The sequence below is a fragment of the Sinohyriopsis cumingii genome, chromosome 10 (genome assembly GCF_028554795.1).
Source record: "Sinohyriopsis cumingii isolate HCF-2022 chromosome 10, ASM2855479v2, whole genome shotgun sequence".
NCBI lineage: Eukaryota > Metazoa > Mollusca > Bivalvia > Unionida > Unionidae > Sinohyriopsis > Sinohyriopsis cumingii.
Window position 1 is genome coordinate 55530804 of NC_142970.1, and position 72089 is coordinate 55602892.

The 72089-nt window shown below is 35.2% G+C and overlaps 1 long non-coding RNA gene across 3 annotated transcripts; it reads right to left on the bottom strand.

The window, feature by feature from the left end:
- Positions 1-31677: 31677 nt before the first annotated feature.
- LOC149790184 (uncharacterized) lies at positions 31678-58013 on the bottom strand. 3 transcript variants are annotated; one of them, XR_016423808.1, is made up of 9 exons: positions 57272-58013; positions 56627-56748; positions 51610-51724; positions 34679-34804; positions 34244-34360; positions 33196-33391; positions 32543-32700; positions 32241-32347; positions 31678-31788 (listed from the first exon to the last, which is right to left on the bottom strand). It is a non-coding gene; the product is annotated as an uncharacterized LOC149790184 (long non-coding RNA). The 3 variants fall into 3 exon arrangements; XR_016423807.1 differs by having other exon boundaries at positions 34244-34333; positions 57272-57700; XR_016423809.1 differs by lacking the exon at positions 34244-34360 and having other exon boundaries at positions 57272-57707.
- Between the last annotated feature and the right edge of the window lie 14076 nt (positions 58014-72089).

Genomic DNA, 72089 nt, shown 5'->3' on the forward strand with positions numbered 1-72089 from the left:
ATGATTTTCCATTCATGAGATAACAGTAACATATTTATATGATGGGTGTCATAACTGTCACATCAGATGTCAGATCAGCAACACAAACAAAATGAACAAGTTGTTTGGCTGCTCTGACCAACTCTTGCTAAATGTGACCTAGTTTTACCACTGATGAATGAAAATATATATACATGTAATGATGAGTGTCATGATTTTTTTTTGTATACAGATAAATATGCATTAATGTTCAATAATATGTTGATTTGACCAACTCTTGCTAATAATTGGTTCAGTTAATAAATATGAAAATACAAATATTTTATATTTCAACAGGCAACAGTATCCAATATCTCAGAAAGTCAGCTTAATATAAACAAAGAACATAATTAACCACCCTAAGCATACTCTTCATTTCAGCTAATAATATAACAATTCAGTGTACAGCTGCTATGTTATAATTTCTATAAAACTTTTTAAGTGAACACAACACTATATGATAAAACAGTTAAAAATTTTGAAGTATTGCATATAAAGCCTCATTTCATATAAGACTAATAAAATGGTTACCAAGTGCAATGAATATACTCAACTGTTTTCAGATATTTTGTACGAACAAATGAAAATATGATGTTGCTGGTCACATTATAAAACGGCAATGCTTTACCCTGTACACAATAATTATGACATGGATGAAAAGGCTTTAATGAGTTGTCTTTCCAAATGTGGAACCCCACAAAAACCTGGTCCCGATATTTGGGTATCCTCAAGCTTTATCATTGCTCAGAACAATCTAGTATTGATCAGTCTAGATATATTATTTTAATTAACTCGTTAAAAGACAATTAAAAATGCAAAACTACTTTGAGAACAGTTTTGCACTTAAACCTTAATAAAAGGTTTTAAAACATTGCATTTATGATGGTGAACATTGGTGAAATACATGGTCACGGAGAGGTAAATAAGACTTGGTATATATTTACAGTAAATACGCATTTTGACAGAGCCAGGCAACAATATCACTGATGCCTAGTTTGCTTAACCTATTGATTAACTCATTTTGTTCACATAGATGACATAACTAGTAATTTAAACTCGTCTCTCACTGCCGATACTGTCCATGAACCATAAAAGTGTGACATGTTTCAAAGAAAACTGTAGATGCTATAGGAAGTATACCGCATATAATTTTGGACTGCTTTGTTCCATGCTGCCACCTATCAGTTTAATTGATGCATATTTTAGGCTGAATCCATCTGGGTTGAGATGATTTTCAACCCCAAACTTTCCCCACATGCCTTGTTATATCTTGTTACTGTAAAAAATACATTAATTTTTCATACTGATTATTTTCAGACTTTGCAGTTAGAGTCTAATAAGCATGCACATACTGTGTCTCACTAGTATATGTAGTAAAGCGCATGCCCCAAAAATAAGCACAAACATAAGCACACAAAGGAATTCTAGGTTTGTACAATTTTAGGTAACACCATCAACACCTCTATGACGAAGCTTTTTGTGCAATACCAAATCACTAGAACTAGTAATACAAACTTCATGAAACTTGTAGTACTTAGCATGTAAGGAAAAGCAATCACCTTCCTGTTATTGGCATTTGTGGTGTTGTGGCACGAGTATTAGGGGTAAATGCCACCACATATTTCATACATATCTGAGTATAATTTAGCTCAACCAGTTTAACAGCCAATTCTTACCCACCCCCGCTGGACTAATTGGTAATAACCTTAATGTCCACATGTGAAATATCGTTCATGTAATTGGTCGTTTAACAAATGAGGCGTCAGAATCAGCTAGCTGATTGTTTCCCCCCACACCACAACCAAATAGTTTCTTATTATTAATGGGTTCCTTTGTCATATACTTAAGGCCTACAAGTGAAATGACATACATAGAGTGGGTCACTTAAGAAATAGGGGTGGGGGTCGGGGGCAGGATCAGCTAACCAATTTTCTCCACTAAAACTAATTGTTTGTTTTTTTCATTAATGGACTCTTTCTTAATCTTCTTAAGGGTCACTGTGTGAAATATAATACATGTAATAAGTTCATGTAGTTGATGTTGTTGTTCTAGGGTTTAACGCCATTTCTCAGTACATGATAGGCAATACATGGCCGCCAGTATAACTGTTGGAGGAATAACCCTGGACAGCCCAGGGAAGAACCACCAACCCACGAGAAGCTACTGGCAGGCTTTCCCGCGTACCCACGCTAAGCGAGTCTTGGACTCGAATCAATAGGTTCATGTAACGAACTCATATGTCAAATGAGCCATTACATTAAATTTAATACAGATTACAATTTCATACTAATAACCTTTCAAAAATCACCTACATGGAATAAAATACAGCTTTTAATTATTGTTCATACTTCTTCTTAGTAACATAACACTATATTAAAATGGTCATTTGCAAAGTTTTATAAATAAATTCCAGACTGAGTGAAAGTTTGTGAACTCGTTTCCCTGATCGATAAGACCAAGGCGACATATGATATTAAGTAAATGTTTTATTTACTTCATCAGCACATTTGTTGGGGAGACCTTCAGCATCAGACCATTTGAACAAATTATATGTGGCTGTAACAATATAGTTGTTCCCACTGTCTGTTATTGGAAGAGGACAGATAATATTGATTCCAACTAAACTCAGCACTTTTGATGGCCATGGTAAAGAATTCAGAGGAGGTACTGCTTGTATTCGTCTAGGTTCACTCTATTGTATTTATTGTAGTCACTGACATATTTTATTATATATTGTTTCATCCCCATCCAGTAATACCCTCCCCGGCATTTCTGATATCTTTTTGTCATGTCCATCATGTGTATTTACCAGTTAAAATGAAAAATTAACAATTCAATTATATTTCAAAAGTACAAGAAAAGAATGTTTGCAATTTATAATTATATGTTTTGTATACCACAGATAGAAAGAGGAGAGTAATAGCAAGATCTAGAAAGAAAGAAGAGATAAAGGAATTGCGATAGAAATAGACAGGAAGAGAGATAGAGGGATATAGAATGACAGGAAGAGGAGTATATGAGAGATATAAAGGCAGATTGTGAAAGGAGAGAGAGCTAGAAAAAGTGAGAGAGGAAGACAGAAAGAAAGAGATAGGATAAGATAGAAAGAACGATATGAATATATATGGAAGAAAAGTGAGAGAGAGATATAGGAGATAGACGAAGACAGGAAGACAGAGTAGAGGAAGAGACAGAAAGAGGAAGACAGACACAGAAGACTGGCAGAGAGAGAGCAAGACAGGACAAGAGGGAGGAAGAAAGGGAAAGGGATTAAGAGGACAAGAGAGAAGACAAATCAAGGAGAGAATGTCATTAACTACTTTTAAAATAGTAGTTTCAGTACTGTGGCAAGGGCAATATGCAGATTGTACATTACTAAAAAGACTGTTTGAATTCAGATGAGATACAAGCTGGGATAGAACAACCTTTTCTAAGATTTGTTTATATGAATGGGATATTATAAACTGTGCGGTAGTTCTTTAAATCGTTATGATTGAGTGTTGGTTTCCTCAGCAGAGGCTTTACAACGGCAATTTTGAAAAATGATGTTGATTCCCCTGATGAGAGTGAGGTATTAATCACATCAATTAGTGAAGGCAATACTGGATCTAAGCGCTCAATCAGATTTGATGTTGGAATTGGATCAAGTTCACATGACTTTTGTGCTCTCTTCATCAGGATTGTACGTACGAAATGCATAGAGTCAGGTTCAAATGCTGCTAATGGTTGCAGTTCAAATTCTGTATTCCAACTGTATGGTGTCGACGAGTCAATTGAAATTGTTGTGTCAAGTTTGTCTCTAATGGTCTGTATTTTGTCACGGAAGAAATTTGCAAACATGTCCGGAATGTCGACTGGAGAGAAGGTAGTTGGAAGTGGTGTAGATTTGTTCCTAGACATTAGCTTGTTAGTAATCTTGAAGAGCTCTTTGCAGCTGCAATTTTCCATGATTTTAGTAGTGTAGTGGGCTGATCTCGCTGCATGGACTATATGTGTGACATTCTTCTTAAAGGCTTCATGTATTTACTTATGAATAGTGAGTCTGATGGAAACCCAAATCCTTTTAGCTTTACAGCGGTCTCTTTTAGCAGTGTGAAGATGGTCCCTAACACTGCTATACCATGAAGAACACTTTTGAATTGACACTCTGCACTTGGTAGCTGCGGCATGTTTGTCGAGCAATGAACAAATGCAGTTATTGAGTTGTTCTGCTGTAGGAGGTAAGCAAGTTGTTAGGTTTGCTTGTATATCATGCATTAGTTTGCAATGTTGCTTCCAGAACATTATTCATTTAAAAAGGAAACAGACCCTTAACTCAACATCTGTAAACATGCTTATCTGTAAGTGATAATTATCTTAATATATAAATTAAAATCGCAATTAAGACTTAGTAATGTAATATGTTGTTTACAACAGCAAAAACACAACAAACATTCCTGGCCAAATTTGAAAACTATCAGTAGTTACTGCTTCGCACAAAGTCTGCCAAGCCATTTTATGTGCAGCAAGAAGCCTCATTTGCTTGCACCAGACATCACGCTAGGCCTTTATTCCAACATCCTGAGTAAGCAAGATGTTTTGCATGTCTTGGTTTCAATTCCATATGATCCTGATATCATGCATAGTATGTTTCACATGGCAATGTGACAAATGTCTCATGCCATATTTTGTAACTTTTCACGGAAACATCTCTAACTATGGCTGAAATTATGCAACACTTTACTATTTTCGTTATAAATGCAAAACCATTCTTAACTCCTTAAAAGGCAATATCTTGCTTCTGACAAACAATAAAGCATAGTGGCTAGGAATAATTCACTTGATCATGTTCTGAGATACATCGTTTACCCTGTTTACGTTTTGTTTTGCTATCACCACATCAGTACCATAAATGGTACACCAAACATCCATTCCCAAAATTATGAGCATCATTCAGTGCATTCCCCAAGAATCAGTAGCAGCTCTCGTACCTCCATTATGGTCGGTGGCACCTCAAAAGTCGTTTCCTACTATATTATCAAATACCTCATCCTTCTCAACTCAAATGCTTTCAAATGAAAATTTTGATCATGGAAACAAATGAAGTTTTCCTTTTTTACACAGTCATCCCAATTTTCTTCATGGAGTAACTGCCCATTTGACTTCAATATCAAAACAGTTCATTGATTTTAGCATGAAATGCAAGCCAACAAAAAATTTTGACCAGAGGATGGGATGCAGGTCTAACGTTCAAATGTGTCAAGACGGGTAATATATATTCTTTAAGTCAATGTGACCTTGGAGTTTGAGCTCAGAAAAACAAAATCAAGATATGTATTCCTTGTCTAAAATATGAGTCATCCACAAAAGTTGGTCAAATTAGGTTATAGAGTGCTTAAAGTGTTGAAACTGTATTTGGGGATCATTGCCCCCAAATCACTAGGTGTTTTTAGTCTCAAATGCATGACATCCACAATCTCTGGTTTATAGTAGGTAACAATGAACAGAAGATATTGTCAGCAAACTATATTTCCCTAAATGGTCAGTGACCATGAGTACAAAATCAATGTAACAGTATGCATTTTGGAAGATGATTATTGTACCATAACTAAGTGGAATCTTGTTGCAGTCAAGGTGACATGTAACAATTAACTTTAACGTATAGGCTTGGCACGCAATAAATAACTGCATGTGAAAGATGGGATGCTCTGCTGCATGGGATAGGGCATTATTGATTTTTAATTAGGACCTGCTGGAATAATGGCTAGAGATATAGAAGAGCCGACATTAACGTGGGCTTAACTGGCGGGAAACGTAGAGACAAATTAGAGACAATTCTGTGCCATTTGGAGTGTGTGCGTGTGATTTGGAATCTTAATGTAGCTTTCACAATTTTACAGTCATATCGCTACAGTTCTGCAGTATGGAAGTTTATAGTGATGTCTAGCACTAGGGTATCATGCCGCAGACATGTAGCATGATGTCCCACCCAGTCACATTATAGTAGGCTGACCAGTCCTAACACTAACCTCTTAATGTTAAGCGCTTAGCAATACAGCTGTTAGAAACTTTTTATATAAGTCTTTGGTATGACTATGCTGAGGTTCAAACTCCTGCATCTGAGGCGGACGCTCTAATCACTAGGCCACTGGAACAGTCTTGTGCAATTTGGAAACAAGTCTAAAATTCATATTTTCTGAAGAGTTATTAATAAAGGCGTACGAGAGAGAACGATTCTATGTTAAATGAGGAGTGTGCTTCCATGACAAAATTCAATGTTTTAAATATTCTTCCCCAAACGTTTTGGCAGTTCAAGTTTTTCTGAGGAAGTGGATGCCCCACTCCAAGAAAAGGAGCAAGTATATTTTCTCATTAAAACATTGTCCATGGGATGGGTGTCTGAAAGTGAGGGACACGAAGACATTCAGTCATAGAAAAGTGACAAGAGCTCTATATGTAAACCAGTGCGGAAAGAGAACAGATAAAATGAGGCTGGGGAAAGGGAACAGAGGAAAAGGAACACAACGACTCTGACCTCTCAAAAGCACTGAATTTGGAAGGAAACACAGACAGGTTATGCCGGCATGCTGAGCAATGAGTTGTATTGTTCATTCGACAATATGATCAAATTTGTCTTATCAGTATATCAGAATGGATAACTGCATTTCTTATAAATTTTGAAATTCTTTTTCTAAGAGAAAGTGTATCATTCAAATGTCATGTTCAATTTCATTTTGTTTATGTAACTGATTCAATTGTTATTTTTTAAATACGGGGTGGGGGCTTGTGTTGTTATTTTCTATATCTCTGCTCTGATGTATGTTATTCCATCCAATACAATTTCATATTTGACATTGTTATTTACTCAATCTGGGCAAGAACACCACAATCATCTCCTAGATAACAATAACCAACAAAAGTGTCATGCAAAAATGTGGGGCATTCTCTCTCAATGATTTAGTGTCGTTCTTATCTAATACCTGGAAAACAGGTGCACATATAATATTATTACATGCTTGTTGTATAAAAACTGTAATAAGAAACATTTAGGTTGCCATGCATTACTAGAAGGTACAGCTTACATGTATCTAGTCCAGAGGTCTCAAACTGATGGCCGATTGAATTATTTCCTGCAGCCTGCAACGACATTTGTTGCTGCTGTTATATGATGTATTGCTATTTTTCAACGCAAGATAGGCTATACATGGCAGCCAGTATAAATGGTGGAGGAAGAACCTGGGAAAACCCCAAAAAGGACTACCAACCCACGAGAAGCTACCAGCAAGCTTTCTCACATGACCACACTGGTCGAACCTGAAACTCAAACCCACACAGAGAGAGGTGAGATGGCAGTGATCCATAACCGTGAGCGCCTTAGACCACTCTGCCACTTTAAACCCCACGGAATTTATAAAATAATTAATAATGTAATTATTTTAGTCAGCCAGTTTGATACAAATTGCATATTTACCTCATGTACTTCTTGTCTCCAACATTTAAACTAGCTACTATTTTTTATGAACCACTTTTGACATGTCAAAACTTATTATTCTTTGAATTTCAACAAATGTCGAAACTCACTAGTGTTTGAATTGAAATGTTGAAACTATCCAAGTTATATTTATTCCAAACGTCAGACATACGGTAGTTTTAAGTTCAGCTATGACAATTATAAAATTAAACTTGTAAAAACAGCTCACTGGTTGAGGTTGTTGGTGCTCACATTTGTAATTGTGACAAATGGAAGGATGATGTCAATTAATGTAGCAATATACTGATTAAAATCTAGCAACACTTAATTGTCATGTAAAATTTTTCAATTGCAACTAGTTTATAATTGGAAAAAATATTTCAGTATAAATTAAGGAACAATCCCTCCCTTTCTATTTCTGTCTTCAAAACAGGTGAATTGGAAGATCCAAATTGCACCTTTTCCTAGTTGGATACACAAAATAAAACTTCATAGTGCAGCACGCATTTCAGTCATGTTTTTTTATCTAAGTATTTTTTCCCTTGCTGAGAGTATACTATGCAAAACTACATCAATCTCCCACTATAACAACAAGTACTATTTTTACTACTATAAAAATAACATGAGTCCTTAGAGTGGATTGATGCTTTTCTGAGTGAGAAGAATTTCCAGAAATTTAATACAATACCATTTGTTTTTGGTAAAGACTAAGTAGACTGTTATTTATACTATATTTTTTTTAATGGTTATACACTGTTATGAGTCATTTTGTAAAGAACATATTAAATCGTAATTTTGTCCGTTCTTGTGGACTTTTAATTTAAGATAATGTAATTTTGTTTGTAAACACGTTAACTTGATTGTGAATTCAAGACATTGGCATGCCCCTTAGGAATACATGATCTACCTGTCCTTTTCTTAACAGATTGGTAATATTTATGTAAACAGACCTAACCTTTTTTATACAAATTTGATGGAAATTCTACTAAGATCACAGACTATTTCCCGGAAATGGTTTACTGCAACATAGGTCAAGAATGAAGGTATATATATCATACATGTAATGTTGTTTAAATCAGAATTACTATTCCTATCTTAACACGTAGTGGAATTGGTCTTTTAGAAGTGTTCACTTATTATTTGAGGTTATTTATTTATTTTAATTACCAGTATTCATTGAAATTACAAAGTTTTCATTCACTTTAGGATAAAATCACTCTTCAAGGAATTGTGAATTAATTCAAGGGCATATTCTAGGTTACATCAATTTGAAAGAGCAAGATCATTTGCAAATTCAAGACCATTCACATATCAGAACATGCAAGATTGGAATTTATTTGGAACACCACTGTAATTCATTTGGAACATTACACTTTTGAAAATGAGATAAAATATATAGGACTATTTGGGATTTAATTCACAATGCTGTAAAGTTCCTTTTCTTAACAGGAAATATATTATCAACAAATGATGCATGATAGACAATCATATAACCTCTTCTGATCTATGACAAGTAAAGCTAATAACAAGTTATATAAGTGCCTAAAGTAAGGTAAACCATGCCAAAACCACCCCTATCACTCATTTGTAACTAAGCAGATCTAACAAAAGTTTAGCAGTATAGAAAATGTACCACGTGTACCATTGATTTTCACTAAAGTAAATTAAATATCAGATTCACTACTGAAAACGGTTTTTTTCTTTACATGATCTTTCTTCAGGTAATTTCTACTATCTGATTGGGAATCATCAATGTTTGATCATCAATGACAGATATAGGTAATTGTAGCTGGGTAATTGTATGCTTGTTCAGAAGGTGCAGTGTTCATTTTTCAGAAAGATCATTCATCATTTGTTTAATTTGAAAATATGTTTCACACGTTATGAGTTGATAATGGAAATCACTGAAATATATAATACACGATACCAGAGGACTCCATTATGGCAGACCAAACAGTGACTATGTCAGAGTAAATCCAAACACAAAAGTCATGCATCAAAAGCATGGTCAAGTCAGGTACAACACATACATGCAGTGGCCAAGTGCGCCAGTAATTATTCTGGATTATATTAATAATCACACAAATACGAAAAGCTGTTGGTGTTGTAGGGTTTAACGCCATGTTTCAGCACACGATAGCCTATACATGGCGGCTAGTATTGATGGTGAAGGAAGAACCCGGGAAATACCCGGAAAGAACTACCAACCCTCGAGAAGCCACTGGCAAGCTTTCTCACATACCTACATTGGCCGAATTAGACACTCGGATCTACGCAGACAGAGGTGAGATGGCTGTGATCCGTAACGGAGAGCGCTTTAGACCACTCGGTCACTCGGGGCCCCTATAAGAAAACAAAAGAACAGGTGTTATTTGAATGATGAGGTTTTATTATTTGGTGGTAGTGTGTTTAATTAACTGAGTACCTTTTAATGGATGTCAGGAAAAATAAAGTATAACAGTGGGTTCTAGAGTGTCACATGGCTAACATGATAGCGCAGTAGGAAAGCTACCATAATTTTGGGCCCAATGATAACACACAATACTTTCAACTGTTAAATATATCAAGCAAATAAATTTACCGTACTTTTCCAATGATAAACCCTACTGTGATGGACATTTTGGTCATATGGTTAGCATCGCTTTCATTTAAGACCAACTGGACATCATACAAAGACATATTATGAAAACCCCAATTCTTTTTTTTTTTTTTATTAACCCCGTAATAGGTTGACCAATGGGTCGGGGAACCATCCCAGGGTCACCTTACAATCAAACATTTCTGGTTATCAGATAATCTAGTGATAATAAATATAATCTACAGAGAAAGTAAAAAAGAAAACACACACACACACACACACACGCATATACACATGCATATGGCACACAATCTAGGTGACATGGCCTTTGTGATATTACAATATTTTGTTCCTGTTTACCATCAAGTCAGAGACAAGTTAAATGTTCATTGTTGAGGTCCATTTTTGAATAAATTGGTCCTCGTTTTTATTTACCTTAGCAGTGTATTTTTCAGTGTTCTTATGCATTGCAACTATTTGCTTAAAAGCAAAAATAGAAGGATTTTTCATATTGAATCTGCAAGTATAAATGTAATATTTTGCCAAAATAAGCAGAAAATTACCCAAACTGTCCAGTTGTTCACTTCATAAAAATGTTTCTTTTTTGGACAGATGTGCAACATTTGGGCAAAATGGTGCAAAAACTTCAATAAAACGGTACCAAAACTGTGAAGTAATACAGCAGTCATAAAAGAGATGCTCAATACTTTCAGTTTCACTCTTACAGAAAGTATATTTGTTGTCATCAAATATGTTAATTCTTTTAAGAAAATCATTAGTAGCGATTATTCTATGGATTAATTTAAAGTTAAAAGAGATCAACTTGGTATCCTTGGTACAGCATTTTGCCCGACTATATATATCAGACCACTCCTCACTCCTTATATTTTTATTAAATACTTGCATCCAAGTTTCTTGCTTCGCAGTGTGTTGCCTTTTAGTTTCCTGTAAAAGATCTTTGCAAACAAACTTGACTGAATCTTGTTTTCGCAAGTTCGTTATTTTATCCTCCAGCTTATCAAAATTATTATGTACTAGGTGGTTTTTTATGGCATCTTTCCATGCTTTAGGAATTCTGGATATTAAGGAAAAGTATTTCAAGAAATCATCGCTTCCAGTTTTTTGTTTTATTATCTCAAAAGGTATTAAATTACCGTGATCATCTACTAGATCGTTCAGAATTTCAAAACCAGCTTCTGTCCAGGATTTGTATTGATAAATCATTTTAGGGGGGACAAAATTTAAAATACTCATGGATAGATACTCGTTAGGACTTTGCGGTTCTTCTTTCCATTTAGGTACTGCCAAAATTACATCTCTCCAAAAACTGTTTTTAATGAACTTACTAAATTCTTCTAATTTCCTTCTCCCTAAATTCCAAATATCCTTTTTATTTCTGAGTATAGTTGTATTGACTAAGTTCTGCCACGTTCCAGCTTGCTTTTCCAGCAATATTTTAACCCATCTTATCTTAATATACCTAATGAATGAAAATGTGTGTATCATATTTAGTCCTCCCTCGTTTTCTGGGGAAACTACTATATCACGTTTTATTCTCTCTACTTTTCCACCCCATACAAATTTAAATAACGTGCAATTTAGTTCTGCTTCAACTTTTGCTGATGGGTTAGGAAGTGCTGAAAAAAGATGTATGAATATGGGCAGAACAAGAGTCTTTACAACAATTACTTTACCAACTATTGACAGATGTCTTTGACTCCAGCTTGCCAGTATTCGTTTTGCCTTTGTTAGTTTCTTCATATAATTAATTTCCACCATCTGTTGTAAATCTGGAGAAAATTCTATGCCAAGGAGTGTAAAGTTAGAAGAGGGCCAAATTAGGCCCATTTCGGGACATATTCTTTCATTAGAAAATTTCCTGTTTCCAATCCAAATAGCTTTTGTTTTTGTTATGTTACATTTAAGTCCCGATACTAGAGAGAAACCTTGCAAGATATTCATAGTTGCTTCAACAGAAAAACTAGATCCATCAAAAAGAATAAAAGCGTCATCGGCATACTGACCCAAGTTATATTCACTGGCGTCAAAGATTACTCCCCGTACATCCACGTTTTGCTTTAAAGTTATAGCTAAAATCTCAACCCCAATGATAAATAAATAAGGTGCAAGGGGATCTCCTTGACGACATCCTCTTTCAAGTCTAAAAAAAGATGACATATGTCATTATTTATAACACAACTATTACAGTCATTACAAAACAGTTTAAACCACTTACAAACGGAATCACCAAAATTAAAAGATTGTAGAGCTTCTTCCACAAAGATCCAGTTATTTGAGTCAAAGGCTTTTTCGAAATCTATTAACAACAATAAACCATATCTGTTTTCATTGTCAAGTTGGTCCATGATATCATATAATAGTCTGGTGTTTTCTCCAATGAATCTACCCTTCATATATCCTTTCTGAGTATCGCTGATTATTGATGGAAGAACCTTTTTAATCCTAGCTGCAATTGCTCCCGAAGCAATCTTATAATCAGTATTTAAAAGTGATATAGGTCTCCAGTTTTTAAAATATCTTCTGTCTTTTTCCTCCTTTGGTAGACATGTGATGACTCCTTGAGTCTGAAAATCTGAACGTTTTCCTACTGTATATCCGTAATTTATTGATCTACATATAAATCCCCCCAGAGACTTCCAAAAGAATTTATAGAACTCTACAGTGAATCCATCCGAGCCAGGAGTTTTCCATTTTCCATCCGTTTTAGAGACATACCGAATTCGTTAATTGTAAGCAGACCCTCGCATGATTCTTTTTTACTTTCTGTTGAAGAAGAGGTGCGATAATAAACGTTTTAAGATGGCAGCCATGGTGGATGTCAGATCGGAATCATTTTTATTAAGATCAGCTACACATCTTAAGTAGCCTTTTGGTGAATACCCCATGTTGACACAACCATCCATAATGGATGATTAGAAATAACGATAATTTAAAAATGGCCACTGTAGTGGCCATACTGAACTTATTATCAGTACCACTGTCATTTAACCCCAAGAGGTTATTAGTTAAAGCTCCATGATGAGATGACCATCCGTTCAAAAGTATCAATGACAAGATTTTCATGGTGTCTAATTTAGTGGCCATATTGGATATCAGATCAGCACCATTTTAGTTAGGACCAACTAGACATTATACAAAGTCTCTTAGTGAAAACCCCATATTGCTATCAGACTAACAATCCGAAGAAGTAGCAATAACAAGATTTTCATTATTTCTGAAGTTTGTGCCATAAATGAAGTCAGACTGGTACCAATTTATCAGGAACCAACTTTCCAGCAGCATAATTATTTTAGTGAAAAACAAATTTCGATATGACAGTTCATTCAGGAGAAGTAACATTAACAATAATTTAGAGATGGGCAGTGGCAGCCGTACTGGTGGTGCAATTTTCATTAGGGACCAGCTAGACGTCATGTGAAAACAGAATGGTGATTATACCATAAGTTTAGGAATAATGATAACAATACTTTTAAGATGGCCACTGTGGTCGCCATATTGGATGTCAGAGCACAACCATTTTTTAGACCCTAGGACGAATGTTATTATAAAGTTTGAGGTCAATCATATAAGTAGTTTAGGAGAAGCAGCAACAACACACTTGTGCTAACACACACAAACAATAGACTACTGAAGACAGTCAACAGACCATCAGAATCACTTCTTGTATATGACCAGTTGAGCTAAAAAAAAGCAACAACATAATACATGTATCCATTAGTTTACAAATACATTTAATCATTTAAAAAACAAATTTATCTTAAGTTAAAAGAAAACAAAATATCCTATTGAAAGCACCCTCCTCCCACTACTGCCTGGTTCCTTGCTGGACTTCAAAGATGGTCACAAATATTCAACAGCCAAACCATACCATCTTTTATGTAACGAACAGAATTTGTTGATCAACATTTTTATTCCTAATGTGATCATTACTTTGTAAAGTAAAAGTTCAATTGAAAACAGTAATAATCAAAAGTTAAAAGCCTGAAGATATGCACGTAAACAACATATAAAAGGTGGGGGCTAGTCATTATGTGCATATAGTGGACATTTTTATATAAAAAAATTCATATTGTAACTGCGGGTACTTGTAATTCCTCCCGGACATCCATCATATGTTATATCATCAATTTTGCATTTCAACTCAAATGCCTACTTTAATGCAAGCTTAGTTGTAAAATGCGTTTCTCAGGTAGATACGAATGTATTTTTGTTATTGACGGAATAAACAAGCAACAGTCACATTCAGTGAAACTGCATGATCAACCAACCTCTTCCATTATTTGGAATATTCTTCCGACTGGCTACAATGCTAGATCCCTGTTACGTTTACAAATCGCTGCATTACATTTGCAATAATTACAATGTGCTTTCGGTAAGGCAATTGTAAACCCGCAATTATTTTTAAAAATATTGAGACGGCTTTTCCGGAATCTGATTAGGCCAATATATAAGCATATGCATCACGCTCAAAGGTATCACTTCGGAGGTTAAAATTAGAAGTGGGCAAAATATCTAACCAATATGTGAGGCTATGATATTTCATAATCTATCAATCATGGAACTTGCTACTCATCACTGTTTATTTGTAAGAAAGACCCATACAACATCAATATCAGGGTGTACACCTTACATTATATTATTGGGATTAAGTGTAAAAAATGCTCACTACTTGCAACTAAAATTGTACTGACATTTTTCTGACATGTGATAAACCGTATCATTCCTGGTACCACAGACACGTATTGGTTGCTTGTGATATACCAACAAATTATATTTAATAACCAATATGTTATTGGGTGTATGATAAATTCCACACAACGAAATGAAGGATAGGACATAATCCCCTCTGCCAGGACAAGTTTTATGTTCTTCAACCGTCAGAAATATACTAGCTTATTTTAAAAAGGCTTAGGGGGAAGAAAAAAAATCAGAAATATCATTATTTAATTTAACTAACGAATTTCATGATAATACAATAATATTATGACTCACATTTTATGTAATTCACAAAATAATAGTCAAATACAATACACTCAATTCTTAGTCTATTTCTGTGCTAGGAATGCTCTGTTTCCAATCGATATCATATACTTTATAAACGCAAGTGCTAAATAACAGATGAAAGATTTAATGCAATGATTAAAGCTGTGTTTAATGATGCTCATAAAAGTGAGGTGAAAAACAAATGTGCGTGCAATAAGTCCTTGTATCATTATGCATCTTAATTTCCTTATCTATTACAGTTATGATCTAACATGTAATAGGCACAAACATTTCATTTATCTACTCAAAGGAGGCCCTCACTAAGCTTCAGAATAAAATGGTCCATGGCGACACAAAAAGATGTATACTTTGTGTTGGTTAAAAGAAAGTTTAAAAGTGGATAAACATGTACTGGGCGAGGGAATTATGTCTTGTCTTTTATTTTTAAGTGGTGGGAAGTGGGTGCTGTCCTGGAAAAAATGTATCTGTTCCCAATATTCTTTATAGCTAATCGTCGTGCATGTCCTGACGAGCGAAAACGACATTAATCCAAATAGTCAGTCATGTGTAGGTAAACTACCCAAAGCAACGATACGAGAGACACCCCACCCCTATAATGGTTTGGCATTGCACAGTATCACCAACACCTAAATTGCATGTAGATTAAATCAAAAGCAAATCTTTAATCTATAGTATGCACTATATCTAAGAATGATGCAAGTCACTGCGAGTTACTTTGCCCTAGTTTGCAACAGGAGTTTTTGACGGAATAAACAAGCAACAGTCACATTCAGTCAAATTGCATGATGAACCAACCTCTTACATACTTTGGAATATTATTCCTACTGGCTACACTGCTAGATCCTTGTTAAGTCAACAAATTCCTGCATTATATTTGAAGTAATTACAATGCGCTTTATGTAAGGCAACTGAAAACCCTGCGATTATTTTTAAGAAAATATAGAGACGGCTTTTTCGGTATATGATTAGGCCAATAATTAACCATGCGCATTACGCTGGAAGGTATCAATTCGGAGTTTAAACCTAGAAATGGGCTAAATATTTAGCTAATATGTGGGGCTAGGGTATTTCATTATATATGCTAACGAAGCGACACGTAAAAACGATGACGATCAAAAATAAACTTAAAATCTATTTTAGTGATATACCATACACGCTATCAACAAAGATATATGTAATCTACATGATGTCGCCGAAAGGTTGCACAGCGAATATATATAAAAAAAACTAAAACGTTAAACATCTAAGCATCCTTTTAAATAAAGTTGACTTAAAAATAAGCTTTGACCTTACTACTATCTCATTAATATATATCAAGTGACTAAGACATTTTTTTTTTACAGGAACAGCAGAAAATCTTGCCTGAGTTTTGGCGACACTAAATGTATCCTTTCGACGACCGCGGTCGCATTTTGGCTAATATATATATATATATATATATGTGTGTGTGTGTGTGTGTGTGTGTGAGAGAGAGAGAGAGAGAGAGAGAGAGAGAGAGAGAGAGAGAGAGAGAGAGAGAGAGAGGGAGGGAGATTTGACAGGAAGTGTATATCGCGTGATCAGTATTAGACTGATGTTAAACTATTCTAAATTTGTGAAATATGAATTTTGTTAATCTACAATGTTACTTCCGAAATCCACTTGACACGTATTTGTTATCCATTAACTGATTTTATTTGGAAGTATTCTTGGAATTTCTTCTAGCACACGAATTTAATTTGATGTATTTTTTTCTCTTTTTTAGTTCAATTACTGATAATTGAAGATTCTGAAAAGAAGCATATTGCCTATTTCATGACATCGTCTATATTGTCAATGGAGCACGACTTATGAACGAATATATGGCTGATGCTCGATAAAGTATTATATTAACATCATTTCGTGACATGATTTCATGGCTCTCATACAGTTATTGTGGTCACATCAAATTGTCATGTTGAGCAAATCATAATATCAACATTGCTTTTCACATCAATTTAAATTCTAATGTGTTGTTAAGTGAAAATAAGCATTGAAGATCATATGTGTTTTCGTGTAATAATCAATATACGGCTGTATCGATCAGGGTGAAAAGGCTATAATCAACCCTGCTTTAGCTCATGATAGTAATGAAAGTGATAAACAGAACGAGACGAACAAGATGAAATACTGGCACTACTACAATGTGATTAATACAACCTATATTTTACGTCCTGGAACTACCTATTATTAATTGTAAAATGATAGAAAAAGTGCTAGAAGCATCATCAACTACAAAATAAGTTTTAACGTTCAATTGTTTTAAGCAAAATAATAAAATAATTATATTCATATATAAATTAACTTGTGATGTGATACGCATTATAACACTTTATATTTACCAAAAAAAAGAAAATATGAAGGTGTATTTTTAATATCCTGAGTTTGATACCATTCGTCAGACGACACTATTCATTTTTGCAGTTTAGCTTTCAAACGACTGCTTTTGTAGTACACAGTAGATGTCTCCTGGTCGTACAATATGCTCTTGTTACACATTAATTTTACTGTTTTACATGAGTGTCAAAAAGCATAGTATGGACATATACATATACATAAGGTTATTAGACTAATTGTCTCACATGCCATGTTGAGATGATTGCAAACATCGTCATGTCAAAGAAATGTGTATGCATTTGTGCTTAACATGTGGAAGCATTTTAAAGGTAGTCCTCCAATTATCTATACTAAATAAATATGCGTATAATCATGTTAAAGAGTATTTTAACAAGCAGTAGTTAAACGTCTGATATTTTATGATATGTAGGATAAATCTTATATTTAACTATATAAATGAGTGTTCCCCTTATGATGTACTTATAAAATGTATTTTCTTTCAACATTAGTATGTAAACAACTTACACGACTTATCAACAAGGGGTTGTGACATTATGAGGATACAATGAAACCTGCCAAACATCGCATATTCTTGTATGCATCATCTTTTCTATCTCACCTTATTATACATAAAATTCAAAATAGCATCACCAAAAAATTCCGTTACCAATAATGTTATTATCAACATCGTCGCACGAAGTATCGACGGAAATAGTGGAGTCAGAGATATCATTCACATTATTAGTCTTACATATCTTCTTATTCCTTTTTTATTTCCTTTGTCTCAGATGAGAATTTAAGAGGGGAAAGCAAATATAGGATAGGACTAATGTATCTCACCCTCTCTCTCTCTCTCTCTATATATATATATATATATCTGTACATGCATATTTACAGCTATTTCACAAAGTCTAAACTATCATATTCTTGTCCTAAATGCTGATTTATATTTCGTGGTATTACAGCCGAAATTGGAACGTAATTAATGCCATGTTGCAACCGGATAACAGTACTTCCTTTTTCGAAGTTTAATTAACAGATACCAATAAATAATGATTACAAAACAACAACGATAGTTTACTTTCTAAGAATGTAAAGACCTTACAGTTTGCTCTTTGTAATGAATATCAAGTGCTACTTACAGTATAACGGTGTCATTGTTGAATCAATGCAATAATCCGCCCATGAGCTGTCCGTCTCAACATCGATTTGGCTGACCTCAATAATTTGAACTATTTATATAGATTGTGTTTGGATACGAGCACCTTAAAAGCTTGACCCAACCTGCGCCACGCAACAATACATAGTCGCTGATAAAGGTGGATTGTTTGGGGAGAGAGAAGATGACATAGGGTTAATGTCTAACAGATTCGTCTCATTTTAAGAGCAGTAAATGTCATTATGATTAAGGCAGGTTTCTAAAAGAAAGCATAATATCCCAATGATAAGTTAGTTAATCATTATGCAAGGTTTGATGTATAGTAGTTTAGATAGCTATTTAATAGATATATTGATTATTAAGTACAAAATTGAACTTATTTGCACACTATACTGGAGCACAAGATGTTTGCAAAGATAGTGTGCTAAACACAGCTTAAGGCATCAGAAAACTGTTTGAGTTGATTCCACTGAATTTTGTGATGCCAGTCTCTCTCTCTCTGTGAATATGTCACTATGTGTATATATCTGTGTGCCTTTTTTATGCATATTACATTTTGTTTTTCTTGTATAATGGTTTTAGCCACTTTTGAGTCCGTTTCGCACCATCCTGGCTAATATAACAGCTTACAATTAGAATACAAACCTAATGCCATAAAACATGTCAATTGAAGAAGATATTAATAGGTGTTTTGTGACTATATTATTTTAAATGGTTGTTTGGAAATAAATGCATACATTTGAGGATAATGTCACAATACATCTTCTTGTGATACAATACCGGCATGAGGCAGTCAGAGGGATAGTAAAAATATACACATGCTCTTACAAACATGTTTTCCCCAATCTGGTATCCTTTGAGTGAATAAACCATAGCACAACTGTGTCGCCATAGTGATAGGAACATTTGCGTAAATTTGCGTCGATAAAGCTAAACTACAAGAAAACAATCGCTATGGGGACATCGATAGAACATCATAGGGATACAAATCAGTTTTACTGCCACAACCTTATGAGACCTATCTTGTTAATATACATTTGTGGTTTCGATTCCCTTCTAGCAACGAATATATATTATAGATAGTAGATTCATTATGTGTTTATATAAAGTACCTCAAAATGTGGAGTTGCGTTGCAGCCAACTTTAGAAATTCCGTAATGTGCATATTTGTATTTTCTCTAGCTTAGGTAAGACCATATTACATGGTCCTTAACCAAACTTTATTAGGAGTTTGGAAATATCTTCTTCGAGGATATGTGGTTTGTCAAGGGATTATCGGTGCCGTAACAGCAGACCCGGATTCAAACGTTAGTATATTAAGACTTAACATTTTCTAACCTGAATTATAATATTGATTCTCTTTAGACGAGAAATAAGTACTAGATCGACATGCCTGTGTGTCTATTACCAACGAATGCTACACGAAAAATATTTCTTCGCATCATTTATTGGCGATGTGTACACATTCGAGATGGTATGGATGTTGGTGCGTACAGGCAAGGATATTGGTGCCTTGGGATCCAGGTTTGAATCTGCCAAGAGGACGAGACAAAATATATAACTCTATTTGATAATGTTGTGATAAATATTCTTCGCAACAACTTAGGGAAGTGGTGCACTGGATTTGGTATCCATTTGTATATTGGTTGCCATGCACTGCAATGCAGTTCGTTTAGCACTGTCGCAAAATGAAATCAAGTATTAGAACCAGAATATTGTTCCACAAATTTTACACGACTTCAGTTTAAATGTACTTCAGCGTCATAACCTCAATTCGTGTTTGTACAGAAGTTCCAAAAAGTATCGTAATATGCAAGTTCGCCTTGTCGGTCTCTCCTTCATGGGGGTTCGACAATAATAATAGTCTGTATGCGTGCGTTTTGTGTGGTACCTACACGATGTTGCCTGATCTGAATGTGAAAAATTTGGCGTTCAAGTTTATAATGTGCAAAATACCATTTCCAAACATTGTGGATAATTTTGAATTAACTTCATAATAATGTAATTTTCTGTCACATTTGGTTTTACAACTTAGATAATTAAATTGTTTGTTAAGTTTTCAAAATTAAAGACTGTGCCATTTCATATTTGTTGATTGTTCTTTATTTTATATTGAAAAACAAACAACCAAGCAACCAAATCCAAACGAACCCGACTGAAAATGGAATGGCATAGAAAATGTTATCAGGCAAGTTATGATCTAAGCTAATATGGGAAACTATATTATTTTTATATTTACCAGGAACTCTAAATAGTTGTTCCTAGGAATTGTAAAAAGTAAATCCAAAATACTCAGAGAGATTTAATTTAGTAAATTCCCTTTAACATGTAAATATGAATTTTATATATGTTAATTACATCGGGCGACAAGGAATCAAGCCATTTGTATTGAAATGGAATCATCCGCATCACATTATGTATTGAAGCAAATAGATTTTGTAGCACTGTTATCAATTGTCAATAATAGGTGATCATCTCTTAAAATTTCCACTCTACACTTCTGATGTGAATTTATTTCCGAAGCAATAAGGCTTTCAAAGAAAATGTAATACATTAAAATAGATTTAATTCGCTCAAGCAAAGTCTTTCCTAAATGTGTTATACATTAGTAAAAAATTGTATAAATACATTTATAGTTAGTTAAACCCCCACATACGTCTCGCTGTTATATAATGTGTCTTCGTTCAGAAAATCTAGGCTCTACTTTTCGTATGTATGAATAAGTAAACTATAAATGAACTCGCACAAACATTCACAAACATGCATACAGACAAACAATATGGCTCTTTCAACTGGAATCACAATCATACTATTAATAGATTGACACACTTCTATTTTAATCTAGGTTGGAAACAATTGTTTATATAAATTCTCTGTCGATTACCTCAGCGACATTGACTTAATATCAGATGGAGAGATAACACGAATGGCGGAAGAGATCTACACAAATGTAAATGTATCTTGTTGTCATGTAGATTGTTTTAGAATGTTCAAGACACATCGTGTACTAAAATAGTTATGTAAGTAAAAACTTGTACACTATTAACCACATTGGCCCACACCACTGAATAGTGTCTAAGGGGGTTGTTACCATAACATTTTTGAAACAAACTCACATAAAATAAATTAAATTTCACAGTCAAGCAGAGGGTGACACAGGAGCACGAATCTACATTTTCTTACAGATAATGGAAAAAAAATTAATAACTAAAAGGTTTTAACAATAACTAGACACACACTTCACCTATGTATATATGTATATATTGGTAAATAGAAAGGACGAAATGGAAGATATTTGGAAAACGCATTTTTTATATAAATAGCTTTATGTTAAGATAAAAATCAATTAAATATATTGCACTTATTAGATATTTGTATGCTGATTATGATCGGTATAATTTCCTTAGTTTTAGTGCATGTGCAATGAAACAAAGTGATTTATATTTCAAAGCTATATTACTTAAAAATATCTTCAGACGTATTTCCAGATATCGCTTGGTTTGAATAATTGGAATTGGTAGAGTGTGACCTTCCTTGAACTGGATGGACTCACCCATTAGTATTGTCTATCTATCAACATACAAGAGGCTGAATTAAATTAATAGTGAAAATTATGTTGATGCTTTAGTGCGGCTTTCTATGTGATGTAGATCGAAGTCTTAATAACTTGAGAAATCATATGTTAAAGCCAGACAATTATACAATTATAAATTGTAAGATGTTAAGCTCGGAGACTTCAAGGTGGTGGTCATTCAAACATTCTGCAACGCACATGGACTTTGTCTTCATAATATGTATCCTTTGTTTCATCTAGATTGTCCATGGTTGGAGCGTCGGCACTGATGATCGTGATATACTTTGTTGAATTCGACAGGAGGCGTTTTATTGTCGTGAGCCTATATTCACACCTTTTGGAAGTCCAGCTAACTTGCTAACTAATACTGTCTTCACTGCAAAGCATACTCTAGAATCACGCCGCTCCTCACGTCCTCTTACGCTCCAAAATGAGGTGTACCGTTCGCTCTCTCCTGCAAGGCGTGTTTCACTCGAAGATAAAAGTTCGATGTTATTTCTGGCCAATAATGGCAGTTCTCTTCTGCAGTATGTCAGCACCACTTCTGTATATGGGCCCAAGTTGAGAGGAACGATTGTCATCTTATCAATTGTATTGTTTCAACCGTTGATGTAGGCTCTTCTCCCGCCTCGGATATCTCGTTCTGTGTGGATGGAGCAGGCACGTTTTAGGACACCTGTTCTAGCCCCTTCCAATGCCATGAAAAGGGCTTCCGAACTCGGCTGATGCTGCATGTCAGTGACGAACGATAATCTTACCTGAGCCGCATGTTTACGGCTGCTAGTCTACCCACACCTGCCACTTGTCTTTCGTCTTTCGCCACAGGCCATTGGGGAGAAGGATGACCAAGTGATTTGCGCGTTTACTTGTTGTAGAGTGAGGAAAATGTGCGGGTCGCAGACCTCACCCTCTCGTCCAAAACCATTTGCATGGAGTGGCAAGAAATGATCACAACATATGGAGATGGAATCGGATGCAGTCATTGACCAAGATTATGCATCGTCCTGCCCTTTGCGCTATACAGCGCATTGCTGAGAATTGTCTTTCTGCCCGTTGAACTAGGTAACGGATTATTCCACGCAGTCTGCCGAATCGAGTCCTCAAATGGACGGGTCGGCAAGCCCTGATTCACCGAGGGTTTAAAACCCGTTGACTACCATCACCTGACTTAGCTCGCCACTGAAGCGGTTTAAGCGGGGTATGGCTGCTTCCCATGCTACAGCTTCTTGGAGACAAAGGTGAGAGTTTGCTGCATATGGGGACTAAAGTTGTGCTAGCTACCCCAAAGGAGGCATTAATGTTCCCCACCAGAGATGTTACCCTTCAAATACATTCCCGTATACCCATGCAGACATTATATACAAGTTTCAGCCTGCTGATCCAGTTCTGGCTCTCCTTTTCATACCTCATAAACTTCTTTATGCTGAGTAAGATGGTCCTTTAACCATTGATAAAAAAGAACGTGTCTCCTTCAATTAAATCAATAACACTCATTACAGGCCAAAAACAACACACCACCGTTTGATATATATATATATATATATATATATATATATATATATATATATATATATATATATATATATATATATATATATATATATATACATACATATACATATATATATACATATATACATATATATATACATATATATACATATATATACATAAATATATATATATATATATATATATATATATATATATATATATATATATATATATATATATATATATATATATATATATATATACACGTTTTAGGTGCGTTGTGGGCAGTCATCCCGAAAGTGGGTTTACGGGAAGGACATGATATAGTTTACATTTCAAATCAAAATACATATACATAGGTTGTATTTCTTACATAGTAATTATGTATATGTTGAAAATAAGTATATACACTTATGTTATAGTCCTATTCATGTTTTCGGTTCGTGGGCAGATATATAAATTTCATGGGCAGTTTTGACCTTTAGGTTGAAGATGACAAAGTAACTGCCCAAAAATACGTTCACAAAGAACAAACATATAGCATTCTGCCCGCGAATACGGCCCCGGGAACAATATATAGCGTACTGCCCACGAATACGTTCACAAGTAACAAATATATAGCATGACTTTCCGGTGTGCGCGCGCAAAATGGTTGTCAAGACACGACGATAAACATTAATCTATTAAAGCATCCTTTGCAATGGCCAGCGTACATATAGCGGACGTGAGGTTCGTTTTTCACAGCTTGTTTGAAATAAATGGATGATTATATATCCAGTGTAACAACTTGTCTTGACAGCTTATGGATGCTAATGTTTGACATTTATTGTGAAGATGATTGTTCACTGCTTGTTGATGAATTCGTAGCTTCTGTTAATCGATGTTATAGCTCAATTTAACTGTCATACACTGATATGTTTAAGTCTGCTTGCACAGTTAACTATGCAGAGTTATGGAAATATAACAAATTGGTTTTAATAACTTTCAGAGTTTGTTTTACTATTACTCAATATTTGTTTCAAGTACTATAAAGGCTGTGATAGGTTGGGTGGCTTAGATTACAAATCAGGCCCTTCTCACTTGGGGGGTGGGGGGTGGGTACTGCCCATTATGAATATTACTGGTCCTAGATGTCCAACCTGATATTTATGACATATAGGTTCAACATCTTACTGCCAGCAGAAATGGTGTTCTGTAGTATTTTTCCCAGTCAATAGTTTATGGATATATTATGTCATGTACTATGCTTGTTTAATTCTCTCATCTCAGTTCTGACGTTACCATTGAATGCTATAATGTTCCCAGACATCCGGTATTCTTGGTTATTAAAATTATATATATATACACAGATAACTGAAGGTGAGTTCTCATTATTCCCTAACAATTGTAATTAGTGGGGCTGTAGCAATTGATGGTCTGAGAATTCAAGTTAACTGGTTCAAAACTTGGGTAAACAACAAACTGTTTTCTTCCTTTGACAGGCATCATAAAGTTTTGCATCTTTGTCACTCTGATGACTGTGGTACACAAGTTACAGACTTTGCCTTAGAATGAGCCTGATTTTTGATACTTGTTACTGAATGGGGTGGGGTAGGGAAGTAACAAAATTATTAAAGGTGGAATGTATGCAAACCATGCTGGAAATAGATATGTGCCAGCAACTGCAACATGTAAGCTTCAATCAATTTGGAAACTATAAGCTTTATCCTGTAAATATTAACAGTTCACACCCTGTATAAAAGATGATTTTGTGTTTGATTAACTGGAACTGTTAATTTATTATGTTAAGGAATTTATTGTTTTAACCCTAGTAAATGTAATATAATTAGGTCAAAAGTTCCAGTTTGTTTATTGTTTCCAGAGTTGATTATTGTAACTTGAAGAACCTGTTTCTAAGTGTTAAATGAAACGAAAGAGATATTGTTTACTCAAGTGATATAAAATAAAAGTTTAAAATGAACTGAAAGAAATATTGTTTATTCAAGTGATACAAAATAAATGTAAAAGTGTATATTCATTAAGAAGTGTATTGTCAATTGCAAATAAATGAAGATTTATCTTATTTTGTTCTTTACTTGTGTACAAAATTATACCTGGATTGGGCAATAATTACTTGGACTCCATTTGGAAAAGAAAAATCTATATGTTCTAAATACCTAATGTTCATATCATAATGCTCTTTTAATGGATGATTATGCTTTTCAGCTGACGTTACCATATTGCCAAGTGAACTAATAGTATGGCCTTCGGTGTGGCCCACTAATCACATTTGTAAATGAATTATGCATACAATAGAGAAATAGCTCTTAAAATATCTTAGGAGTTGAACAATGTGTGTACACAAATAAACATAAAGCAAATCTTTGAACTTGTATGCCACACATGCAAGTGAATTGGTGGTTTTCATATGTAACTTGTGTACTCTTATGGCTTTTGTCTATATTACTTTTAGCCATTTCTATTCACACACCAGAACACAACCTTTTTTGTCTGATTCAGGTACTAATGCAAAACTTATTTCAGCTGTAACTGAAGTATACAGAATTTTTCCTGATACTGAGGCCTACTGTGTAGACAGTATAGCTGTAAGTCATCAAATCAAATGGAAGACAACAGTGTGCAGTTAAAGAAAATGATATATACCCAGTACCATTTAGAGTTATCTTAAAGAAAAGTCACAATGCACACTGATACAAGTAGTTTTAGAAAATGCATTTGTTCCACATACATTTTAACTTAACCCAAAAGTTCAGTCTCTTGCCTAAAATTCAATCAGATGTATGCATTTATTCCATAAAACACAAAGATATAATGAACCAAATCATTTTCATTATTGAGTTAGGTAGTAGGCTATGTTAAAGAGTGCAATCACTTTATCGATTTTTTTTTCCATTACATTTTTATTTATTATAAAATGACATTTCTTAGTGGAGTGCTAGCAACTGTAACTTGAGGAATATTTTGTACATGCTGGCCTAAGTGTCATGAATATACTGTGCTACATTTTGCTTTATTAGGTATAATACTATCATGAGACTTGCTTGATTAAATCCTGAATTTGTCAGTTACACTTACAAGTCCACTGGTAGAATTTAAAATCTGTGACAGTTTGGGAACTTTTTTTGCAGTAACTGCAAATCACTTTGCCTTCACAGTCAGTGAATTCAAGCCATTGATAATTGTCAAACCATTGTGACTGAAAATGTGATTGTCTCTTAGTTGTGTCCTATTTGATAATTTTGCTGCCACAGAGTCTGGATTGTGTCTCTGAAGAAATAGTTCATCTAGACTCTGTTGCAGTATTACATTTTATATGTTCAATTTAATGAATTTTCTTTCTTTGAATCATTCTTATGTCATAACTTGCGAAAATAGTTTAGTTAACAATATTTATTCAAACAGAAAAGATAACCTCACTTGACAAATCATCCTACTAAAGTGATCATGGCATACACTTTTATCTTTGAAATTCAAATATTGGGCACTCGTTAATTAACATAACTAATATTGCACATTGAAGGTGATCATATGTATCATCAGTTTTAAAAAAATAAACACATAATACTATCATTTAATCACTGCATACAGGAAACAGACACTTGTGTCTGTAAAATGCCTTTCATTGGATTACTTTGGTTTATTAAAACCAAACAGCGATCCACTCAGGATTTTCTAGGGTAGATACAGAGAATATATTATGGTCATTCAGAACTCTATCAATACATCAGACCAGATTGTTTTTATTATTATTTAGGCAAAATAACTTAGTAAGTCAGATGGCAAACATGAGGATGGTGATAGGTTATGTGGAATTTGCATTGAATCATCTGATCCCAGAAGATTTGATACAATGTCATTGGTTGTGGTAATCATCAAGTGCAGTTGCACGGCACCATAAGACTTATCAAGATACCATAAGCTAGAAAGATGAAGAAAAAGAAAAACGATGACCCAAAGACAAATCCTGCAAACTGTGTGCAAAAACGATTCCACAGATTATAGATGAAAACTTTACTATATTTAGCTTCAAGATATTAATAAATTCGGATTACTTCCTCCAGTCTGCTACAGTAATTCATGCCCATTGCACTCATAAATTGATTATAGTCCTTGCAGTATTTTGTGTGGGCCACAATATTTTAATTGATGCAACTGATGCTCCATTCTTCAGTTCAGTGTTGATTCAAACATAGCAATGTCCCTTTGGGATGTGTGCATAAATAAAGAATGCCTGTCCCTTCATTACCACACTTGTTGAATTTATCGTGTCTCTCTGAAAACTGTACCATGTGAGAAAGAATTTTATAAAGAAACTGGACATAAGTATTGCTAGACATATACTCAGACCTGAGACTTCATAAAAGACTGCTTACTTGTGAGGCATTATTAGTGCTAGGGTTTGAGGTAATAACTTGCTATATGTTTGGTAAGGCAAAATAAGGGGCCTTATGACTTAAATTGAAACTGTGAAAAAACAAAAGGTTCAAATGCAATAAACTTTTGTTTTTCCTCATTTGTTATATTACAGTGCCATGAAAGGTCATTTCTTTTATCTTTTTAATCCCTTGCCAATTTTAAGTCATCATCACTAACCAAGTCTCTAAATCAATTCTTGGCATATTTAGCTAAAATGGTGTCTACTGTTCCATTATATCATTGATTGTTTAGCTTGCTTGTATGGAGCTTAACACCATTTTTCAGGACATCATAGACTTTACATGGCAGCCAACATATTTATTGGAAGAAATCAACACACATAACGCTACTGGCAAGCTTTCCCATATACACACATTGGTTGGACTAGAGAGAGTTGATTAGTGATGTGTATGCCTAGACCATTCTATAATCCAGGGCCCCATGATTGAATACAGCTTAAAGAAATTAACCCTAATTCAATTTCCTTGTTGCATTTAAATCATAACACCCACCATGCAAAGTGACACGTCTCAAGATTTTCAAATTTGTATATGTTTTGCAACTTTTAATTCTGAGTTGATGCATGTGGATGTGGAAATTCAGTTACTGAATACTTAGCTACTTATATAAGGAGCTCTCACACTGGTAAAAGCATGCAGTTGGGATTTTATTTGCAAGAGGGCAATTAATTGTTCAAAATACTGTTTTAGCTAACTACATATGCGAAGGGTTGATGTATAAAAAAGAGGATCAAGAAATCCTAGCTAGTAAAGATAATTGTATCCAACTTGATAGAAAGTCAGAAGGCCTTTTAATTTTGTACAGCAGTTTCATTAAGGAACCAACTATAATACCATTAGAAGTTTATGAGCAGCAAAAACCACATTTAGGACCAACTAGACATCAAAACCATATGCATAGTTCCATTTACGGCCAACCAGACATCAAATAGGTCATCTAGTGAAAGCACAATGTCAAAATGACCAGCCATCTAGGAGAAGTAGCAAGGAAGGGGTTTTCCAGATGCCCATTAAAACAGCCATATTGGAGGTTAGATTGGCACTATTTTCATTTACGTCCAACTAGACATAAGAAGTCTTTCACTGATATGACGATTCATTCAGGAGAAGTAGTTATAACAAGATTTTCAGGATGGCCACATTGGTGGCCTTATAGGATGTCTGTACAGCACCATAATTCTCATTCAGGACCCGCTAGACATCAACATAAGTATTTTGTACACATGTTGACACGCTGACACAATTATCCATTCAGAAGTAGCGATAAAAAGTTTCTTAATATGGCTACTGTGGCAACCACATTGTATGTGTGAGTGGCACCATCTTGTTTTTTCTTCCAGATATTTTCACACAAATATCATATTTAAAGATAACATGAATTCATACAAGATCTTGTCGGTTTATTTCATAACAGATTTTTCCCTCATATTAATATAATCTTTTGAAAACATTTATACATTATAGTTCTAGAAATTTTTCATGCTCTCAGAAACTATTAAAATCACAGCAGAAAGTGCTATGTTATATCTTTATTCAGCACTGAAAAATATTTATGAACTCTTAAAGTTTTTTCCCCTATATTAACTTAATTTAATGAAGATGTTCAGACTATAACCTTTCCATTGGATTTATTTTTTCAAACATGGCGTAAGAAGTATGTTATAGTAACCAATTTTTACATTGCCTTCACCATCGCAGAAATCTCTATAATCAATTTCCTAGTAAAGAAAAGCCAAGAAAATAAATGGACAGTTAATATTCACTTCAGGATGACAGACCTGAGGCAAATATGTCATTGTTAAATCAAACATTTTTATTGTGTTTCCTAGGACCTAAATATATATATATACTTGCTGTTACTCTAAACGAAGGCTGGTGATCCAGTTGATAACCTTTTGGGGGTTTTAAGGATGTCTTTAAAATTAAGGCCTTAAAAATGTTGAGATCTTATATTAAAAATGACAATTTGAGCCTTGCAGATTCATGTCCACAGGTGCCCAAATAAAAAAAGGGGGGGTGCAAGGGGCAAGCTTGTTGGTGTGTTATAAAATAACTGACTTATCATCGGTGTGCTGACAGATAATGTGTAATTAAATCACTGTTGTAATATTAATAATGAGCGAGTCTGCACAAAGGAATTTCATACAGCTAAACTAACTCAACAACTAGAGGCAATTAAGAAATATATCCACATTCGTGATTCTGTCAAATGGCAGATACAACAGCATCAGGAAGATCAAGTGGCATTTACAGAAGGTAAAGAGCCGCTATACTTGTTATCTTTTTAGGGATGTGCTTGGATTTTGCCCTCAAGCTGGAGCAGTCATAGGATATATAATAAATCGCCACGGTCGGAATTTATCCCCAAGCTGGGGTAATCGATGGGTAAAGTCTTATCCACAGTCGGGGATTTATTCAAGCTTCAGGTGCAAGTTTTTGTGCATCTCCATGCCCTTGCATAAAACACAGTTACACGTTTTTTTATATAGATATTTTTCAGTTGTAGACAGGAATAATATGTATTTGCGAGTGTTTGAAATGAATGGGTTCATTATGAATTGAGTGGCACTACATTTCAAAAGCAAAATTGGATTGAAATGCAAGAACTGTAGTACGGAATTAGTGTTGGTTCTGGATCGTAGAATGGAATTGTGTGTGTGTGATTGGATTTTTAACGTAGCTTGAATAATTTTTCAGTCATATTGCTACGATGTCTGCAGTGTGGCAGTTTATAGTGATGTATAGCACTGGGGCATCATGCTGCAAACATGTAGTATGATGTTGCACCCAGTCACATTATCCTGACACCAGGCCGATCAGTCCTAACACTAACCTCTTAATGCTGAGCGTCTAGCGAGGTAGCTGTTAATACCATTTTTGTAAGTCTTTGGTATGACTTGGCTGGGGTTTGAACCCATGACCTCCCGCTTCTGAGGCGGACGCTCTAACCAATAGGACACTGGAGTGGTCAGAATGGAATTGTAACAATTACAATGGAAGCAATTTGTATTATGCTTGTTGGGGCATTCCTCACTGATGGCTGTCAGTGACATCATCATGGGAATGTGTAACAGCCACATTTTGTAAGAACAAGGTGTAGTTGGTGAACAATACAGACACTTTTCTGCCATTTCCACTGGCATCACCTCATATGATGTTATTTAAAAAAACTTCCTACAACATACTCACAACATATAAAATCTATATGCAAATCTGATGAAAGCTGCTTGTGTTTCTGAAACACATATTCCATACTGGTGGCAAGAATGTCCAAATCTACATTACAAAAATGAAAACATTACCATCCACCTAGGAGTTGCAAATGTATGAAATCCTCTTGTTGGGTAGTTTTACTAACAGGCTTTACAGCAGAGCCTTCCATTAGATTTAAATGTGGCAGGTAAGTTGACAAAGTAGGGTGGGGGGTTGGGGGGACCTACCCCAATGGGGATAATTCATTTTTTTTTTAAAGTAGCATGGTGTAAAGTAAAAGTAGATGGGCTGATAAGGAATCCACTGAATTTACAGACGAAAGGTTCAGACATTTGTTTTTAAGAGAAAAATGAAAGAAGGAAACAATACAACAGATATTTTAATATGACTTTAATGTTTATTTTCTAGATTTAATTAAGATTATGAATCAGAATCAGTCTCCAACTCCACTGTAAAGTTTATCTATTACTTCTTCTGCTCAGGCACCTGCAAATTAAAACAAAATTGTAATGCTTAAATAAAGTCATATCATCTCAGCACTAGTTACATATGCAGAAGTCATGTTAATCAGCATTATAAAAATGTATGAAATTTTCTTCACTGCACTTGTGCTTCCCTTACTATCGTTAAGCCATGATACAAGATAACTTTGCACTTACTTATCATTTCTGGCAAGTGGATGGTGCAATCAATTTGCACAAAGATGAATTTATTTCATCCAAATATTTCATGTGAATAAAAATTCCAAATGGAGGCACTTGTCCGATCAGACAAGATATATGCATATTGTAGTTAGCTGGACTCTAGCTTTGATAGTCCTGGGCAATAGGATAAGCTGATTTTGTTATCAGTTTAGAAATGCATCCGCTTTGCAAATACTATGCTTTAAAAGACGAAACTGAATCCAATATTGATGAAATAAGAGTCATTTGGATTACCTTGTTTTTTATCATTCTGCGTTGGTTGGGTGCATATTTGAGGGTCTCTGATATGGTCTCTTCCATTCCATTTGCCTTTGCTTTGCCATTAGTTTTCAAGCAGGCTTCTGCAAGAGTAATACAATGTTTTAAAAAAGTTTCACAACAAAGGATGCATTGCATTTTTCTAAATGCCAGCAATAATCAATGGAATATTTTTAAAACATGTACTTTGAAATGTGGTCTCAAGTTACTTTATCAATTCATTTAAGAATCTCTGGCAAGTCACATGAAAAACACAATTTAAATCAAGCCATACTTACTTATCAAAACCTGACATATCACAAGCTCTTGAAATGCTTTTTTCCCTTTACGTCCCTTTGGACTATACTCTGGCCAGTCTTTTTGTTTTAAGCTTTTTCATCATCCTGCAGACACTATCCCCAATTGTAAACCTGCCAAGGGAGCTCAAGTAGCATATCTGAAAATAATAATAATAATTACTATTTTTTGATTTTGATATTATTATTAGTAGTAGTATTTCATGATCGATGTGACAAAATATGCTTGTATATAGTTATTTTTTGCCATGGTTTTGCAAGCAAATTTAATTTCTCTAACTTGAAAAAAATTTGATAACATTAACAATGCAACACAATGTACTAATAGCAATTATAAACCAAATTAACCACCGTGAATCTATTAACTTCATAAATGACATTCACTCAAGGATTGAATTAAAGTAGCCACATAATATGTAATAGTGTATATGTAGTAAAATACCTGTTACATGTTCATCTCTAAACATGTTTTGGCCTACATCCGTAAGACAAAACAGCCGACCACTACATGTTCACCCCACCCCCAAAAATAATTATACAGGCACTGCAGAACTTGCATAATGCATATTGAGGTTCACAACAGCAAATAAAGGTTATAACAGTTTTTTTAAATAGAAAATAAAGCCCCAATTTACCATCTTCTTGGAGAGTTTGGGATTCTCCTCCAACCTCTGGCAAAGGCCCTCTAGTTCCTCCACTGAATCACATGGATTGCAAGAATTTCTTCTCTATATTCTGTGTCTGGGCCTTGTGTATGAACTTGGAGGGCCAGCTGCTCCAACAAATTCTCAATATTTGTGTCCAGTTTCATAAGTACATTGAACTGGAAATCTGTAACAGATTTGTGATGAAATTAGTTTTGAAAGATCAAGATCATTATTATAAACTCCTTAAAAAGATCTGTACAGTGAACATGGGTTTAACAATGAAATATATTTATGGAATGAAATACATGGTTTTTGTACAGTTTATATGAAAACTTTTCCCATAATCCTTTATTTTTTTATTCCCTGGATATGTTGTTTCACTGCTGGTGTCTGTAAAGTCTGCATTCAATGTAGATGGTTTAGGCGTCTGACTTACACAAGACAATGGTATACATCAGAAAGAAAAATAAAAAAAACCAATGGAATGATGAACAGTCGACACATCAATGAAAAACAATTCATTGTTTATTTGCACAAATAAGTCTTGAACAGTATGTTTTATGACCTATAATTTAATTAATTAACATCTCACAATGTTCTGAAATAACAGTATCTAAGCTACAAGAGCTTGTGCTTTCATGTCATAATCTTCCATTTTGCAAACAAATTTTGATGTTGAATCAATGTATATGACCTTAGCATTGAACACTAACATTCAAAATGTCTACAAGATGACAAGACTATTATCAACTGAAGTGACAACAAACCAATGAGTTTTACGTGCATTGAACATAAGCATTTTTAAATGCTACAAAATGTGTTTTTAGTGTATGGCCACAAATTACCCAACATTTTGTCAAACATAAAACAGTTCTACTACCTTAGATGAGAATTAAATTCATAAATACAGTGTATAATTGACCTACTCGTATTTAGAGAGCTGTAAATGAAATAAGAGATTATATAAAAGTCAACACCTGTAGTATTTGTTTCATTATTCTATAATGTACATTTTTTTTCCATCCTCAATACTTACTACTTGCAGAGGAACTGGCAGAGAGAAATCTTTATATTCTCCACTCCAGAGTGGATGGGGATGGTGATGGTGTTGTCCTTCTGGATGCAGCTAAGAGTATAAAGATTATCACTACTCCTTAATTGCAGTAAAAAAGAAACAAAGAAATCAGACTGGATTTTTTGGCATGTAAACAAAATGCATACTGGTTGCAATGACCACTGTATATAAAGCAGTGATACAACATATCACAAAATGCATTCTTTTTTAACAAAACATCTAATCTCATATATACAGCATCATGAGTAAGTAAGTACTCTTAAACACATCTTATTAAACAGACAGAAAAATGATGAAATTTATACATACTTTTGATAAAGAATTTCCAATTGTGGCATGGTATAAAAGCAATTGATAAAAAATAAAAAGAGACCAGATAAACTAAATAGAACATACCAGCAGGATAAGAGGAAATCTTGGAGTCTGCAAAATACTCTCCATTTCAGGAGGTTTTGGATGAGATGGCTGACCAGAAAGGTTTCCACTTGAGATTTTCATCTTTTTTCAGTTCTTCATTTTCATCTGAAATGTCAATGAGAACTTGTAAATACTGTATGAGTCCTTGAATACAATGACTCCTTGTGACATACAGGGTTTGCAGAACAATCGCTAGCAATATTCACCACTTTTAAATCCAGCTGGTGAATTTTCACCATGAAATGCATCCGAATGCAGTGAATAATCCTGGATTAAAGACAAAATAGTGTACAGAAATGTGCAATAAATTAGTCAAGCTCCAGACAAAACAAAGATATGATTTATCTCTGATTCATAATGACTTTTCTTGTGCTACACATTTTACCAATGCAAATTACATTGAATTTTGTAAATTAAATGGTACAATTAAGATATGTATGTCAAAAGATTACTAATCTTCAGCTTTCCAATTAATGCTAAACACAAGAGTCAAGTCATGTATTTAGTCTCTCACCACCAATAAATGCATTTTTAAGTAATCATCCTAGAGTGCACCAAAGTCATGTGAACTTGATCCAATTCCAACATTACTGCTGCTTGAGTGCTTAGATCCAGTATTGCCTTCACTAACTGATGTTATTAATACCTCTCTCTCATCAGCATAATTTCCATCATTTTTCAAAACTCCCATTGTAAAACCTCTGCTGAAGAAACTAACATTACACCATAAGGATTTAAAGAACTACTGCCCGGTTTCTAATCTCCAATTCATACAAAAAATCTTACAAAAGGTTGTTCAATCCCAGCTTGCATCTTGTCTGAATTCAAACAGTCCTTTTAGCAATGTACAATCTGCATATCGCCCTTGCCACAGGACACAAATTGTGTCTGCAAATAGATTACACTCCAGCCCAGTTGATCTATGTTGTGGTGTTGCACAGGGGTCTGTTCTTGGACCTGTTCTCTACACTCTATACACTCAGCTGCTCTCAAGTGTCATAGATCATCATCCAGTGTCTCACCAGTTGTACACTGATGACACCCAAATATACAAATCTAGCCACCCAACTGAAGTTGATGCTACCATCCAAGGTGTAGAGATGTGCATTTCTGATGTGAAATCATGGATGACTTGTAACAAGCTGCAGATGAATGATAATAAAACTGAGGCCATTCTGATTACAACACAAAGACTTTCTCATTCACGTCCTTTACCTCACACAATAAATATCAGCAACACCAACATTAAATTCACACAATCAGTACAAAACCTAGGTGTTACTCTGGACAGTACTCTCACATTGCACCAACATGTCATGAACATATGCAAGGCTGCATATCTTGAGCTGAGACGCATCAGCTCCATTCTCAGATATCTTTCAGTTGATGCCACTAAAACACTTGTGTGTTCATTACTACTTTCAAGACTGGACTATGGTAACTCAATTCTGTCTGGTTCATCTTAATATCTACTGCAGAGACTTCAAAAAGTTCAAAACATAGCTGCTTGGATCATACTTAGAGTACCACAATCAGAGCACACCTCCCCGCTGCTCTGTACCCAATACTGGCTATCCATTCGATCCAGAATCAAACACAACATTAGTTCTCTGTGCTACGTTTCACTGACAGACTCTAGTCCAACATACCTATCCGACCTCACCTATGTGTACACACAAGCAAGATACTTACACTCCTCTTCCGACAATCATATACTCATTATTCTCACTATGAAAACAGAGTCACATGGACAGCATTCGTTTGCATACCAGGGCCCAGCAACATGGAATGAATTGCCCACTGAACTTAGACACAAAGACGCAGTGATCCCATTCAAGAGTGCTCTCAAAACTACTTATTCTGACTGCAAAAACAAACTTAATGACTTAATAATGTTAACTACCTTAAATATTCTCAGCATGTTTTTTATGTTTTCTAATTTCATGGTGTTTGTTTTTGTAATCATATCATTGTGTATGTTTTTATGTTGTCTAATGTTGCAAAGCGCTTAGAGCTTCTAAAGATTAGGCGCTATACAAAGTCCTCATTATTATTATTATTATATTTAGCTTGGATGAATATTTTTTAAATCAGTGGCCATAACTAAAACAATGGGATTTTGTTTTATGATCATAAAAGTATGTTGGACACCATCCATGATGTACAATGCTGTCTGACATTTCTATGCACCTAAGGTTTCCATCTCAAATATTAAAGCAAAATGCATACCAAATTTGACAGATTGACGAAAATAAAAAAAAGCAATGCTTACCATTTGAAAAGAGGCAATTGTCACTAGAATATTCTATTCAAAATGATATTAATTTTGGACACAGGGGATACCACCCCCATGTTTTCCTGACTCGTGATATGTCGGCCTATTCTGTGCACAGCTTTAAAAGATGTAATGTTTATCCATCGAGCTATAGAAATGAAATACATTTACTGTAGACTGTTTCTGTCAGCAGTTAAGTTGAGTAATTAGGTCAGGTTTATAGCTAGTTTACAAAATTCAATGTAGAATGCCAATAAATGACAAGATATATTTTTGCAAACTAAAGTGATCTTGAAAAAAGATTAGTAAAGTTTAACATTTTATAAAAAATAAGCTATTATGTGGAAGAGAAACAACAACGAAATAGGATGCAATGTGTTTGCGTCTTGTTGATGGGGGAAAATTACTAAAGAATTTAGAAACAGACTATACGCTGGGGAATTTTTTGAGAATTTATGTTCTGGCGACAAGTTTACATATTGGGTAGCAGATGATTTTGCATGTGCGGGACAACTTCTTGCAAAATTGGAAACTTGGATTAAAATGCAGTATTGTTTTAAGGTATACATTACCATATTTTATATAATGTATTGTATGATTCTAAAAGATGCATAGTTAATCGGAATTTCTGGGTTACAGATTCAAGAAGGTCATGGAGTGGGTCTACATGTTGACTAATAAATTACTATTTGATCCCCTAGGTGATATTTCAATTCTAAATTAAAACTAATAATACTTAATGTATAACCAAAAATGCGACAACCTGGTGGAGAGGCGAAAATGGATATAAAAAACTTCCATATAGCCTCAGCAAATTTAAACTGAATAAATAGGGAAAAAATAATTAAACTAAACAACAAGACAAATTATGATATGATTTTCATACAAGAAACACATAATAAGTTGACTAAAGAACTAATAACTTCATATGAGGAAAAATTAAATGGGGTTATAATTGTGAATGATTATAAGGAGATGTAAGGGGAGGGGTAGCTACTTTTATCAAGAATAAAATGGGAGTAACTTGGGAGCAAAAAAACAAGGGAAACTTTTTTGCAGGAAGATTGATACATATTGTGATACAGGACACTCATTTTATAAATGTATAAATACCTTCTAATAAAAACAAAAAGCAACAATTCATTGAAAACCTGTTTAAATATGTAGAAACAATTTCAAAGGCCCCCCTCCAATCTGTGTTGATATTGATGGAAATATTGTGGATCTGATGTGCAATCTTACTGCATGCAAATCTTTCCAGAAAGCACCTATGTACTGTTTAGACACCGGTATTTGGTAACAGCCATATCTAGCGCAAAATTCAAAATGGTCATAGGACAGAAGGTTGAGTAGCTACAATGTCATAGCCTCAATGTCTCCACGAAGTAGGGATAGTAATATTTGTGCTAGGGTTGTGCTATTCCATGTCGATTTACAAGTAACCAAACAGGATTTGATTTGGAAATATTTTTCGCAAAAAGATCTCTTCTGCCAATGGTAGCTCAATGGCTGGGAGAAATACTGGCAAGTCAGATGTGTATAAAATGTACAGCAATGTGTGCAGATAAAATTGTCAAAAATGTTTGCAGGTTTTAATGAAAGGGCTATATCAGCCTTGAAAGTGCCAGAAATTATCATTATAGATGTGGCTTGAGTCTACATGTTTTCAGTTAACAAAAACAGAGTATCAAAGCTAGTAACTGGCATCCTTGTTAATTTGACTAATAACTATTTTTAATTAACCATTTCAGATTTATAAATATATACTCAATAGTAGTGAAGTGGGATGATATAGCGTCAATGGGACTTACCATTAAAAACCACCCTGGGACGATATAGCGTCAATGGGAAATTTAACATTATGGAAACCCTTGGGACGATATAGCGTCAAGGGGAATTTAACATGGGAATATGGGACTGTTTAGCGTCAAGGGGAATTGAACAGGGTGGGACTGTACAGCGTCAAGGGGAATTTAACATGGGCAAAAAAAAAAAAAAAAAAAAAAATCTTGGGCCTGTTGAGCATCAAGGGGAAATGGAACAGGGTCAGGACCCTATTTTAATAAGGTCCCGACCTGATGGGTCTATGGAAATGGAACAGGCGAATATTGAAACAGGGAGGGGTCTCTATTTTTTATTTTTTTTAAAACAAAAAAAAAAGAAAAAAAAAGGGTAGGCAATGAAAGTCAAGATCTTTTCGAGACCTATGAGTGGCCCTGAAAAGGGCCTTTGGGTTTCTTCTTCTTCTAACTCTTCCACTTCTTCAACCATCTTCTAACTTTTACCAATATTCCTGTCATCTTCTTCTTTATTTCTGACTCAGGCATCCAGTCAGGATGACCTATCACTCGGAATTTCTCCTGTATTCTTATCCAGTTATTGTTGAGTTTCTCAAAGCTTTTTTTTCTCTTTCTATTTTCTTCTTCTTTTCTTTCCTTAGACCACTTTTCTTTGATGTTCTTTACCTCTTCCGTCAGCACTTTCCTCATTACTTCTTCCGTTTTTGTCAACTGGTCGAACCCCCATTTTACGTATCACCACTCCATCCAATACAATACTTTTTCCAGGAAGCACCCGACTTGGATGACATGGTCCAGTGCTTCCTTCAAACTTCCCACTCTGACATAAGGTGGGTCAGTAAATCCGCTTGACTTGTTGACTTCTTCTTCTATCATCCCTGCGATGAGATCTCCGGCCACCTTTAGTCCTTTGACTTGAATAGTTAACAAGTCTTGCCTATTTCCATCACTCCATTCCTTTTCTATTCTTCCTACAACATATTCAACATCCATTATCCAAAAATAGATATCTCTTAATAGATTGAATAATTTTGTCACCTCCATCTTCTTTGTTTATTCCGTGGAATGGTCTGAACGATTGTTGTTGTTGTTGAGTTGAATTATAGTGGCGTGCGCTTCGCATTGAGCATGTACCACTGGTTTATGATGCCACAGGCACCTAACTGATTACTCCTTGGAGGAAGGAATGGAGCCACTTCCTCCAGGTATATCTGTGTTCACAGAACACTAATTGATTGGGCCGTCAGGTCAAGGTACTTTTGTGTACACATCGATCTGATTGTAAGGCCTATGTTTTGTTTGAGTGGGATTGGACCCAGCACACACTCTGTCATTCATTTGCATTGATTAGCGACTAGTGGGATTGGACCCGATCTAGTCCGTATTTTTAATTTATGATGCGTGCACTGCACGTATGTGTTTTGATGTCTGTCCGTCGCAAAGGGCGAAAGTGGTCAGGCTCGGGCGGAGTTGTCTTGCCACAGGTTAGCAGGGTTTTTCCGATCCAGGGTATTTTTGTTCTAAATTTCCGTCTTTGGAATTTTGAATCATAAAAACTCTGTGCTGTTTTTAAGAGAGATAGAGTCTATTGAGGTCGATGTTAGCTTTTAGGTGACAGTATTTGTCGATTGGTTTTGCAGCCTTGTGCTGCTGGCCCTGGATGGAGTTGGTGTTTTTTCCATCTTACTGAGTAATTGTTTTTGGGTCCTAATTATCTAGTTGTAAATTTTGGTTGCAGCCTTGTGCTGCTGGCCCTATAGTCACTGGTTTTTTTTGACTACCTTATACAAGTAATTTTTGGGGTGGTATTCTATATATTTGTTATATTTGCAGCATTGTGCCGCCGGGCCCGATAGTCGTTGGTTTTTTTTGACTACCTTATATGTGTAAGTTTAGGGTCTTAATACGGGGGATCCCTGATGGTCTATTCTTGCGACCACCTTATACGTTCTATTTTGGGACTATATGGTTATACCTAGTTTTTGTCTTAGCTGTCACCTATGTAGAAGATAGACTTTTGGAGCTGTTAGTTAGGGTGTTAGGTGAGTATTAAGTTAGGAGAAGTGGAGAAGGTTTGTTCTATTTTTCCCACCACCCACCCCCTGTATATTTCTTCCTGGTATTTGAACTAGGTGTTTTTTAATTTAATGATATTTGTTTGTAGAGTTTTATCAGTCAGTGGGCTAGTTTTGATAAAATGAGTTTTTCTATTGTTCAGAATTTGGTACTTGTTTTGTGAGTGTATTTATTTTGTAATACTTTTGGCTAGATTCGGATTAGATTCCCTCGTCGATCACACTCGCCTCTCATAAATGGAGAGTTCGGGGAGACCGAATCCTTGTCTTCGCCATTGGTCCAAATTTGATATATATATATTTTATGTAAGTATTTATTAGTGTAATTTAGATAATTTCATTGCTTAGCCGGTTTCGGATTAGATTCTCTCGTCGATCACACGGTCTGAATGGCGAATACTGTAGGTTCTTATAGTTAAAGCGCAGACGTGAAGGAAAACATCCCCCTAAGACTAAAATCTTATATTACCAAGATCATCACTTAAAACGTACAATTCACAATCTTCTCCTAGAGCAAAAGTAATCCACATAGTGAGTAATTTCAGACCACTGCCATTCAGGGTAACGTTCAAGAATCTCATTGAACTCTTTTGATGTAAACGGTCTAAAGCGATATAATAGTATGAATGCACCCTTGACCCAGAGAAATCTAACACACTGGTTGACTTTTTTCACTTATCTCTTGTGAATTTCTCGGAATAAAAGTTCTACAGTTATCCATTGAGATTTCACTCTGGCAAGCCCCTGCCAAACTTCCTTGTAAATCTTCTCTTGCAGTTCTTTAGGTAATGATTCAATATCGTTTTTGAAATGAAGTTTAAATACTGGTCTCGATGATGTCCAACATTTGACTCCTAACCAATCTGGTTTCTTCTTTAACGACATGGTAAGTTACTTCAATGTCTCGGTCCCACTAAGGGTAAGTAATGACAATTCGGTGACCAACGAGCATGTTCTAGATAGGCCGAATCTTGTGGTTCCCAGTGGTGAAGTGACACACCGCAACTGAAGCACTTGACTTTATCCCCTTCGTGCAAGTAGAAAAATCTGGCTCTGGCTAATTCTTTGGGGATCGGTCCTCCCAGATACTTAGGCCATTTTCCTTTGAATGATTGAAGACGATTTTCAAAGTCGCAGTATTCCGACAAACACACAGGGAACGAATATTCGTCTTTCACAGGTTCGTTTCGATGAGGGCTGGGTGACATGGACAGGAGTTTGCTCAAGTCTGGATGACATCCGTAGGGGGGTAGACGTGAAGGTGAACATCCACATTTAAAATGAAACCCAGTAAAGTGTCCAAGAGGACGAGCAGCATCGCTTTCGCATCCCTCAGGTTTGACACGCACAGCATCACTTTCCATGAGAGGGGTAGTGAGAACAAAGTTCTCATGATGCTTTACGGCATCGCTAAGGTCACAGCGTACAGCATCGTTCCCATCGCAAGGCTCACAATCACATTCCACTTCAGAAGCCCCAAACTTGAATTGTGCCTTTCTGAACTTGTTTTGTGTTTCTCTGAAAGGATTCATCTTGTTCGCTTGGTCTTGGTAGTCACAATGAACTATCGATCTTGACCATAGCCCCTTTTTATACTAGTCACAATGCAGTCTCAAGCTTGTACATCGTTCCTTTTTTATATCTAGTTTTTGAAGGTACTGTCTCTAAGGTACCGTCATAATTGTACCGTAGTGTAATGGGTGGAAAGGCCATAGAAAGGTAAGGGCAGTGCAAAGACCATCGAGTGTGTTCCAGAATAGCTGAACCTTTATAGATACATAGATCCATTCGTAACTTCAGTCCACAAGCGAAACACTGTACTTCGTATCCCAATCCTGACTCAGGTCCCAAGTAGACAAATCCTGTTCTAGCTAAAACATGCGAAGAAGGTAATCCTTCCCTATCCGTAAACTATTTCTGAAATGTGTCCAATCGACGGGCACAATCACAATAGTCAGGTAAGAAGACTGGAAAATGGTAGGGCTTGAACTTGGAGTTCTCATCAGGTTTCTCACTTGATTCTTGCTGTGGCGTAGTCATGCTTCTGGTGAGTGGCTATCCACTTACAACCAATGTTTTATACCGACATGTCCATATGGCAATATAAAGTGATTGGGAAGCCGCACTCGCTTCTGATACACGATTTGACAGACTTTTTCCAAGGGTCGACTGACGATGTGGTGAGTGGGTAAACGTACAATCTTGTTCGGTTGATAGGTGGTCACTTTAAAGTGTTCATCTTCTCTAGACTGCAAAGCTTCTTTCAATACGCCAAAGTTCACCACTCGACTGGTACGATAATTCAGAGTCAATCCTTTCACTTTACACTTCGTGTGCACTTCTCCTTGTTTGTCCCGGTATTCGTAGCCGTAATTTTTAAGACCGCCACTGACGAAACTTAGAATCTTGTCGTCAGAATGCTCGTCTGTCCAGGCTCCTAAACGGTCTCCTTCGATGTTAGGGTGCTGTTGACTCGGGTGATCGATGTAGATGCAACTATCCGTGTCAAAGTACAGGACGCGTTCCCCTAACAGTTCTAAAGCTTCGTACAGTTTTAAGCGAGCATGAGCTGTCACGTAAGCTGCAATGATGACATTTCCAAAAGGATCGGCTTCTACAAAGTCCAGATCTTCTTCGTAATTGACTAAGATGAAATCTTCGCGAACGACGTCCACGTGTTTGATGAATTTAGTTTTGTTGTGAATCATCTGGAAGTAGCAGGAAGGTTCTGTCAAATATTCTGTCTTGGGTAAACACGGTCGTTGTGCCATTTTACCCCACAAGCAATTTAACATCACTTTGGCAAACGATCGCCTGCCTTTGTTTTTCTCGATGTGATCTAAAGTAATGCCTTCTTGTGCCCAGTATTTCTCTTTGAATGTCTTTTGGTCTTCGGGAGTGTGATACCAGGACGGATAACCACTGGCTTCTTGCTTTAGTTTCAAAAATGCATCCACGTAGTCTGCCAAAATGCCTTTCTGAGTGGGGTCACCCTTGTTGTATTGTTCTGTCTTGGGAAAGTGACAAATTTCATACACTTCTAACAGTTGGTATCCCATGTCCAGAGCTTTGAACAATTCTACGCTGACCCACGTCCCCGTCAAGGCCCGTTCTTCCTGGGTGTGCTGACAAGGCTGGTCTTGGTTGCACGTTTCAGCACAAGTACGGCACAAAGGAAACATCAGTTTGTCTTGACAATGGTGAGGTAGAACGGGATGGTACAAGTCAGAGGGAGCCAAAACTTTACATTTGATCAAGCCTTCATATTGTCGAATGTTTTTCAAATAGATGTGTTCCGTCAACAATTGTGGGTGCCCTGCAGGAAAGCGACAATATTTGCACACGTAGGGATACAGTGAACACACGTCCAAGTATTTGATTTCTTCTCCTTTCTCTTCGTCGGCTTGGTACAGCAAACTGGTGGCATTGGTCCTTCCTCCGTACAAACTATCCCTCGTGTTCAGGGGGTCCATGAACTGGTAACTTTCCACGAGGTGTTTAAACTCGGGATCGGTTTTCAAACGGTGATGGTACTCGTGTTCCCACATTTCCACCACTTAGTATCCTTCCTGTTCTAACTTTAGGCGTTGCTGACATGTGGCCTGGTACAAGTCTTCCATGGTTCATTGTAAAAACTGATTTTTAGTGCCACGGTCAGGGTAACAGACGGGGCATCCGAGAAATAAGCAACCTTTAAACTCGTACACAATCTTGGGGTTTTCTAAGTCCCAACCATCGACCGAATGCACTCTGATGGTCTTTTCACCCCCTCCGTTGCGGGCATGCTGAATCCATTTGTCTTCCTTGTCGCACAAGTAATGTAACCAGCGTAGGGCTTTGACCGAGTATTGACGTTTGACATAGTTGGTCATTTGAGGACTGATGACAGCCACGGTGTTTTCAGGCATGAATCATTGCCGGTACACTAAGGAACATGCTTTGGCAATGGTGCAAGCTTCTTTCAAAGGATCGACCCCTCCGTGTTCCATGAACAGTTCTCGAAATTTTCCACAGCAACGCCGTAAAATGTCCACGTCGGAACGACAATACTTTAGCATTTCTTCCTGAAAGTCGAAAGGGTCAGAGGCGTGAGCCTGGTACCAAGCGTAGAAAGCTTCTCGTTGTTCGGTACGCATGTTATCAGGGTCGTAATAGTGAGCATCAGGCAAATGGGGTAGAACGGTGTGTTGATTGGCTTCCGTATTGAAAAAGTGTGGAAAGCACCCTTTAGCCATTTCTGTCATTCCAAACGTTTTAGGCATTCGACTCAAAGGCATGGCTAAGTAACTCATCGAATCTTTAAACTGTACTTGTCCCACTTGCATGAAAATGATTTTGGCTCCATTCAAAGTGACTTTAGGACGTTCGGTGCCATGTTCTGTATAGTATCTGTGAAGAAACTGTCCATCGTATCCGGAGAAATTGTGAGCCATCACTGTGGCATGACGATGACAATCTCCGTAACGTTCGATGTCCTCTTGGCTCCACGTCTTGTCGATGGGGTCTAAGACCCATCGGGCAAAATCGGCTAACGTGTTCGGTCCCCGAAAGATTTTTTCACGCCCTCCAGGAATCTTGCTGCAGTGAGGGCAATGACTGAAGACAGGTTCTTGAATGCACTTCTCGCACGCTCGATGAGCCACGCAGAAATTAGGAATGTGAATACCAGTCTCTTGCATGCATTCAAAATCGAAAAAGATGAAATTGCCTTTCTTCTTGTGACCGATCTCTTTCTCTGGTTGGGGTTGGTATTTTTGCACATAGCATTCGTGTTCCAAGTCCACGATGTGGCAGCAAATGTGACATTTTTTCTTTCCTCGACACAGGTGTGCCTTGGCATTATTGGTAAGTATGCCTTGTCCACAGGTAGGGCACAATCTCAGCAGCTGACAAGCACATTTCTTCTGTGAACCTTGCATCTTCAAATGTTGTTGGTAACAGGCAGGGCTGACAAACGTGCGCAGACCAGTTGAACAATGCACTTGTTCTTGTCCTTCGCTCAGACAGGGTGGAGAGGCTAAACATGCTGAGCATTTCAATCCACATCTCGGTGATGAACCCTTCTGCTTTCTCTAACAGTACTTCGGACTTGAAATCTTTAAACTTCACCGTGTATTTGTAAGCTGTAGTTCTAAATTTTCTAGAGGGATGCTCTTCCGTCTCTTGAATGGAATAGTACTTTTCACGGTTGACTAAGGGTGGTGAACTTTGTTTAGAGGGTTTGGATTCTGGTTCACTCATGTCCTCTTCAAAATCACTGGCATGAATTTGTGCCAAGACTTCAGCCCTGGTACGAGGCGATAAAGCACGTTTCTGCCTCTTACTTTCTTCTTCCTTCTTCTCAAATGAATTGGATCGTTTCATCTTGATAGCAAAAAGTCAAATGACTAAAGTTTAAACACCATGGACTAATTTATAGTCATAGCAGACCAGCGTATATAAAAGGGTATGTGTCTTGTCCTTTCACTATTCATTTCACTCTCAAACCGAGCACAACGATGGAAGAGACTACCCATATCGAACGTTTCATCAGAGCTTTGCGAGGGGTCATCCAAAAATTCTCTTCAGACCAGCCGAGGGACTACTCTCCTTCCTTTCAAGATAAAAGTCAAGATACTTGCTATATCTGTCAGAAGAAAGGGCATTGGTCTTCAGAGTGTCCACACCGTCAAAAAAGAAAAAAAGGGGCTAGAAAAGACAAAAGTCAAGATACCTGTTATTATTGTCAAGAAAAAGGACACTGGTCTCCAGATTGCCCAAAAAAGAAACAAGGAGTCAGAAGAAGAGAGGGATTCTTCAGAGGAAGAAGAGGAAGAAAACAGGTGAAGAAAAAGAAACAGGAGAAGAAAAGAAGAAGAGAAGAAAGTGAGGAGGAATAGGAGGAAAAGACTGTGGTGGTGAAGAAATTCAAAAAACTCAGAGAGTGAACAATGAGACAGAAGAAGTTTATGAACTTTTTAAAGTGCTCTGTTGTGAATTGTGAATTGGATTGTAAATATTTATAAAAGAATAAATTAGGTATTAAAAGGTAAGTGTCTTTGGGTTTTGATTTTAAAATAAGAACCTACACTCACACACTCATACACACGTACTACAGAGGTAAAATGTTTTTTTTTTATAGTTTGAATGGATGTTGGCAATTGAAAGTCTATCTCTTTTCGACAGACGTGGGTGGCCCTGAAAAGGGCCTTTTTGGTGTAGGGGTGAGTTTAAGCAATCAACTTTAACTGCCTTAAGCCTTTGCCACGGCCAAGGCCTACTTCTGGACTGCGTAGTGTTGATGATGATGATTTGATTGAAATCACCAAGGGTGGCACGGGAGGCTTAGTCACAGGGTTGGAGTGTTTAGCTCGGGAAGGTCGTATTCTCTTTGGTCGTAATAAAGAAGTCTGATAACATTTGTTTCAGACTTCTTAACTCCGCTAAAATGTCTAACAGTACCGTGACCATTTGATTTTCACACCCTTGTTTCTTTGCTGCTGCTTCTTCTTCTTCTTGTTTTTTTCTTACCTCTTCTTTTTGCTGCTGTTGCTGTAGGAGAAAAGCTTGTTCCGCTTCCTTTTGCTGTTGTATAAATTTCTCCAATTCTTCTTTCTGTCTCTGTCTAAATTTCTCCACGTGTGGTAATGAAGGAGAAGGTGACGAACGTTCCGGAACAAATTCTTGCGAGGTAAGAAAATCCACAAAATCCCAATTCACCTCTTCTGAAAGTAAGTCCGGTTTCCCTTGGGTAGTCTCCACAGCTGGTGCACCCCAATTTATCGTTTTCTGAGTTTCCGTCATGTTGAAAAACTGTCGCATGAATTGACTGCACACAGGTGCTAGCAAATCTATATAGACCACATGACGTCACAGACTGCTCTCTTCGGATTGGATGTGGGCTGACTGAATTTTGTAACGCATGTTTGGATTGGTCAGTGAACTCCGTTTCAATCCTTCCTCTCCCTATAAATAAGTGTAGTTCACTGCATTCCTTCACCTGTTCTCGGCGCCTCAACATGTGGACCAACGTTCAATCTTCTACGCTTGTGTCTTTGATGATGATCAGGACAGACATACCGATGTACGTCCGATCCAAGTGGACAGTTGTCCATAGGACAGATACCAGCCTATGGATACGTAGGATCTATGTGGAGAGGCAAGGATGTCTCAAAAGAGTTTTAGTCTATGGTCCTGCAGTCAGGCGAAGCCTAAGGACAAGAAGAAGTCACAGATGCCCTTTATGTTAAGGGCATATTAACATAAACCCAAAGGCCCTTTTCAGGGCCACTCATAGGTCTCGAAAAGATCTTGACTTTCACTGCCTACCCTTTTTTTATTTATTTTTTTTGTTTTAAAAAAAATAAAAAATAGAGACCCCTCCCTGTTTCAATTTTCGCCTGTTCCATTTCCATAGACCCATCAGGTCGGGACCTTATTAAAATAGGGTCCCGACCCTGCTCCATTTCCCCTTGACGCTCAACAGGCCCAAGATTTTTTCTTTTTTTTTGCCCATGTTAAATTCCCCTTGACGCTATACAGTCCCACCCTGTTCAATTCCCCTTGACGCTAAACAGTCCCATATTCCCATGTTAAATTCCCCTTGATGCTATATCATCCCAGGGGTTTCCACAATGTTAAATTTCCCATTGACGCTATATCGTCCCAGGGTGGTTTTTAATGGTAAGTCCCATTGACGCTATATCGTCCCACTTCACTACTCTCAATGTGTTTATACCAATATTAAGTTTCTGTATGTCACTGTGTTTAAGTTTTGATTTTCTCTGTTTTATTTCACTTGATACAAACACATGCTGACTAATCTTGTCATGTGGTGTATCTCGATCATACTGTAAAAGTGCATAGCTTAACACAGGTTTCGAACTCTTGCTATGAGCAGCAGCAGTAAATATGGCATGTACCACTAGAAATCAACTTTTTTTCTTCTTGGCTATAAAATCATTAGGTACTAATGTGTAAACTATTAAGTTGGTAATTTTTTAAATATAATTATTGTGCAGATTTACTAAATGTACTTTTGCGATACTAAGTCCCATGTTTGTTTAAAGGTTCTAACAAGCTGGGGTTTTTATGTAATATGTCATAAGTATATAAGGTGTTGTGGGCTGCATGTATGAAGACAGCTCAGCAGCTTTCTAACTAATATTGCAATTACTATGAGCTTTTTTAAAAGTTATTTATTTTCTTTAAGTTGTTTCTTACTGTTCTGTATATAGTTTAGAAACTTTAAGCAATATTTTGGACTAGTCCGATAACATAAGACACATCACCCAATATATTTGTTGGGGGGCTGATGGGTCTTACTGCCTAACGAAGGGTGCTGTGTGGAGCGTTTTGATGTCGACTAACAGTGTAATGAAAGTCAAATTTTCTGAAATATCACACACAACTAGTAACCAATAACAATGCATTTCTACAAAGTAAAGTTATAATGTTTTTGTCAGACTTCACTTATCCTGATGTCTTTTCTCTAATAAATTCAAATTCTCACAAAAGAACCGGACCTGTTTTCAAGTTTTGTTGGCCCACATTTCAGTTGGCTGGAAAGCGATGAAAGTCAGGAATGCCAAAATCGGGTTAAGCTGAAACATTATTCTTTAAGGAAACAAATAAAAATATGTTTTGCCTATTGGAACTGTAAGCAATGTTTTGTTTCATTCAAGAAACATATTCCCCACATGAACCTACTTAAACAAACTTTGGCGTACCTCGACTACCATTGCATTGCAACAAATTCAAATGTATGTCAATGGAACATGAAAATGTGTCCATTTGCTAGTGTCATATTTTCACTCCACCAGGATAAAGACAGCACTGTAAGTATATTAATTCCACATAAATTAGTGGAAGAGTGTCGATATAGGCTGCCAAGTGTGTGAGCTATTCCTGAAACTTGGACTACTCATTCCGATGACAATTGACATTGGAACACATATACATGGCCGTTATTTGGGTAGTAAGACATAGCACTAAAACAAAATATTTTGGACTTGTACATTTTTGTTTAAGATTTTATTTAAGCACAAAATATTTATTGATGGAATTTAATGTGCTTTTCTCTATTCTAAATTATTTAATTAATATTCATTCCTAACTTATTTTACAAGCAAACTACATATAGTTATATCATTTGTTATAAAAACTTGGCTATATTGTCAAGTGAGTGTTATCTTCACATACCAACACGTGTATGTACTGATTTTCTGTATTTAAGACTCTAATTCCATGCCTGAGAAATTTTTCTTATGCTGCAATACATGATTCAATTTCTTATACAGTATAGGTCCAAAAATGTTCTTAGGGATATAGAATACCCAAGTCATTGTGAGTGTTATCCTTGCTGATTTGATCTTTGCAATACAATTTAATCATTACTTAATCCATGATATGATTGAGGTTTTTTAAACTAGTAATTTTTTAAATTACATTACATTTTTTTGTAATGTAACAAATCCAAATCACACACACACACTTAATCTAGCACTTCACACACATAATTCCAATGTCTTCACAAAAAGCTCAAAATGTCAAAGTCACTGTGAGTGTTATCTTCACTGACATAATATTCTAACTTCAAGTCAACAATAACTTATTAATCTAGCAATCCAGAAAAGCATAATTTAATGACATTTTTCTTTCATAATTTACTTGTTGTCTAAGTCTGAGGTGGGCAAACTATTTTTCAATGTAGCCACAGGTGTGGCGAATGAGAAGTGAAAAACATCATACGATGCCACAACTGAGCCAAACTTACATGGCCAATTTGCCACTTGTGGCAATTGGTCACAAGGTTGCCCACCCTGGGTCTAAGTCAGTGTGACCATTGTCATTACCAGCCTGAAACCCAATTTAATGCCATTTGTATAAATTCATTTCAAATAAATATTATGATATAGTTGAAGTGTAAAGTCAAGCGAGTATTCTGTTTGCAGATTTTACATTTTAGATATTACAGTAAAGTCATATTTTCTCTTGTGTAGTGAACTTTATTGCAACTGGTTCCAAAATAGTAAAACTTATTCAGTTTTCATTCACCAGAATAGGTATTAATACAATCCTGAATTAACTGTATGGTACTAAAATATACCCTGATCTTGTGTGAGATTGTAATATACAGAACTATACCTCAAGACAACAATAATATATTGAATTTATATTATATCAAGACTGTCATGGTTATGAACTCCAACTTTATTCAGGTTTTTTCATAATAAATGATCATCTTGTGTTATGGCTGAAAAGAAATCAGAGTTCATTTTAACTCCATTCTCTCCACATTTGTCAGTTGTTATGAGGCATACTCATCATCAGTGTTATAGTAAAATGTAATCTTATCTGGATCAATCTTGCTGGTGTAATGTATGAATGGAGAAAGAATATTATCATCCAGATTAAAATATTTTTTATTCAGACTCTACTGAAAATTTTAGCTGGATATGGGATACGGAGCCTGATGTGTACGAACAAAGCAATGTGTACCATGACCTTTTTAATTTAACATTTTAAACTCCTGCAGAAGAAAGAGATTTTTAGATCCATTAAATTGTATTAACAAAAACATTTCTTCAGTATGATTTTCCTTTACTTAGTAGTGACACAACTCATATTTTAAAGTTGTTGTTTTGTGTTTGGTTTGGCTTTTTATGGTAAAGCAACACAAGTAAGTTATTTAGTGCCAAGGCACTTTAAGTATAGTGCCTTGCCCAAGGACGCACCATGGTAGCTAACCCAGGTTGGTCCGATGGTAGAATTTGAACCTACCTTATTTCACAGGTCCAGAAAGCTAACCACTGAGCAACTACAGCTCCCCATCTTATAGTGGAATGCTGGTATACTTTATGATCAAGAAGGATGGGTTGGGGTATGCATGTTGCATCTGAAAAAAGTGATGGAATTTTTGTTTACATAATATTTTAGTCATACAATATGAATCATTTTCTATAGATTTAAGATGTATCAGATCAAGTTAAGAAAAATTATATATTCTGTTTCCTGGGAATGTACTAAAATTCACTGTTAATGTTTGATTTTTTTGGTAGTAAGCTTACTTGGTATTTTTTTCTTTTTAACTTGAATACCTAATTTGTTAACATCCTGTCCTAAATCTTCATGGTTCTGTCTATAAAGTGACAACTGTTGATACATGTAGGGAAGTTTTTGTTTATATCTTTTGAATTTTGTGGTTCTGGAAGTTGCAGTATTTGTTGTTGTATTATTAACCATTTCAGTAATTTAATGAATGCAGAGTATACTGCTCTATAAATGAAATTTATGGGAAGATAATGTAAAAGTATGTTTCACTGCAAATATAAATTGTTTAAAATAATAATATATCATTTATCATATGACTATTCAATTGTGGTAACTAGTATTCCATCCAATATCTATATATTAAAATATGTCTTTTCATACAGCTGGTGATCATTTAGATACAAGTCCAATTGAACATAATCAAAGTATCAGTGCAGGTGTTTTTATTAGTAGTAGTATTGCAAGTATAATTGTTAGTATTAAGATTTCATATACAGGTATGATAAGTGTATCATAATGTTTAAAAGATGCTCCTTGTTACAACATAAAATATGTTCATTGAAACAAATGGTTCACTGGTAAATTGGCAGTAAAGGTCTTCACTGAATTATGTTGCATAAACTATTTTACAATAAAACATATATGATGCATCTCAATTATGATGATGTGGAGGAGGAGGATTAATAATAATGCAGTTTAAGTTATCTTCATCACATAAGTTCTAGCAGATGTGTCATTTTTATGTGGCTCATTATCAGTTTGAAACTGGTCTATGATTCCTGGATCTGGACATATCTGGCCCCCTGCTGTTGTGCTGCTATGGTCTTTACAGTTCATTAGGATATCAGTTACACTTGGTTTACATTTAGAACCCCATGGGATGGAATGCCCAGTTTGAAACTGAGAGAATGGTTAATTATCCATAATATAACTCCTGCAGTTATTATTAGGTTTGATATCAAGGTCTTTCATTAAAAGCTTTTCAACTCATGTTCTGTTCTACCATACAGATAAATAAAGTCAAATTCAAGGCTTTCAGAATTGTCCAGTTTATTTCATGTGTTGTTAGTTTAATGGGCAGGTAACTAAATGTGCAGCAGACGGACTGTATATTGCCACTGTACCACATAAATATCAGTGCTTAGTCTGCTCTCAGTGGCTGTGGTTTGATTAGTTACAAGTGTCATCACATGTGACTAATTATTAACCAATGTAATGAAACTTATATAATTAGAAGGCTGTATTTAAAAACTCTAAAGATCTTAAATGTGTGCTAGAGGGTAGGGTTAGCAGTTATAATCCCAATTATGTTGTGACGAGCAAAAAGCACTGCACACATTTGAGCTTTTAGTTTGGTTCTGGTAGGGTCAAAACATGCAGGTACATTTTGATCTTTAAAAATTAACATAATTCCCATGTAATACTTTCCAAACCTAAGTATGCAATTGATCTGATAAAAGTTTTGAGATTACTGTTTAGGCTCTGTTCTTACAATACTAGATATACCTGACTACTCCACAGTGAAATGGCCAACTGTTAAGTTATATAAGCCAGATGAGTAATGTTAGCCATTTGTTTAAGTGTTTTCTCATTAATTTCATTTGTGTCACAGAGTTGCATGCAATATTTCTTTCTAGAATAAATTTATTTTATTTTCTAATTGTGTATTTTATGGTCTCACTGGACAGTTTATCTGGTGAATTTTCATCCGACAATGACCAATTACAGAAAAATGAGAATAATTTTACACTGAAGATACTAACAAAAACAAACTAATGATTTTTGTAGAAAGCATACATGTGAGATTTTGACTGCAGTAATCAGGTTAATTCCTGATGCAGCTATTGATTTCTATACTGAACCATCACTGCCACCATCTCCTAAATTTTACATTCATTTTTGACAAGAAATAGCTATTTTCAATATTTTTCTGTGACAAGGCAGCTAAAAGAATCAGTATGTGGCTTATGCATGAATAAAGTTCACTAGTACTATAACAAATTAGCATACTTTTTTCATCAACCCTCAACCATCTAGATTTTTTTATATTTGCCTCTGTAGCAGACACACATAAAGGTCAGCAGCTCATTTGCAGATCAAGCATTTGATCTCCAATGCTCATCTAACTGTGACAGGCAGTCACTAACAAGCCAACCTATTTCCATGCCTAACTCAAAGTAAATCTAAACCACATTATAGATTTAGCTTATGTGTGAATTTAGAAATGCTAGGCTTGTAATAATTAGGTTCATGCCTTCTACCTTAAAAATTAGGTGTATGTCAAAATACAAAATTATCCAGTGAGACCTATGATGTTAATTTTAATCCCTATGGGATTTGTGACATAAAAAACCCAAATGCTTTATGTATTAAAAGGTAACTAATGGGGGCAGGATCTGCAGTGAATCAATGGTATGTGTGATAGACTCCTGATAAAAATGTTTGTGTTACAATCCTGTTATCAAGTCAACCAGGTTACCTACTGCAATGTACCCTTGCCTTACTCCAATTCCCTCAGTACTCAGTAAACAACTAGTGTTGCTGTACATAACAAAACCAGTCCATATTGATTTTACCTATTTTACTAAATCCTGACAAAAATAATTCTCTAAATAAAGCATGATTAATATGTGAAGGTCTCGCATGTAATCAAACTCTTCCAAGCTTTTAATGATATGAACCGATTTATCAATGTTTATCAAATTTACATGAAAAACTATTTCTTATTTGTTATCAAATATGTTAGATGTTTTGATCATATAAGCATTTCTGCTACATTAGATCAAAATAATCTTTTTGTCAGAAATAGAGCCCTTATAGTATTTGCAAGGTCAACCAATCAGATGCAGAATTTGAGTTTAATATGAATGAATATTTTTTTTACAAAATTGCTCCTTTGCTATATCTTGATGAGATAAATCTATTTACCAAGTCTGATAAAATTAATGAGAAATAGTTTTAAGAGCAGTAGCAAGAATGGCGAGTGAGATGTAGAACCACCACATTATTTGCATAGAATTTGCTTACAGCCTCAGACATACAAGCAAATAATTAAACAAGTCAGATCTAAATTTGACCATAAACACTGTTGTGCAAGTCGTAAGAAACTCTGCCAATCAGATGCTAGGTCACTTCATTAACATACCTTTATCACACTCATAATAAGCATCATTGTGAAGCTTGACTATAGAAGCCCAATGGCCAAGTATGATCAAACTTGAATCAGCAGTAGTGGTTATAACCTCGTGTATTTGTATGCATCTTCACTTCTTCAATCTAGATCTCATTTATATAAGCATGTATTCTAAATTTAGTAAAAACTGCACTATATGCATAAATACTGCATGCGGTGGTAGCATGCTCAGTCAGGTGAAAGATCACTTTATTATTATTAATGGTTAACACTCATCAAACTTCGAGGACAACTTAATGATTTTAGTCTATATTGTGGAAGTATGGCTTTTAGGTTGGTTAAAAGAACTCAACTAATCTTATACATGATCACCTCGTGTATATACTTGGATTTTGCTGAATTCCTAAAGCATGGAAAGATGCCATAAAAAACCACCTAGTACATAATAATTTTGATAAGCAGGATGATAAAATAACGAACTTGCGAAAACAAGATTCAGTCAAGTTTATTTACAAAGATCTTTGACAGGAAGCTAAAAGGCAACACACTGCGAAGCAAGAAACTTGGATGCAAGTATTAAATAAAAATATAAGTAGTGAGGAGTGGTCTGATATATATAGCCGGGCAAAATGCTGTACCAAGGATACCAAGTTGATCTCTTTTAACTTTAAATTAATCCATAGAATAATCGCTACTAATGATTTTCTTAAAAGAATTAACATATTTGATGACAACAAATGTACTTTCTGTAAGAGTGAAACTGAAAGTATTGAGCATCTCTTTTATGACTGCAGTATTACTTCACAGTTTTGGTACCGTTTTAATGAAGTTTTTGCACCTTTTTGCCCAAATATTGTACATCTGTCCAAAAAAGAAACATTTTTAGGAAGTGAACAACTGGACAGTTTGGGTAATTTTCTGCTTATTTTGGCAAAATATTATATTTATACTTGCAGATTCAATATGAAAAATCCTTCTATTTTTGCTTTTAAGCAAATAGTTGCAATACATAAGAACATTGAAAATTACACTGCCAAGGTAAATAAAAAAGAGGACCAATTTCTTCAAAAATGGACCTCAACAATGAACATTTAACTTGTCTCTGACTTGAGGGTAAACAGGAACAAAATACTGTAATATCACAAAAGCCATGTCACCTAGATTTTGGCCATATGCATGTGTATATGCGTGTGTGTGTGTGTGTGTTTTTCTTTTTTACTTTCTCTGTAGATTATATTTATTATCCCTAGATTATCTGATAACCAGAAATGTTTGATTGTAAGGTGATCCTGGGATGGTTCCCCTACCCAGTGGTCAACCTATTACGGGGTTAATAAAAAAAAAAAAAAATAAAAAAAAAAACTTGGATTTTGCTCTTTATTAGATTTATCCAAGATGTTGATTTAAGCCCAAAACCAAGTTTTATATAAACAAATTGATCAGAACTATGGACTCCAAAGTAGCTAATTTCTTACTGTTGAAAGACAGAAGGGATGTGAAATAAATAACACACTCTGGACCATTACATAAACCCACTTAGCCTTTTGACCAGTTGAGATAAAATAGCAACAATAATGTTAATTCAGATTGATAAATTATGTTTTCTCACATTACCTCTAGCCCTTTTCAACATGGATGGTATTTTTCTTCCACATATGTCAGCTCTTAATTAGTGGCCCTTTTCCATCATGAATGTTGTAGGTGAAACTCTCAGAATTAGGCTTTTTAATTTGTATCTGAAAAAGAAAAAAATTATTGGTCTGCATATATCAATGTCACCTTTTCTGTATTAAATTAAAATACCATATGTGTGTGTGTGTGTGTGTGTGTGTGTGTGTGTGTGTGTGTTCATTTTAGAATTTAAGCATACTTGTCTCCATGTGTTTATTTTACAATTGATGATGATAACACATAACTGGTTCAATTGATAAAATGTTATTTCTGACTTCTTACAACTGCTCATTATATCTGAATTTACATTCAATGTTTGTTTTAATTAACATATTTTGGATAATGGGCAAATTATTTATTTTGTAGTTTATCATTATATCATTTATCAGTAATTTATCATTCAAATATTTAAAATATAGTACCATTATACTGACTTCATATTCTATATGATATCCCAGCAATACATGTTGAGCAGATAAGTGCAAATAAAAATGTTTAGAATGTAAAAGCTACTCCAAGCTCAAAGAAGATCTGCAAAAGATGATCTCCAACATATTACCAAACAAAAAGCGAAGTTAACGCAGTTACCTTTTTTATGATGTCTCAAACACCAACGGTACTGTACAGCTACGTCTTCTGAGTTTTACCGTCATCTTGTCTTTCAAACCAGAATTAATTTCTTGAGCTCTTACAAGATGAAGAAAATTTTAAATACTATAATTTAAGCAGCTTCTTTACATGACATAAGATAAATTATGGCACAGTGTTATGTCTTTCAGCACGACGCAACTTCACATTTGGACGGCGTGCTGTGTGGGCATCCCTGACACAGCAACTGACATGAATCCTTTATTAGCAGACAATAATTCGGAATAAATCCTCCGCAAATCTAACATTCTCGATTTTTCATAGTTCCACTTTTTCACTGTTGCATTTGTTTGATTGTGCTCATGAAGTTCAATGAATCAAGTTCATCTGCTGTCTGAAATCCCGGTTCAGTTGGTATTTTCTTCCCCGCATGATGCCGTGTAAATACAAGTTACGGTCGACATTCAAAGTGGTTTAGGTTAATTTATTATTTTCCTTTATTAAGGTCATTTGCAGAAAGTGTTTCGCTAGGATGAGATAATTTTAAAAAAAATATATCAAAAATAAAACTTTCTTTTCCAACGCTAATACTGGATATATTTCAATTTGTGATTGATACTATAAATAAATATTTAAAAAAACATTTTAGCCCGTGGCTTCGGCGCGCCACTCGTTTTTGTGGGTTTTTTAAAATGTTGTTGGTGTTGTTTTGGTTTTTGTGTGTGTGTATCACACTAAGAAACATATCAGGTATTAGGCCTAACGTAGGAAAAGAAATTATCCTCTATTTGTTACTATTCTTACTGTAAAATGACGCAAAAGTGATCAAATTGCTATTAAGATTTTGTTTTATATAACACTTACCGCTCGTTTTCCTCGAGATAAAGCAGCCACTTCAAAATGATTATAAAATCTGTGACAGATGAAGAATGTGGTTTAAATAATTCGTAATCGCCTGCCTTAAATACTGTAGGGATTTGCTAATGTATTTCATGGCCCTCGTTTGAATAGATAACAACGATCATGTATATCGACCAAAATTTGTATATTCCTGCCCACGATCATGTATTTTGTATTAAACCGTATATTACACGAGCGCTCTGTGGCGAACTCGGGGGGGGGGGGGGCTCTATTATACCCGCTATATCAGTTGAGAAATATATTGAACAGATCAGGCCCCAATACTCTCGCTCTGACAAACATTAAAATAATTATATGCAGAATATCGGTATGTCTCCCTCTTGCCGAAAATGTCAGCACCATATATATTTTGCAAGTAATGTAATGGGTATAGTAACACACACACGCACACACAAACACACTTTTTTGGGGGGGGCGCCGGAAATATGCCCCCCCCCCTCCATTTCCAAAAAATTAAAAAGTATTTTATGTTTGTGTCTTTCCCCCTCAGATGTGTTGTATGTTTTATTTAAAACAAAATTTTATATAAAAAAATTTAGTTTGTAGATATTTTGATGGGGTATTTATGTTTCCATAGTGTTATCTAAAGGGTTGTTCGTCCGAGTCTGGTTTCCCTCACCTTGCTCGAAGTTCCTTCCCTTGAAATATTTTGTGACCTTTGCTATATGTCGCCTAGGTCTCAGTGTTTGCTATATGTAATGGTGCTATATTGTATGTATGCTATATTTTCTTTATGTTTGAGACAGCAAGTATAGATCAACTATCTTTCCCAGTTGTATTTCTTCCTTTATGATGTTATATTGTATCTTTTAATTTGTTTTATGGTTTTCTAATTTTGACGATGGAATGGTGTACTATTTAGATTTTGTTTAAAAAAAAAATAATTTCTCATTTTATTATTCGAGTGATAATATGATCGTTCCTCATAATAGGTTTTAAAGATGTTGATAGGTAGGTTACGCTCGATCCAAGGTTCACGCTTCTTTATTCTTTATGTGTTTCTCCTGGGTCGCGTTAGGCTTCCTTCATTTAGTTTATCTGATTATGCTTTATTGAAAGATCCAAACGTATGTATGAGACCACATTATTGTGCAGTGGTCAACCATGCAGTGCGGGAACTGTATGGATTTTAAGATATAGAAGAAGTTAGTAGGGTTTTAAACTAAGTGTTATACAGTATGTATTTGTGTCTCTGTTTTGTCTGTTTATGTTCTACATGGCATGTTTTCAAAGACTTTTGATGGGCCTGTCCACTTCGCTTAGCGCCATGTGACTTAGCCCCATGATGTCATCGCTATTTACTTCCCCCTTATATTTTCCCTGTATCCCTTACTATATATGTCTTTAGAATTTTTTTTTCATAGAAAGAAAAAAAAAAATTACAAAATTCTTTTATTGTTTTCTTTCTTCCTTTCTTCCCTTTTCTCTTTTAAAAAAAAAGTTATATGGGTTTCTTTGAAATATTTGAAATATAATTTGAAATTTTCTTTAAAATATGGCTGTTGTGGGGTGCGAGGAGGGGGTATGGGTATGGCATCAGCTCGCAATTGCGCTACGCGATCCTTCGGTCTGTCATACCTATTCCTCTCTCCCCCAATTCCAACATAAATTGCGTTATATCAGCCTGACGGTAAGTATCTGTTCGTCGTAAGACGTACTGAGTTCGTATTGTGGTTAATATTCTTATTTTTACGGCGTATCCTATTTAAAAATCTTCATCACCTGTTCACAGGATATCATCGTAGTTACTATATAGTCTATACATTTTTAGAACGATTTTGTTTTCGTAGTCTACATCTATGAATAAAATGTTATTTTTGTTATACTTATATTTTTTTTGCAAATTTCCATTATTAACTTTATCCTATTATGTTTAGTTTTTTCACATTGGGCAATCGTATGTAGTTTGGTGAAGTTCGCTGTTTTACATAAAGAGCATTTCGGCATTATCCTGAGCATACGACGTTTGGTTGCTTCTTCGTCTGTTAGCCAGGTGTTGTGCAGGTATTTAAAAAATTATACTTTGTGTTTGACAGATCTTATTTTCACCAATTTTTCCAAGTGTTTGTCCAATTTACCCCCCAGTTGTCCTGCTCTAATCTACATTTTATATTTTTGGTTACCTCCTCTCTAATCCAAGCGTCACTTTTACTTATTTCTATTTTCCATAAATCTGTTTTGTCTCTATATTTTAAAATTAGTTCTCTTATATATTTAAATTTGCGTGGCACTTCAATTTTTTATATTAATTTGTTATTTTTGTATATCTCTGGTCGGTTTCTCAAGGTGAAGCCGAACCAGTAGATGTACAGTGCTTCCCACGCTGTAGCCGGGTCTGATTGCAATTTTTTAATCTATTGATTATGTTAGTTAATTATAGTAGTAGGGGGCTCGGCAACCCCAAGCCCCCTTTACTTTTGGCCCTATATAATGTCTCTTTTTTTACATAATGCATTTTATGATTCCATATATAATCTATTATTTCCTTGTCTGTTTTGTTTAAAATAGTATTATCCGTATATATGGATTTAATTATGTAGTTAATATTTGAGTATAAATAAGTCTTGGCCACTTGGGCCCGCTCCATGATACGTAATGGCGCCATGGCCAGATTTTCATATTTTCTCTTATTTTGTTGATAATATGTTCATAGTTTTCTACAGCTTCTTTTCTTTTTTACCAAAGTAAACCCTTAGAGCCTTTACCGTGTCTCTCAGTAGGTGTGTGTGTGTGTGTTGGGGGGGGGGCAATCCAGGGTGGTTGCCCCTCCAGTTAACTATTTTTAAGATTTCGTGCTTGTTGTGGTTTATTTTGGAACCCGACGCTTTACCAAATTTTTCAAATTCTTCTACTAGATGCATATAGCATTTCCCCTCTCTTATAAAGTTGGTGCAATCATATGCATGTTAGAGCATTTTTTATTCTTTTTTAGGTTTGGTATTTGTATGCCTTGTATTCAGGGGCGGATTAAGGCTCACTGGTGCCCTAAGCACTGACAAATCTTGGTGACCCCCTCCTTTCAACGTACACCTGGGAAGATAACCCTAGGGTGTACCATGATCAAGAAACAGAACATTATGATCAATTGGCACTAGTTTTATCAATTTGTTTTTACAAATCTTCATTCGCTTTTTTTTTTTCTTTTCACCCTTTTCTCAACTTTGTGGTGCCTCCTTTGGCCCTGGTGCCCTAAGCAAGTGCTTAGTCTGCCTAATGGTTAATACGCCCCTGCTTGTATTTCTGGGTTGTTTCTTATCGTGTGACTTAGGATTTCTTTTGCCATTACGTATTGTAGCATTGATAGTGGACATCCTCGTCTCACTGATCGTTTTATTTCAAATTATTTCGTGCATTTCCCGTTTAATTGTACACATGAAATTATCCCAGTTTGTAGGATTTTGGTCCATTTCAGAAACTGGGTCTGAAACCAAATTTTTTAAAAACATTCTTTATATAGTTTTGTTCAAATCGGTCGAAAGCTTTCTCCTGGTCGAAGAGTACCATAACACTCATCATACATGTTTCATTTATGTAGTTAATTATAGTTTTAATGTTTAAAATTTTGTTTTGTATATCCCTCCCCCACAAGTTTGATTTACAATAATTATTTTGTTTATCCTACCCGTTACTCTATTTGTTAAAATACTACTTAAAATCTTATAGTCCGTGTTTAAAAGTGATATGGGCCTCCAGTTTTTAATCTCGTCTCTATCCCCTTTCCCTTTGTATATAAGTGTGATAACTCCCTCCCTCATAGATTTAGTCATTTTATTTTTACTTAAAAATATATTGTTATATAAAGCGTTTAAGATCGGGGTCAGTTCACCGTGGAACTTTTGATAGAATTCCACGGTGAATCAATCGTTCCCTGGCGATTGTTGTGAGTGTAGATATACTTTTTGTGATTTCTTCATCTGAGATGACGTCATCACATTGGTCTCTATGTTCTGTTGATGTCATCTCACGTCGACATTTTTTAAGTAGCTGTCGATTGTGCTGAAGTATATGTTCTGTGTGGTGTATAGTTCTTTATAATATTGGGAAATATTATTTAGGATATCTTCTTTTACAGTATGGGTTACATTGTTTATTTTGATTTTGTTTAAAATTGTATCACCCCCTTTTCTAAATTCTTCTCGTTTATATAAGTTTTTTGCCTTGTTGTAGATCTCTATAAATTTTCCCGCCCTTATTATTCCCCCCTGATTTTCGTCTTCTTCAACGATTATAATTTTGTCTGTCAATCGTTTTTTTTCTCCATCGTCGTTTGTTGTTTTGCTTAGTTCAAATTTGAGTTCGTGTTTGTCTTTTTTCTGTTTTTCCGCCCTCTATTTGAGTACTGAATATATATTCTTTTCATTATGTTTTTCAAAAACATCCCAATCAATTATTATATTAATATTTTCTTCATTTTTGAAGGTTTCAATTTCTTTTTTTATTTTATTATTTGGCCCATATTTTTCTATTGTTTTTTTTTTTTTATTTTTAGGTCAATAGTGAACATGAAATGGTCTGATAGTTTTTGGTTGGTTATTGCAACATTAATATATATTAATGGATCATAAAAATTCCCGTAAAATTTATAAAACCTGCTAGACTGGTTTTATTTATAGTTAAAGGTAAATTCTCTTCTTAAAATGTTCAGTTTTCTATGAATGTCATGTAAATTGTGTTTATTTAATAAATTTACCATTTCAGTTCGGTATATTTTGTCACTTGTTAGGTCAGCCGTTCTGTCAATTTCGTCCCCTACCCAGTTGAAATCTTCCCCTATGATTAGATTTTCCATCGAATATTGTTGTAGGTAGGTATGTAAGTTTTCTTTAAAATTAGTTTCTTATTTTTATTAGCTGGCATGTACACATTTATAATATGGCAATTCAACATTTTAACATGTAGCAACCGTCCCTTAAAAAAATTCCCCCACCTCAAACCTTTACTAGCTTACTGCCTGTTTTATTAAAAAATATTATTGTTGCAACCCACTCTAATATCATTGTTTGTAAAATTGTTGCATATCTTTATTGCGTTAAGTTTGTCTTCTACTAAAATTTTGAATTCTGGCTTAATTCCATAGTGTGTTTCTTGTATCATTATTATCTCAAAGTTTGTTTCTTTGGCTATTTTGTCTGCTTTCGATTTGTATATCCCCTTGCTGTTGATAGTAGCGATCCGGAAGTTTGTTTCTTCCATTTTTGCTTTACTCCCAGGTGCCGCATCACTTTTAAATATAATTTAATTGTATATATTTCAGTTAAAGTTATTATATTTACACACACACCAGCACGCTCGACAAAGAGCGCTTGAGTAATATATAGTTTGATACATCCTACATGGTAGTGGGCAGGAATATATATATAGGTCGCTATCCTTCTGGACCGAAGTAGTAATATTGTTCCAATGTTACCACTCGACGTCCTCGATTTGTGCTTCATCGTATTTGCAGCCTATACACTTAAAGTTACAATGGAAAAGTGTACATGAACATATTTATACCATAGACAGAGCCTTGAAGTACTACTTATTTCGGTTTAGAAATGTAAATTAAAAAAAAAAAAAAAAAAAAAAAAAAAAAATTATAAAAATAAAATAAAAACCCGGCTTGTGATAGTTCATTTCGATACATTTGCACAAGAGCATTTGACGTTCATTTTGATGTCAATATTATTTATATCGACTAAGTGCGATTTGTTTTCAAAGTTACTTTATTGCTGGTAGTGCTTCTGTTTTCAAGTTCGATATATAATAAAACCATGGAGCAGTAGTAATAAAACAAATCATGAACAGCAACCATCATGATCATCATCGGGATTATTATTATCGTATATGTTGGTCACAGCTATGATCATTAATAAAAAGCGGTTGAAATATGAACAAGATTCCATCTCTTTAAATAGCAAATACCCTAGTAAAGTGTGTGTGAGTGTAATTTTTTACGTAGCTTTAAAAAAATGCAATCATATCGCTACCATGTCTGCATTGTGACAGTTTATAATGATGTGTAGCAATGTGGCATCATGCCACAAACATACAGCATTTTGTCCCACCCAATCCCATTATCCTGACACCTGTCCGACCAATCCGAACACTAACCTCTTAATGATGGGTGCCAAAAGAGGCAGCTGCTAGTGCCATTTTTACAAGTCTTTAGTATGATTCGGCCGGGGTTTAAATCCGCGACCTCTCGCATCCAAGGCGGACGCTCTGTAGAGACACTGCACCACCGGAGCGATCGCTTAGCAAAGAATGTACGATACTGTTTCCTGTTGTTCATAACAACTCGACCTGGAGACCTACCTGACGGAAAATGAAAGCGCATTATAACGTTATAATATACGAATCCGGAATTTTTTTGATTATTATAATTTTCAAGAAAGTTAGTGCCTTTTAGCATTTGACAAAGTGTGCTTGCAGTTGCATACTAAGGGGAGGGGGAGTTTACAACATACTTCGATGCTGACACTACTGATTTCAAGCATAAAATTAAAGCTAAACAACAGCATAACATGTTAATATATTTTATTAGGTACGTCTTCATTTGTCTTACCGTGCGCCAAATGCCTTCCTACACGAACATGTTCCACATAGGTAAATAAGTTGTACCAATCGTAAACGACCACCGATTTCGACATATTTGATATCAATTTATAGGTTTCTCATCAGTTTAAATCGATCTATGCCACACACACACACACACACACACACACACACAATAAAAAAATATGGCGAAAATGAATAATAAAAAGTTGCTATTTGTGACTCATTGTCGCTTGCGACTTTACCGATCTTCGTATCCTTGATGCTTCCAGCCTTGCCGTTTAGGATGGTAGCACATAATTGGATGCTAATACTATAGATTTGAAGCATATAATTAAAGCTGTATAACAGTAAATAATATGTGTATGTATCTTATTTAGTAAGTCTTCATATATATGTTCGTGCGCCCAATGCCTTCCTATACGAACGGTTTCGATATAAACGAATAAGTTATACCAATAGTAAACAAACACCAATTTTGACAAATTTCATATTATTATATAGGTTTCTCATCAGTCTAACTCTATCTGTGCCAATAGACATGTGTTAACATGCAAAATACAAAAAAGTGTACTTTTTACTGAATATTGGGTTCGACTTTACTGATCTTCATATCCTTGCTACGTTCATACAGCGTTCCCGTTCTGCGATGGTCGCACATACTTCCATGCTAATACTATAGATCTGAAGCATAGAATTAAAGCTGTACATAATTATAAAATATGTGTATGTATCTTATTAAGCACGTCTTTATCTGCCTTTCCGTGTGCCTATATCTGACCTATACGAACGTTTTCCATATGGGCGAATAAGTCATACCAATCGCAAACAAAGAACGATTTTAATACGTTTGATATCAGTTGACAAGTTTTTCATGAGTCTAAATAGATCTGTGCCAATATAAATGGGTGAAAATGCAAAATAGAAAAGTTAATATTTTTCACTCAGTATCGCTTGCAACGTTACCGATCATCGATTCCTTGCTACGTCCATCTGCCATTCCCGTTTTGCGATCGTATCACATTTTTACGATGCTAATTCTATAAATCTGAAACATATAATAAAAGCTGCACAACGGTAAATAATATGTGTGTATGCATCTTATGAAGTACGTCTTGATTTGTACGTCCTTGCGTTTAGTGCCTTCCTAACCAAATATTTTCCATATAGGTGAATAAGTCATACCAATCGCAAACAACCAGCGATGTTGACAAGTTTGATATCAATTGATACGTTTCTCATGAGACTAAGTCGATCTCTGCCAACAGACATGTGTGAGAAAGCAAAATAAAAAGACTGTTCTTTTTACTGAATATCGCGTGCAAAATTACCGATCTTCATATCCTTTGCTACGTGAAACTACCATTGCCGTTTTGCGATTGTACCACATATTTCGATGCTAATACTATAAATTTGAAGAATATAAATAAAGCTGTACATCAGTAAATATTATGTGCGTGAATCTTATTAAGTACGTCTTCATTTGTCTGACTTTTCTCCTAATGTCTTCTATACGATCGTTTAACAAACAGGTGAATAAGTCATTACAATAGTAAATAAACCCCGATTTAGAGAAATTTGATATCAATTGATAGGTTTCTCATCAGTCTAAATCGATCTGTGCCAACAGAAATGTGTGAAAATGTAAAATAAAATAGTTTGTATGTTTGACTCGATATCGGTTGCGACTTTAACGATCTTCATATCCTTGATACGTGCCTCTGCCATTGCAGTTTGCCACGGTACCACATATTTCAATTTTAATATTATAGATCTCAAACATATAAGGAAAGCTATACAACAATATATAATATGTGTATGCATCTTATAAAGTGCATCTTTATGTGTCTGTATGTCCGCCCAATGTCTTTCTCAAAGAACTTTTTCATACAGGCAAATAAGTCATAATAATAGTTTTAAAACTCCGATGTTGACAAATCTGATATCAATTGATAGGTTTCGCATCAGTCTAAATCGATTTGTGCCATAGAAATGTGTGAAAATGCAAAATAAAAAAGTTGGTATTTTTTACTGTTTCGATTTAGACCTTGCCGATCTATATCCTTGATACTTGCTCTACTATTGCCGTTTGCCACGGTACCACATACTTCAACGCTAATACTATAAATTTGAAGCATATAAGGAAAGCTATACAACAGTATATAATACGTGTATCCATCTTATTAAGTAAGTCTTCATGTGTCTGTCCGTGAGCCCAATGCCTTCCTCAAAGAGTATTTTTCATATAGGCAAAAAAGTCATACCAATCATAAACAACCACCGATGTTGACAAATTTGATATCAATTGATAGGTTTCTCTTTAGTCCAAATGGATCTGTGCCAATATAAATGTGTGAAAATGCAAAGTAAAAAGGTTGATATTTTTCACTCGGTGTCACTTGCGACATTACCGATCATCATATCCTACCTACGTGCCCTCTACCCTTGCCGCATTGCGATGGTACCATATAATTCGATGATAAGCATTTGTCTGTTTTGTGCGCCTAGCATTTTACAACACGAACGTTTACCTTAGAGGCGAATAAGTCATACCAATCGTAAGCAAACAAAGATTTTGACAAATTTGATATTAATTGATAGGTTTCTCATCAGTCTAAATCGATCTTATGCCTATAGAAATGTGTGAAAATGCAACCTAGAAAAGTAGGTATATTTTACCCCGTATCCTTTGCGACGTTACCAATCTTCATAAACTGGATACGTACCTCTATCCTTGATCTTTTGCGAAGGCATCGCATACTTCGATGTTTATACCAATGATTTGAAGCATATAATTAAAGCAATACAACAGTAAATATTATGTGTATCTTATTAAGTACGTCTTCATGTGTCTGTCCGTGCGCCAAGATCCGAACGATACATTGTCCATATGGGCGAATAAGTCCTGCCGATCATAAACAACCACGGATGGTGAAAATTTAATATCAATTAATATTTTGTCCATCAGTCTAAATCGATATTTGCCAATTGAAATGTGTAAAATTGCAAACTAAAAAATTGGTATATGTTTATTCGATATCGATTTCGACTTTGCCTGTCTTCGTGTCCTTGCTACGTGCTTCCACCCTTCCCGTTTTGCGATGATAGCGCATGCTTGGATGATAATACTATAGATTTGAAGCATATAATGAAAGCTGTACAACAGTAAATAATATGTGTGTATGTTTCTTGTTAAGTAAGTCTTCATTTGTCTCTCCGTGCGCACAGTGCCTTCCTATCCGAACGTTTTCCATATAGGCGAATAAGTCATAGCAATCGCAAACAACCAGCGATGTTGACAAGTTTGATATCAATTGATAGGTTTCTCATGAGACTAAGTCGATCTGCCAATAGACATGTGTGAAAATGCAAAATCAATCGTTTTGTTCTTTTTACTGAATATTGGATGCGACATTACCGATCTTCATATCCTTCGTACGTGAATCTACCATTGCCGTTTTGCGATCGTACCACATATTTCGTTGCTAATACTATATATTTGAAGCATGTAATTACAGCTGCACAACAGTAAATAATATGTGCATGTATCTTATTAAGTACGTCTTCATTTGTCTGTCCTTTCGCCCTCTCTTCCTATACGATCGTTTTCCATATAGGTGAATAAGTCATAACAATAGTAAATAAACCCGGATTTAGACAAATCTGATATCAGTTGATATTTTCTCATCAGTCTAAATCGATTTGTGCCAACATAAATGTACGAAGATGCAAAATAAAAAAGTTTATATTTTTGGCTCGGTATCGGTTGCGACTTTAACCATCTTCATATCCTTGATACGTCCATCAACCATTGCCGTTTGCCACGGTACCACCTACTTCAATGTTAATAGTATAGATTTGAAGCATATAGGGAAAGCTATACAACAGTATATAATATGTGTATGCATCTTATAAAGTACATCTTTATGTGTCTGTATGTCAGCTCAATGTCTTTCTCAATGTGCGTTGTCCAAATAAGCAAATAAGTTACAACATTAGTAATTTTTTTAAAAACGCGATTTAGACGAATTTGATATCAATTGATAAGTTTCTCATCAATCTAAATTGATCTGTGAAATATATAAATGTGTGAAAATGCAAGTAAAAAAGTTGATATTTTTTACTCGGTGTCGCTTGCGATATTACGGATCATCAACGGATCATCATATTCTACCTACGTGCCTCTACCCTTGCCGCTTTGAGATGGTACCATATAGTTCGATGATAATCATTTGAATGTTAGTGCTCCTAGATCTTTACAACACGAACGTTTATCTTAGAGTCGAATAAGTCATACCAATCGTAAGCACACAAATATTTTGACAAATCTGGTATTATTTGATAGGTTTCTCATCAGTCTAAATTGATCTATGCCTACAGAAATGTGTGAAAATGCAACCTAGAAAAGTTAATATATTTTACCCATTATCCTTTGCGACTTTACTATTACCAATCTTATATTCTTGTTACGTGCCTCTACCATTGATGTTTTGCGATGGTATCACATATCTCGATGCTGATACTAATGATATGAAGCATATACTTAAGCAATAAAACAGTAAAAGTTATGTGTATGTATCTTAAGTACATCTTCATTTCTCTGTCCGTGCGCCTATATCCTTGCAACATGATCGTTTTCTAAAAGGCTAAATATGTCATGTTAATCGTAAAAAAACCCCAAAGATTTGGACATATTTGATATCCATTTATTGGTTTCTCATTAGTCTAAAACGACCCGTGTCAATATAAATGTGTGAAAATGCTACCTTGAAAGTTGCCTTTTTTGTCTCGGTATTGCTTGAGACTTACCGATCTTCATATCTTTGCCACCCGCTTCTACCCTTGCCGTTTTTTGATGGTTTGTATATAATCAAATAAGTCATGCCAATTGTAAAGAACCACCGATGTTAACACATTTGATATCAATTTATAGGTTTCTCATCCTCCAAATCTTTCTGTTTTTAAGAAACGTTTTTCTAATTCAACTAACGGGTCATCACGCTAAAATTATGCTACTGACAAATGTCATTTTAATATCCTACATACTAAACTTAGATAAGCAGGTAGTCTCCTGAATCGTATATGGTAGAAGGTCGTGTGAAAATATAAAGTTTGGTAGAGATTGGTATGATACTTTGAGAGTAACGTAGACGATAATTAGATGCCTCATATCTCCTTTGTGGAAGAAGTTCGCTTAAATAGTTAGGTACTTGAGTATTTATAATCGAATACATAATGCATAATCTCTTCCTTTTCCTTCGTTGTGCAAACCAAAGAGTTTCCGCATAAAGAGACTATCTAGAAGAATTAATGGGTATAGATCTGGAACGATCCGTGCATCTTCCATCTGATTTTCCCCCCTTTATTCTGATCTTTCCGAATCTTCAATAGAGCAATTATCCTAGACTCCAGAAGTATATTCTAAGGTTGGACTTATGAATAGTGTATATAATTTAGCCGAAGTCAACAATTAGTCTGTATTTAGACGGTAGTGTTTTATCTCCTTTCTTATACATCGGTATGTCATACGCTAGCTTGCACTATGTTAGGAACACGCTGGCTGGGAGTGATTTATTTAAAAGTATTTGCAATGGAACATACATTTCTTCAACTATACTTGTACACGTTTATTACTTATTGGATTGGTTCCAGCGGTTTTGTTTAGGTCAAGACTAGTTATTACATCAATAATTTCTTGTTTATATATAATGATGCCAGAAATAAAAGTTTGATTTCTAACTTCAAAATGCGGTAACTGTTTATCATAATTTTTTAAACGTGTAACATATCAAACTTGCGAGTTCAACAGATCGCACTTCTCCTGATCACTTTTTGCAAATTTAGATGATCATTTCGTACGTTTCAGTGGAAGTAATAGGTTCCATGTCTTTGTAGAATGTACTTGTTATCTCGTTATTTTCCAATAAGGTCGAGGATTTGATCCGATGGCAGGGGTTGAACCTGCATCCTTTCGGTCGCAGGTCTGAGACGCTAACCACTGAGCCAATGTGGCTCCTCTTAAGATTAATATACCCATATGATATTTTCCAGTATCATACGTAACTATATGATACGTTTAATAACACCCAATAACTCAGCAAATGCCGGCATGACGACATATGAATTGAAGGTGTAATGACGAATGTAATTTAAAGTCAATTATGTAACCTATTTTTATGCTTTTTATCGAATATCATTTCTGTCATGTGATACACATAACATAATCTTACATTTAAGATTATTTAAAATGAAATTTATGAAATTCATTAAATAGTTTCAATCTTTTGCGACTCTCGTAAAAGATCCTTCATTGTTGTTCATGTAATTTTACATGTCATTATATTCCTTTATTGATTTGCACTTTGGTTATACAAAAGAGACAACTTTGTTACAAAAGAGACAACTTTGTTACAAAAGAGACAACTTTTGCAATTTAAAACTTATTTCATCTATACTACACTAGTATAGCTCATGAAATGAAGGCAGTTTACTTGGCCTCTAATTCATCTATAGGGAATGATACCTGCGGGAGACTGCTCTATCTGATCAGTGTGTAACTATGGAAACGGTAATTTAGTGACCTCTTCTCCAGCATCGAGCTTTAGGTTAAGACTGAAATTCGTTGTCTTATGTAATGTTCTGTCTCTGCAGTTTAAAGCTGGGAGAATTATACAAAGAGAAAAGCAAGTAAACCCTTCTGTAAACGGAGCAAACTCGCACTTTTACATTGTAAAACTAATTTCTCTTACAATCATTTATGAATAATTAAAAATTACTGAGTAGTAACTAAGAATATATAAATTCTTTAGATGGAGACCCAAATTTCATTTTTTAAATTATCGTATTTTTTTATGTTTACTTTCCAGATACATTTTAAAAAAATTTCTCAAGAAAATATGAAATCTAACAAAAGATGAACGAAAGTCTTATTATTTTGATTTTTTGTAAAGAGCAAAGAAAGAAAACTATTGATGACATAACCTTTCATCATGACATATACACACTAGCCTCCACAGAAGTACTTTTATGACAGTACGGTTAAAATAGAAATAAATATGCATATCCAGTTGTAAACTTTCCCGATTTATGACTAAACATTTATACTGTGATAGGGTATTCTTAGTAAGTAAAATGTGTATTATACAATAAATGAATAGGAGGTATTCGATGAATGGACTGCATGCATTTCAGGTGCAGTGGCTACTCAAGATTATTTACTGATGCACAAACTAGTTAGAGTTGTCATACTGGTTGTCATTCCAGGGATACTGACAGTCAGTGATTTCCACCTTGTAAAATCTTTCCTCTAGGGCGGACAATAATAATAGTTTCTGAAGCTGATTTTATTAGCAATGGTTTG